Below are 72089 nucleotides of genomic sequence, written 5' to 3'. Positions count from 1 at the left end.
CAGCAACAGCTGCTCCTACCTCTTTAACCCTATATTTTTATCACTCCTGCGATGCCCTGGGGTTGTCTGGCTGGGTGGCTCTGGGGTGTCCTGCCCCCCGGACCTGAACCCTATAGTTAGTGTTAGGGACTTACCCAATGAGAGGCTACCTTGATGCGGTGGGTAAGCTCATAGCCCTGGCCAGGAATATGCTAAGTGCCTCTGGTTACTACAGGTTGAGCTAGTGTGAGATAGTGCACCTGCTACCTTTTCCCTTTGTACACTTTACTAAGTCTCAAGCAGAGTAGCACCTCACTACCTAATTAAGGTGTGCAAATTAGGGCCCTTTTCCCTCTGTAACTAATGTATTCATACATTTTTGAAGGTAGGAGACACCTTCACCCTAATTTAGCACCCTGCCCCACCCACCCCTCTGATTTTAAATAGTCCAACACTCTAGCCTTTACATTTGGAATGAGCACACTGTGGTAAGACTCCCACATTTTGTTTAATATGGCAGTCCATAATGGGGGGAATTCTCTGGGGTGCGGGGCTCCCTGTGCCTGCCGTGGCTGGGTGTCCCTGGGGCATCGCAATTTAACACTATTTCATCACTCCATGGCACTTATAGTTTGTTTTATATATATGTAACACCTTCACATAATTTTCTTTTACTCCTCACATTATTCACACATGCAGCAACAGCTGCTCCTACCTCTTTAACCCTATATTTTTATCACTCCTGCGATGCCCTGGGGTTGTCTGGCTGGGTGGCTCTGGGGTGTCCTGCCCCCCGGACCTGAACCCCTATAGTTAGTGTTAGGGACTTACCCAATGAGAGGCTACCTTGATGCGGTGGGTAAGCTCATAGCCCTGGCCAGGAATATGCTAAGTGCCTCTGGTTACTACAGGTTGAGCTAGTGTGAGATAGTGCACCTGCTACCTTTTCCCTCTGTACACTTTACTAAGTCTCAAGCAGAGTAGCACCTCACTACCTAATTAAGGTGTGCAAATTAGGGCCCTTTTCCCTCTAACTGATGTATTCATACATTTTTGAAGGTAGGAGACACCTTCACCCTAATTTAGCACCCTACCCCACCCACCCCTCTGATTTTAAATAGTCCAACACTCTAGCCTTTACATTTGGAATGAGCACACTGTGGTAAGACTCCTACATTTTGTTTAATATGGCAGTCCATAATGGGGGGAATTCTCTGGGGTGCGGGGCTCCCTGTGCCTGCCGTGGCTAGGTGTCCCTGGGGCATCGCAATTTAACACTATTTCATCACTCCATGGCACTTATAGTTTGTTTTATATATATGTAACACCTTCACATAATTTTCTTTTACTCCTCACATTATTCACACAAGCAGCAACAGCTGCTCCTACCTCTTTAACCCTATATTTTTATCACTCCTGCGATGCCCTGGGGTTGTCTGGCTGGGTGGCTCTGGGGTGTCCTGCCCCCCGGACCTGAACCCTATAGTTAGTGTTAGGGACTTACCCAATGAGAGGCTACCTTGATGCGGTGGGTAAGCTCATAGCCCTGGCCAGGAATATGCTAAGTGCCTCTGGTTACTACAGGTTGAGCTAGTGTGAGATAGTGCACCTGCTACCTTTTCCCTCTGTACACTTTACTAAGTCTCAAGCAGAGTAGCACCTCACTACCTAATTAAGGTGTGCAAATTAGGGCCCTTTTCCCTCTGTAACTGATGTATTCATACATTTTTGAAGGTAGGAGACACCTTCACCCTAATTTAGCACCCTACCCCACCCACCTTTCTGATTTTAAATAGTCCAACACTCTAGCCTTTACATTTGGAATGAGCACACTGTGGTAAGACTCCTACATTTTGTTTAATATGGCAGTCCATAATGGGGGGAATTCTCTGGGGTGCGGGGCTCCCTGTGCCTGCCGTGGCTAGGTGTCCCTGGGGCATCGCAATTTAACACTATTTCATCACTCCATGGCACTTATAGTTTGTTTTATATATATGTAACACCTTCACATAATTTTCTTTTACTCCTCACATTATTCACACAAGCAGCAACAGCTGCTCCTACCTCTTTAACCCTATATTTTTATCACTCCTGCGATGCCCTGGGGTTGTCTGGCTGGGTGGCTCTGGGGTGTCCTGCCCCCCGGACCTGAACCCTATAGTTAGTGTTAGGGACTTACCCAATGAGAGGCTACCTTGATGCGGTGGGTAAGCTCATAGCCCTGGCCAGGAATATGCTAAGTGCCTCTGGTTACTACAGGTTGAGCTAGTGTGAGATAGTGCACCTGCTACCTTTTCCCTCTGTACACTTTACTAAGTCTCAAGCAGAGTAGCACCTCACTACCTAATTAAGGTGTGCAAATTAGGGCCCTTTTCCCTCTGTAACTGATGTATTCATACATTTTTGAAGGTAGGAGACACCTTCACCCTAATTTAGCACCCTACCCCACCCACCTTTCTGATTTTAAATAGTCCAACACTCTAGCCTTTACATTTGGAATGAGCACACTGTGGTAAGACTCCTACATTTTGTTTAATATGGCAGTCCATAATGGGGGGAATTCTCTGGGGTGCGGGGCTCCCTGTGCCTGCCGTGGCTAGGTGTCCCTGGGGCATCGCAATTTAACACTATTTCATCACTCCATGGCACTTATAGTTTGTTTTATATATATGTAACACCTTCACATAATTTTCTTTTACTCCTCACATTATTCACACAAGCAGCAACAGCTGCTCCTACCTCTTTAACCCTATATTTTTATCACTCCTGCGATGCCCTGGGGTTGTCTGGCTGGGTGGCTCTGGGGTGTCCTGCCCCCCGGACCTGAACCCTATAGTTAGTGTTAGGGACTTACCCAATGAGAGGCTACCTTGATGCGGTGGGTAAGCTCATAGCCCTGGCCAGGAATATGCTAAGTGCCTCTGGTTACTACAGGTTGAGCTAGTGTGAGATAGTGCACCTGCTACCTTTTCCCTCTGTACACTTTACTAAGTCTCAAGCAGAGTAGCACCTCACTACCTAATTAAGGTGTGCAAATTAGGGCCCTTTTCCCTCTGTAACTGATGTATTCATACATTTTTGAAGGTAGGAGACACCTTCACCCTAATTTAGCACCCTACCCCACCCACCTTTCTGATTTTAAATAGTCCAACACTCTAGCCTTTACATTTGGAATGAGCACACTGTGGTAAGACTCCTACATTTTGTTTAATATGGCAGTCCATAATGGGGGGAATTCTCTGGGGTGCGGGGCTCCCTGTGCCTGCCGTGGCTAGGTGTCCCTGGGGCATCGCAATTTAACACTATTTCATCACTCCATGGCACTTATAGTTTGTTTTATATATATGTAACACCTTCACATAATTTTCTTTTACTCCTCACATTATTCACACAAGCAGCAACAGCTGCTCCTACCTCTTTAACCCTATATTTTTATCACTCCTGCGATGCCCTGGGGTTGTCTGGCTGGGTGGCTCTGGGGTGTCCTGCCCCCCGGACCTGAACCCTATAGTTAGTGTTAGGGACTTACCCAATGAGAGGCTACCTTGATGCGGTGGGTAAGCTCATAGCCCTGGCCAGGAATATGCTAAGTGCCTCTGGTTACTACAGGTTGAGCTAGTGTGAGATAGTGCACCTGCTACCTTTTCCCTTTGTACACTTTACTAAGTCTCAAGCAGAGTAGCACCTCACTACCTAATTAAGGTGTGCAAATTAGGGCCCTTTTCCCTCTGTAACTAATGTATTCATACATTTTTGAAGGTAGGAGACACCTTCACCCTAATTTAGCACCCTGCCCCACCCACCCCTCTGATTTTAAATAGTCCAACACTCTAGCCTTTACATATGGAATGAGCACACTGTGGTAAGACTCCCACATTTTGTTTAATATGGCAGTCCATAATGGGGGGAATTCTCTGGGGTGCGGGGCTCCCTGTGCCTGCCGTGGCTGGGTGTCCCTGGGGCATCGCAATTTAACACTATTTCATCACTCCATGGCACTTATAGTTTGTTTTATATATATGTAACACCTTCACATAATTTTCTTTTACTCCTCACATTATTCACACATGCAGCAACAGCTGCTCCTACCTCTTTAACCCTATATTTTTATCACTCCTGCGATGCCCTGGGGTTGTCTGGCTGGGTGGCTCTGGGGTGTCCTGCCCCCCGGACCTGAACCCCTATAGTTAGTGTTAGGGACTTACCCAATGAGAGGCTACCTTGATGCGGTGGGTAAGCTCATAGCCCTGGCCAGGAATATGCTAAGTGCCTCTGGTTACTACAGGTTGAGCTAGTGTGAGATAGTGCACCTGCTACCTTTTCCCTCTGTACACTTTACTAAGTCTCAAGCAGAGTAGCACCTCACTACCTAATTAAGGTGTGCAAATTAGGGCCCTTTTCCCTCTGTAACTGATGTATTCATACATTTTTGAAGGTAGGAGACACCTTCACCCTAATTTAGCACCCTACCCCACCCACCCCTCTGATTTTAAATAGTCCAACACTCTAGCCTTTACATTTGGAATGAGCACACTGTGGTAAGACTCCTACATTTTGTTTAATATGGCAGTCCATAATGGGGGGAATTCTCTGGGGTGCGGGGCTCCCTGTGCCTGCCGTGGCTAGGTGTCCCTGGGGCATCGCAATTTAACACTATTTCATCACTCCATGGCACTTATAGTTTGTTTTATATATATGTAACACCTTCACATAATTTTCTTTTACTCCTCACATTATTCACACATGCAGCAACAGCTGCTCCTACCTCTTTAACCCTATATTTTTATCACTCCTGCGATGCCCTGGGGTTGTCTGGCTGGGTGGCTCTGGGGTGTCCTGCCCCCCGGACCTGAACCCTATAGTTAGTGTTAGGGACTTACCCAATGAGAGGCTACCTTGATGCGGTGGGTAATCTTATAGCCCTGGCCAGGAATATGCTAAGTGCCTCTGGTTACTACAGGTTGAGCTAGTGTGAGATAGTGCACCTGCTACCTTTTCCCTCTGTACACTTAACTAAGTCTCAAGCAGAGTAGCACCTCACTACCTAATTAAGGTGTGCAAATTAGGGCCCTTTTCCCTCTGTAACTGATGTATTCATACATTTTTGAAGGTAGGAGACACCTTCACCCTAATTTAGCACCCTACCCCACCCACCTTTCTGATTTTAAATAGTCCAACACTCTAGCCTTTACATTTGGAATGAGCACACTGTGGTAAGACTCCCACATTTTGTTTAATATGGCAGTCCATAATGGGGGGAATTCTCTGGGGTGCGGGGGTCCCTGTGCCTGCCGTGGCTAGGTGTCCCTGGGGCATCGCAATTTAACACTATTTCATCACTCCATGGCACTTATAGTTTGTTTTATATATATGTAACACCTTCACATAATTTTCTTTTACTCCTCACATTATTCACACAAGCAGCAACAGCTGCTCCTACCTCTTTAACCCTATATTTTTATCACTCCTGCGATGCCCTGGGGTTGTCTGGCTGGGTGGCTCTGGGGTGTCCTGCCCCCCGGACCTGAACCCTATAGTTAGTGTTAGGGACTTACCCAATGAGAGGCTACCTTGATGCGGTGGGTAAGCTCATAGCCCTGGCCAGGAATATGCTAAGTGCCTCTGGTTACTACAGGTTGAGCTAGTGTGAGATAGTGCACCTGCTACCTTTTCCCTTTGTACACTTTACTAAGTCTCAAGCAGAGTAGCACCTCACTACCTAATTAAGGTGTGCAAATTAGGGCCCTTTTCCCTCTGTAACTGATGTATTCATACATTTTTGAAGGTAGGAGACACCTTCACCCTAAGTTAGCACCCTGCCCCACCCACCCCTCTGATTTTAAATAGTCCAACACTCTAGCCTTTACATTTGGAATGAGCACACTGTGGTAAGACTCCTACATTTTGTTTAATATGGCAGTCCATAATGGGGGGAATTCTCTGGGGTGCGGGGCTCCCTGTGCCTGCCGTGGCTAGGTGTCCCTGGGGCATCGCAATTTAACACTATTTCATCACTCCATGGCACTTATAGTTTGTTTTATATATATGTAACACCTTCACATAATTTTCTTTTACTCCTCACATTATTCACACATGCAGCAACAGCTGCTCCTACCTCTTTAACCCTATATTTTTATCACTCCTGCGATGCCCTGGGGTTGTCTGGCTGGGTGGCTCTGGGGTGTCCTGCCCCCCGGACCTGAACCCTATAGTTAGTGTTAGGGACTTACCCAATGAGAGGCTACCTTGATGCGGTGGGTAAGCTCATAGCCCTGGCCAGGAATATGCTAAGTGCCTCTGGTTACTACAGGTTGAGCTAGTGTGAGATAGTGCACCTGCTACCTTTTCCCTCTGTACACTTTACTAAGTCTCAAGCAGAGTAGCACCTCACTACCTAATTAAGGTGTGCAAATTAGGGCCCTTTTCCCTCTGTAACTGATGTATTCATACATTTTTGAAGGTAGGAGACACCTTCACCCTAATTTAGCACCCTACCCCACCCACCTTTCTGATTTTAAATAGTCCAACACTCTAGCCTTTACATTTGGAATGAGCACACTGTGGTAAGACTCCTACATTTTGTTTAATATGGCAGTCCATAATGGGGGGAATTCTCTGGGGTGTGGGGCTCCCTGTGCCTGCCGTGGCTAGGTGTCCCTGGGGCATCGCAATTTAACACTATTTCATCACTCCATGGCACTTATAGTTTGTTTTATATATATGTAACACCTTCACATAATTTTCTTTTACTCCTCACATTATTCACACAAGCAGCAACAGCTGCTCCTACCTCTTTAACCCTATATTTTTATCACTCCTGCGATGCCCTGGGGTTGTCTGGCTGGGTGGCTCTGGGGTGTCCTGCCCCCCGGACCTGAACCCTATAGTTAGTGTTAGGGACTTACCCAATGAGAGGCTACCTTGATGCGGTGGGTAAGCTCATAGCCCTGGCCAGGAATATGCTAAGTGCCTCTGGTTACTACAGGTTGAGCTAGTGTGAGATAGTGCACCTGCTACCTTTTCCCTTTGTACACTTTACTAAGTCTCAAGCAGAGTAGCACCTCACTACCTAATTAAGGTGTGCAAATTAGGGCCCTTTTCCCTCTGTAACTAATGTATTCATGCATTTTTGAAGGTAGGAGACACCTTCACCCTAATTTAGCACCCTGCCCCACCCACCCCTCTGATTTTAAATAGTCCAACACTCTAGCCTTTACATTTGGAATGAGCACACTGTGGTAAGACTCCCACATTTTGTTTAATATGGCAGTCCATAATGGGGGGAATTCTCTGGGGTGCGGGGCTCCCTGTGCCTGCCGTGGCTGGGTGTCCCTGGGGCATCGCAATTTAACACTATTTCATCACTCCATGGCACTTATAGTTTGTTTTATATATATGTAACACCTTCACATAATTTTCTTTTACTCCTCACATTATTCACACATGCAGCAACAGCTGCTCCTACCTCTTTAACCCTATATTTTTATCACTCCTGCGATGCCCTGGGGTTGTCTGGCTGGGTGGCTCTGGGGTGTCCTGCCCCCCGGACCTGAACCCCTATAGTTAGTGTTAGGGACTTACCCAATGAGAGGCTACCTTGATGCGGTGGGTAAGCTCATAGCCCTGGCCAGGAATATGCTAAGTGCCTCTGGTTACTACAGGTTGAGCTAGTGTGAGATAGTGCACCTGCTACCTTTTCCCTCTGTACACTTTACTAAGTCTCAAGCAGAGTAGCACCTCACTACCTAATTAAGGTGTGCAAATTAGGGCCCTTTTCCCTCTGTAACTGATGTATTCATACATTTTTGAAGGTAGGAGACACCTTCACCCTAATTTAGCACCCTACCCCACCCACCCCTCTGATTTTAAATAGTCCAACACTCTAGCCTTTACATTTGGAATGAGCACACTGTGGTAAGACTCCTACATTTTGTTTAATATGGCAGTCCATAATGGGGGGAATTCTCTGGGGTGCGGGGCTCCCTGTGCCTGCCGTGGCTAGGTGTCCCTGGGGCATCGCAATTTAACACTATTTCATCACTCCATGGCACTTATAGTTTGTTTTATATATATGTAACACCTTCACATAATTTTCTTTTACTCCTCACATTATTCACACAAGCAGCAACAGCTGCTCCTACCTCTTTAACCCTATATTTTTATCACTCCTGCGATGCCCTGGGGTTGTCTGGCTGGGTGGCTCTGGGGTGTCCTGCCCCCCGGACCTGAACGCTATAGTTAGTGTTAGGGACTTACCCAATGAGAGGCTACCTTGATGCGGTGGGTAAGCTCATAGCCCTGGCCAGGAATATGCTAAGTGCCTCTGGTTACTACAGGTTGAGCTAGTGTGAGATAGTGCACCTGCTACCTTTTCCCTTTGTACACTTTACTAAGTCTCAAGCAGAGTAGCACCTCACTACCTAATTAAGGTGTGCAAATTAGGGCCCTTTTCCCTCTGTAACTAATGTATTCATACATTTTTGAAGGTAGGAGACACCTTCACCCTAAGTTAGCACCCTGCCCCACCCACCCCTCTGATTTTAAATAGTCCAACACTCTAGCCTTTACATTTGGAATGAGCACACTGTGGTAAGACTCCCACATTTTGTTTAATATGGCAGTCCATAATGGGGGGAATTCTCTGGGGTGCGGGGCTCCCTGTGCCTGCCGTGGCTGGGTGTCCCTGGGGCATCGCAATTTAACACTATTTCATCACTCCATGGCACTTATAGTTTGTTTTATATATATGTAACACCTTCACATAATTTTCTTTTACTCCTCACATTATTCACACATGCAGCAACAGCTGCTCCTACCTCTTTAACCCTATATTTTTATCACTCCTGCGATGCCCTGGGGTTGTCTGGCTGGGTGGCTCTGGGGTGTCCTGCCCCCCGGACCTGAACGCTATAGTTAGTGTTAGGGACTTACCCAATGAGAGGCTACCTTGATGCGGTGGGTAAGCTCATAGCCCTGGCCAGGAATATGCTAAGTGCCTCTGGTTACTACAGGTTGAGCTAGTGTGAGATAGTGCACCTGCTACCTTTTCCCTTTGTACACTTTACTAAGTCTCAAGCAGAGTAGCACCTCACTACCTAATTAAGGTGTGCAAATTAGGGCCCTTTTCCCTCTGTAACTAATGTATTCATACATTTTTGAAGGTAGGAGACACCTTCACCCTAAGTTAGCACCCTGCCCCACCCACCCCTCTGATTTTAAATAGTCCAACACTCTAGCCTTTACATTTGGAATGAGCACACTGTGGTAAGACTCCTACATTTTGTTTAATATGGCAGTCCATAATGGGGGGAATTCTCTGGGGTGCGGGGCTCCCTGTGCCTGCCGTGGCTAGGTGTCCCTGGGGCATCGCAATTTAACACTATTTCATCACTCCATGGCACTTATAGTTTGTTTTATATATATGTAACACCTTCACATCATTTTCTTTTACTCCTCACATTATTCACACATGCAGCAACAGCTGCTCCTACCTCTTTAACCTTATATTTTTATCACTCCTGCGATGCCCTGGGGTTGTCTGGCTGGGTGGCTCTGGGGTGTCCTGCCCCCCGGACCTGAACCCTATAGTTAGTGTTAGGGACTTACCCAATGAGAGGCTACCTTGATGCGGTGGGTAAGCTCATAGCCCTGGCCAGGAATATGCTAAGTGCCTCTGGTTACTACTAGAGATGAGCGCCTGAAATTTTTCGGGTTTTGTGTTTTGGTTTTGGGTTCGGTTCCGCGGCCGTGTTTTGGGTTCGACCGCGTTTTGGCAAAACCTCACCGAATTTTTTTTGTCGGATTCGGGTGTGTTTTGGATTCGGGTGTTTTTTTCAAAAAACCCTAAAAAACAGCTTAAATCATAGAATTTGGGGGTAATTTTGATCCCAAAGTATTATTAACCTCAAAAAACATAATTTACACTCATTTTCAGCCTATTCTGAACACATCACACCTCACAATATTATTTTTAGTCCTAAAATTTGCACCGAGGTCGCTGTGTGAGTAAGATAAGCGACCCTAGTGGCCGACACAAACACCGGGCCCATCTAGGAGTGGCACTGCAGTGTCACGCAGGATGTCCCTTCCAAAAAACCCTCCCCAAACAGCACATGACGCAAAGAAAAAAAGAGGCGCAATGAGGTAGCTGACTGTGTGAGAAAGATAAGCGACCCTAGTGGCCGACACAAACACCGGGCCCATCTAGGAGTGGCACTGCAGTGTCACGCAGGATGTCCCTTCCAAAAAACCCTCCCCAATCAGCACATGATGCAAAGAAAAAGAAAAGAAAAAAGAGGTGCAAGATGGAATTATCCTTGGGCCCTCCCACCCACCCTTATGTTGTATAAACAAAACAGGACATGCACACTTTAACCAACCCATCATTTCAGTGACAGGGTCTGCCACACGACTGTGACTGATATGACGGGTTGGTTTGGACCCCCCCCAAAAAAGAAGCAATTAATCTCTCCTTGCACAAACTGGCTCTACAGAGGCAAGATGTCCACCTCATCTTCACCCTCCGATATATCACCGTGTACATCCCCCTCCTCACAGATTATCAATTCGTCCCCACTGGAATCCACCATCTCAGCTCCCTGTGTACTTTGTGGAGGCAATTGCTGCTGGTCAATGTCTCCGCGGAGGAATTGATTATAATTCATTTTAATGAACATCATCTTCTCCACATTTTCTGGATGTAACCTCGTACGCCGATTGCTGACAAGGTGAGCGGCGGCACTAAACACTCTTTCGGAGTACACACTTGTGGGAGGGCAACTTAGGTAGAATAAAGCCAGTTTGTGCAAGGGCCTCCAAATTGCCTCTTTTTCCTGCCAGTATAAGTACGGACTGTGTGACGTGCCTACTTGGATGCGGTCACTCATATAATCCTCCACCATTCTATCAATGTTGAGAGAATCATATGCAGTGACAGTAGACGACATGTCCGTAATCGTTGTCAGGTCCTTCAGTCCGGACCAGATGTCAGCATCAGCAGTCGCTCCAGACTGCCCTGCATCACCGCCAGCGGGTGGGCTCGGAATTCTGAGCCTTTTCCTCGCACCCCCAGTTGCGGGAGAATGTGAAGGAGGAGATGTTGACAGGTCGCGTTCCGCTTGACTTGACAATTTTGTCACCAGCAGGTCTTTCAACCCCAGCAGACCTGTGTCTGCCGGAAAGAGAGATCCAAGGTAGGCTTTAAATCTAGGATCGAGCACGGTGGCCAAAATGTAGTGCTCTGATTTCAACAGATTGACCACCCGTGAATCCTTGTTAAGCGAATTAAGGGCTGCATCCACAAGTCCCACATGCCTAGCGGAATCGCTCCGTGTTTGCTCCTTCTTCAATGCCTCCAGCTTCTTCTGCAAAAGCCTGATGAGGGGAATGACCTGACTCAGGCTGGCAGTGTCTGAACTGACTTCACGTGTGGCAAGTTCAAAGGGCATCAGAACCTTGCACAACGTTGAAATCATTCTCCACTGCACTTGAGACAGGTGCATTCCATCTCCTATATCGTGCTCAATTGTATAGGCTTGAATGGCCTTTTGCTGCTCCTCCAACCTCTGAAGCATATAGAGGGTTGAATTCCACCTCGTTACCACTTCTTGCTTCAGATGATGGCAGGGCAGGTTCAGTAGTTTTTGGTGGTGCTCCAGTCTTCTGTACGTGGTGCCTGTACGCCGAAAGTGTCCCGCAATTTTTCTGGCCACCGACAGCATCTCTTGCACGCCCCTGTCGTTTTTTAAAAAATTCTGCACCACCAAATTCAAGGTATGTGCAAAACATGGGACGTGCTGGAATTTGCCCATATTTAATGCACACACAATATTGCTGGCGTTGTCCGATGCCACAAATCCACAGGAGAGTCCAATTGGGGTAAGCCATTCCGCGATGATCTTCCTCAGTTGCCGTAAGAGGTTTTCAGCTGTGTGCGTATTCTCGAAAGCGGTGATACAAAGCGTAGCCTGCCTAGGAAAGAGTTGGCGTTTGCGAGATGCTGCTACTGGTGCCGCCGCTGCTGTTCTTGCGGCGGGAGTCCATACATCTACCCAGTGGGCTGTCACAGTCATATAGTCCTGACCCTGCCCTGCTCCACTTGTCCACATGTCCGTGGTTAAGTGGACATTGGGTACAACTGCATTTTTTAGGACACTGGTGAGTCTTTTTCTGACGTCCGTGTACATTCTCGGTATCGCCTGCCTAGAGAAGTGGAACCTAGATGGTATTTGGTAACGGGGGCACACTGCCTCAATAAATTGTCTAGTTCCCTGTGAACTAACGGCGGATACCGGACGCACGTCTAACACCAACATAGTTGTCAAGGACTCAGTTATCCGCTTTGCAGTAGGATGACTGCTGTGATATTTCATCTTCCTCGCAAAGGACTGTTGAACAGTCAATTGCTTACTGGAAGTAGTACAAGTGGGCTTACGACTTCCCCTCTGGGATGACCATCGACTCCCAGCGGCAACAACAGCAGCGCCAGCAGCAGTAGGCGTTACACGCAAGGATGCATCGGAGGAATCACAGGCAGGAGAGGACTCGTCAGACTTGCCAGTGACATGGCCTGCAGGACTATTGGCATTCCTGGGGAAGGAGGAAATTGACACTGAGGGAGTTGGTGGGGTGGTTTGCGTGAGCTTGGTTACAAGAGGAAGGGATTTACTGGTCAGTGGACTGCTTCCGCTGTCACCCAAAGTTTTTGAACTTGTCACTGACTTATTATGAATGCGCTGCAGGTGACGTATAAGGGAGGATGTTCCGAGGTGGTTAACGTCCTTACCCCTACTTATTACAGCTTGACAAAGGGAACACACGGCTTGACACCTGTTGTCCGCATTTCTGGTGAAATACCTCCACACCGAAGAGCTGATTTTTTTGGTATTTTCACCTGGCATGTCAACGGCCATATTCCTCCCACGGACAACAGGTGTCTCCCCGGGTGCCTGACTTAAACAAACCACCTCACCATCAGAATCCTCCTGGTCAATTTCCTCCCCAGCGCCAGCAACACCCATATCCTCCTCATCCTGGTGTACTTCAACACTGACATCTTCAATCTGACTATCAGGAACTGGACTGCGGGTGCTCCTTCCAGCACTTGCAGGGGGCATGCAAATAGTGGAAGGCGCATGCTCTTCACGTCCAGTGTTGGGAAGGTCAGGCATCGCAAACGACACAATTGGACTCTCCTTGTGGATTTGGGATTTCAAAGAACGCACAGTTCTTTGCGGTGCTTTTGCCAGCTTGAGTCTTTTCAGTTTTCTAGCGAGAGGCTGAGTGCTTCCATCCTCATGTGAAGCTGAACCACTAGCCATGAACATAGGCCAGGGCCTCAGCCGTTCCTTGCCACTCCGTGTGGTAAATGGCATATTGGCAAGTTTACGCTTCTCCTCCGACAATTTTATTTTAGGTTTTGGAGTCCTTTTTTTTCTGATATTTGGTGTTTTGGATTTGACATGCTCTGTACTATGACATTGGGCATCGGCCTTGGCAGACGACGTTGCTGGCATTTCATCGTCTCGGCCATGACTAGTGGCAGCAGCTTCAGCACGAGGTGGAAGTGGATCTTGATCTTTCCCTAATTTTGGAACCTCAACTTTTTTGTTCTCCATATTTTATAGGCAGAACTAAAAGGCACCTCAGGTAAACAATGGAGATGGATGGATTGGATACTAGTATACAATTATGGACGGACTGCCACGGTTAGGTGGTATAAAAAAACCACGGTTAGGTGGTATATATTATAATAATAATACAATTATGGATGGACGGACTGCCTGCCGACTGCCGACACAGAGGTAGCCACAGCCGTGAACTACCGCACTGTACACTGGTTGATAAAGAGATAGTAGTATACTCGTAACAACTAGTATGACACTATGACGACGGTATAAAGAATGAAAAAAAAACCACGGTTAGGTGGTATATATTATAATAATAATACAATTATGGATGGACGGACTGCCTGCCGAGTGCCGACACAGAGGTAGCCACAGCCGTGAACTACCGCACTGTACACTGGTTGATAAAGAGATAGTAGTATACTCGTAACAACTAGTATGACACTATGACGGTATAAAGAATGAAAAAAAAACCACGGTTAGGTGGTATATATTATAATAATAATACAATTATGGATGGACGGACTGCCTGCCGACTGCCGACACAGAGGTAGCCACAGCCGTGAACTACCGCACTGTACACTGGTTGATAAAGAGATAGTAGTATACTCGTAACAACTAGTATGACACTATGACGACGGTATAAAGAAAGAAAAAAAAATACCACAGTTAGGTGGTATATATTATAATAATAATACAATTATGGATGGACGGACTGCCTGCCGACTGCCGACACAGAGGTAGCCACAGCCGTGAACTACCGCACTGTACACTGGTTGATAAAGAGATAGTAGTATACTCGTAACAACTAGTATGACACTATGACGGTATAAAGAATGAAAAAAAAACCACGGTTAGGTGGTATATATTATAATAATAATACAATTATGGATGGACGGACTGCCTGCCGACTGCCGACACAGAGGTAGCCACAGCCGTGAACTACCGCACTGTACACTGGTTGATAAAGAGATAGTAGTATACTCGTAACAACTAGTATGACACTATGACGACGGTATAAAGAAAGAAAAAAAAATACCACAGTTAGGTGGTATATAATATAATAATAATACAATTATGGATGGACGGACTGCCTGCCGACTGCCGACACAGAGGTAGCCACAGCCGTGAACTACCGCACTGTACACTGGTTGATAAAGAGATAGTAGTATACTCGTAACAACTAGTATGACACTATGACGACGGTATAAAGAATGAAAAAAAAACCACGGTTAGGTGGTATATATTATAATAATAATACAATTATGGATGGACGGACTGCCTGCCGACTGCCGACACAGAGGTAGCCACAGCCGTGAACTACCGCACTGTACACTGGTTGATAAAGAGATAGTAGTATACTCGTAACAACTAGTATGACACTATGACGGTATAAAGAATGAAAAAAAAACCACGGTTAGGTGGTATATATTATAATAATAATACAATTATGGATGGACGGACTGCCTGCCGACTGCCGACACAGAGGTAGCCACAGCCGTGAACTACCGCACTGTACACTGGTTGATAAAGAGATAGTAGTATACTCGTAACAACTAGTATGACACTATGACGACGGTATAAAGAAAGAAAAAAAAATACCACGGTTAGGTGGTATATATTGTAATACAATTATGGATGGACGGACTGCCTGCCGAGTTCCGACTGCCGACACAGAGGTAGCCACAGCCGTGAACTACCGCACTGTACTGTGTCTGCTGCTAATATAGACTGGTTGATAAAGAGATAGTATACAATACATACAACAATATACTACTATACTGGTGGTCAGGCACTGGTCACCACTAGTCACACTGGCAGTGGCACTCCTGCAGCAAAAGTGTGCACTGTTTAATTTTAAATTAATATAATATTATGTACTCCTGGGGGCTCCTGCTATAACAACCTGCAGTGCTCCCCAGTCTCCCCCACAATTATTATAAGCTTTGCCTTTTATACATTGATGTGCAGCACACTGGGCTGAGCTGAGTGCACACAGACTGAGTCACACTGTGTGACTGGCTGCTGCTGTGTATCGTTTTTTTTCAGGCAGAGAACGGATATAGCAGAGAACGGATATATTATATTAAAATAAATAAAAGTTAACTAACAACAACTGCACTGGTCACTGTGGTAAACTCTGTCTGACTCTGCACAATCTCTCTCTCTCTTCTAATCTAATTTCTAATGGAGAGGACGCCAGCCACGTCCTCTCCCTATCAATCTCAATGCACGTGTGAAAATGGCGGCGACGCGCGGCTCCTTATATAGAATCCGAGTCTCGCGAGAATCCGACAGCGTCATGATGACGTTCGGGCGCGCTCGGGTTAACCGAGCAAGGCGGGAGGATCCGAGTCTGCTCGGACCCGTAAAAAAAACATGAAGTTCGTGCGGGTTCGGTTTCAGAGAAACCGAACCCGCTCATCTCTAGTTACTACAGGTTGAGCTAGTGTGAGATAGTGCACCTGCTACCTTTTCCCTCTGTACACTTTACTAAGTCTCAAGCAGAGTAGCACCTCACTACCTAATTAAGGTGTGCAAATTAGGGCCCTTTTCCCTCTGTAACTGATGTATTCATACATTTTTGAAGGTAGGAGACACCTTCACCCTAATTTAGCACCCTACCCCACCCACCTTTCTGATTTTAAATAGTCCAACACTCTAGCCTTTACATTTGGAATGAGCACACTGTGGTAAGACTCCTACATTTTGTTTAATATGGCAGTCCATAATGGGGGGAATTCTCTGGGGTGCGGGGCTCCCTGTGCCTGCCGTGGCTAGGTGTCCCTGGGGCATCGCAATTTAACACTATTTCATCACTCCATGGCACTTATAGTTTGTTTTATATATATGTAACACCTTCACATAATTTTCTTTTACTCCTCACATTATTCACACAAGCAGCAACAGCTGCTCCTACCTCTTTAACCCTATATTTTTATCACTCCTGCGATGCCCTGGGGTTGTCTGGCTGGGTGGCTCTGGGGTGTCCTGCCCCCCGGACCTGAACCCTATAGTTAGTGTTAGGGACTTACCCAATGAGAGGCTACCTTGATGCGGTGGGTAAGCTCATAGCCCTGGCCAGGAATATGCTAAGTGCCTCTGGTTACTACAGGTTGAGCTAGTGTGAGATAGTGCACCTGCTACCTTTTCCCTCTGTACACTTTACTAAGTCTCAAGCAGAGTAGCACCTCACTACCTAATTAAGGTGTGCAAATTAGGGCCCTTTTCCCTCTGTAACTGATGTATTCATACATTTTTGAAGGTAGGAGACACCTTCACCCTAATTTAGCACCCTACCCCACCCACCTTTCTGATTTTAAATAGTCCAACACTCTAGCCTTTACATTTGGAATGAGCACACTGTGGTAAGACTCCTACATTTTGTTTAATATGGCAGTCCATAATGGGGGGAATTCTCTGGGGTGCGGGGCTCCCTGTGCCTGCCGTGGCTAGGTGTCCCTGGGGCATCGCAATTTAACACTATTTCATCACTCCATGGCACTTATAGTTTGTTTTATATATATGTAACACCTTCACATAATTTTCTTTTACTCCTCACATTATTCACACAAGCAGCAACAGCTGCTCCTACCTCTTTAACCCTATATTTTTATCACTCCTGCGATGCCCTGGGGTTGTCTGGCTGGGTGGCTCTGGGGTGTCCTGCCCCCCGGACCTGAACCCTATAGTTAGTGTTAGGGACTTACCCAATGAGAGGCTACCTTGATGCGGTGGGTAAGCTCATAGCCCTGGCCAGGAATATGCTAAGTGCCTCTGGTTACTACAGGTTGAGCTAGTGTGAGATAGTGCACCTGCTACCTTTTCCCTTTGTACACTTTACTAAGTCTCAAGCAGAGTAGCACCTCACTACCTAATTAAGGTGTGCAAATTAGGGCCCTTTTCCCTCTGTAACTAATGTATTCATACATTTTTGAAGGTAGGAGACACCTTCACCCTAATTTAGCACCCTGCCCCACCCACCCCTCTGATTTTAAATAGTCCAACACTCTAGCCTTTACATTTGGAATGAGCACACTGTGGTAAGACTCCCACATTTTGTTTAATATGGCAGTCCATAATGGGGGGAATTCTCTGGGGTGCGGGGCTCCCTGTGCCTGCCGTGGCTGGGTGTCCCTGGGGCATCGCAATTTAACACTATTTCATCACTCCATGGCACTTATAGTTTGTTTTATATATATGTAACACCTTCACATAATTTTCTTTTACTCCTCACATTATTCACACATGCAGCAACAGCTGCTCCTACCTCTTTAACCCTATATTTTTATCACTCCTGCGATGCCCTGGGGTTGTCTGGCTGGGTGGCTCTGGGGTGTCCTGCCCCCCGGACCTGAACCCCTATAGTTAGTGTTAGGGACTTACCCAATGAGAGGCTACCTTGATGCGGTGGGTAAGCTCATAGCCCTGGCCAGGAATATGCTAAGTGCCTCTGGTTACTACAGGTTGAGCTAGTGTGAGATAGTAAAGTGTACAGAGGGAAAAGGTAGCAGGTGCACTAAGTCTCAAGCAGAGTAGCACCTCACTACCTAATTAAGGTGTGCAAATTAGGGCCCTTTTCCCTCTGTAACTGATGTATTCATACATTTTTGAAGGTAGGAGACACCTTCACCCTAATTTAGCACCCTACCCCACCCACCCCTCTGATTTTAAATAGTCCAACACTCTAGCCTTTACATTTGGAATGAGCACACTGTGGTAAGACTCCTACATTTTGTTTAATATGGCAGTCCATAATGGGGGGAATTCTCTGGGGTGCGGGGCTCCCTGTGCCTGCCGTGGCTAGTTGTCCCTGGGGCATCGCAATTTAACACTATTTCATCACTCCATGGCACTTATAGTTTGTTTTATATATATGTAACACCTTCACATAATTTTCTTTTACTCCTCACATTATTCACACAAGCAGCAACAGCTGCTCCTACCTCTTTAACCCTATATTTTTATCACTCCTGCGATGCCCTGGGGTTGTCTGGCTGGGTGGCTCTGGGGTGTCCTGCCCCCCGGACCTGAACCCTATAGTTAGTGTTAGGGACTTACCCAATGAGAGGCTACCTTGATGCGGTGGGTAAGCTCATAGCCCTGGCCAGGAATATGCTAAGTGCCTCTGGTTACTACAGGTTGAGCTAGTGTGAGATAGTGCACCTGCTACCTTTTCCCTTTGTACACTTTACTAAGTCTCAAGCAGAGTAGCACCTCACTACCTAATTAAGGTGTGCAAATTAGGGCCCTTTTCCCTCTGTAACTGATGTATTCATACATTTTTGAAGGTAGGAGACACCTTCACCCTAAGTTAGCACCCTGCCCCACCCACCCCTCTGATTTTAAATAGTCCAACACTCTAGCCTTTACATTTGGAATGAGCACACTGTGGTAAGACTCCTACATTTTGTTTAATATGGCAGTCCATAATGGGGGGAATTCTCTGGGGTGCGGGGCTCCCTGTGCCTGCCGTGGCTAGGTGTCCCTGGGGCATCGCAATTTAACACTATTTCATCACTCCATGGCACTTATAGTTTGTTTTATATATATGTAACACCTTCACATCATTTTCTTTTACTCCTCACATTATTCACACATGCAGCAACAGCTGCTCCTACCTCTTTAACCTTATATTTTTATCACTCCTGCGATGCCCTGGGGTTGTCTGGCTGGGTGGCTCTGGGGTGTCCTGCCCCCCGGACCTGAACCCTATAGTTAGTGTTAGGGACTTACCCAATGAGAGGCTACCTTGATGCGGTGGGTAAGCTCATAGCCCTGGCCAGGAATATGCTAAGTGCCTCTGGTTACTACAGGTTGAGCTAGTGTGAGATAGTGCACCTGCTACCTTTTCCCTCTGTACACTTTACTAAGTCTCAAGCAGAGTAGCACCTCACTACCTAATTAAGGTGTGCAAATTAGGGCCCTTTTCCCTCTGTAACTGATGTATTCATACATTTTTGAAGGTAGGAGACACCTTCACCCTAATTTAGCACCCTACCCCACCCACCTTTCTGATTTTAAATAGTCCAACACTCTAGCCTTTACATTTGGAATGAGCACACTGTGGTAAGACTCCTACATTTTGTTTAATATGGCAGTCCATAATGGGGGGAATTCTCTGGGGTGCGGGGCTCCCTGTGCCTGCCGTGGCTAGGTGTCCCTGGGGCATCGCAATTTAACACTATTTCATCACTCCATGGCACTTATAGTTTGTTTTATATATATGTAACACCTTCACATAATTTTCTTTTACTCCTCACATTATTCACACAAGCAGCAACAGCTGCTCCTACCTCTTTAACCCTATATTTTTATCACTCCTGCGATGCCCTGGGGTTGTCTGGCTGGGTGGCTCTGGGGTGTCCTGCCCCCCGGACCTGAACCCTATAGTTAGTGTTAGGGACTTACCCAATGAGAGGCTACCTTGATGCGGTGGGTAAGCTCATAGCCCTGGCCAGGAATATGCTAAGTGCCTCTGGTTACTACAGGTTGAGCTAGTGTGAGATAGTGCACCTGCTACCTTTTCCCTTTGTACACTTTACTAAGTCTCAAGCAGAGTAGCACCTCACTACCTAATTAAGGTGTGCAAATTAGGGCCCTTTTCCCTCTGTAACTAATGTATTCATACATTTTTGAAGGTAGGAGACACCTTCACCCTAATTTAGCACCCTGCCCCACCCACCCCTCTGATTTTAAATAGTCCAACACTCTAGCCTTTACATTTGGAATGAGCACACTGTGGTAAGACTCCCACATTTTGTTTAATATGGCAGTCCATAATGGGGGGAATTCTCTGGGGTGCGGGACTCCCTGTGCCTGCCGTGGCTGGGTGTCCCTGGGGCATCGCAATTTAACACTATTTCATCACTCCATGGCACTTATAGTTTGTTTTATATATATGTAACACCTTCACATCATTTTCTTTTACTCCTCACATTATTCACACATGCAGCAACAGCTGCTCCTACCTCTTTAACCCTATATTTTTATCACTCCTGCGATGCCCTGGGGTTGTCTGGCTGGGTGGCTCTGGGGTGTCCTGCCCCCCGGACCTGAACCCCTATAGTTAGTGTTAGGGACTTACCCAATGAGAGGCTACCTTGATGCGGTGGGTAAGCTCATAGCCCTGGCCAGGAATATGCTAAGTGCCTCTGGTTACTACAGGTTGAGCTAGTGTGAGATAGTGCACCTGCTACCTTTTCCCTCTGTACACTTTACTAAGTCTCAAGCAGAGTAGCACCTCACTACCTAATTAAGGTGTGCAAATTAGGGCCCTTTTCCCTCTGTAACTGATGTATTCATACATTTTTGAAGGTAGGAGACACCTTCACCCTAATTTAGCACCCTACCCCACCCACCCCTCTGATTTTAAATAGTCCAACACTCTAGCCTTTACATTTGGAATGAGCACACTGTGGTAAGACTCCTACATTTTGTTTAATATGGCAGTCCATAATGGGGGGAATTCTCTGGGGTGCGGGGCTCCCTGTGCCTGCCGTGGCTAGGTGTCCCTGGGGCATCGCAATTTAACACTATTTCATCACTCCATGGCACTTATAGTTTGTTTTATATATATGTAACACCTTCACATAATTTTCTTTTACTCCTCACATTATTCACACAAGCAGCAACAGCTGCTCCTACCTCTTTAACCCTATATTTTTATCACTCCTGCGATGCCCTGGGGTTGTCTGGCTGGGTGGCTCTGGGGTGTCCTGCCCCCCGGACCTGAACCCTATAGTTAGTGTTAGGGACTTACCCAATGAGAGGCTACCTTGATGCGGTGGGTAAGCTCATAGCCCTGGCCAGGAATATGCTAAGTGCCTCTGGTTACTACAGGTTGAGCTAGTGTGAGATAGTGCACCTGCTACCTTTTCCCTTTGTACACTTTACTAAGTCTCAAGCAGAGTAGCACCTCACTACCTAATTAAGGTGTGCAAATTAGGGCCCTTTTCCCTCTGTAACTAATGTATTCATACATTTTTGAAGGTAGGAGACACCTTCACCCTAAGTTAGCACCATGCCCCACCCACCCCTCTGATTTTAAATAGTCCAACACTCTAGCCTTTACATTTGGAATGAGCACACTGTGGTAAGACTCCTACATTTTGTTTAATATGGCAGTCCATAATGGGGGGAATTCTCTGGGGTGCGGGGCTCCCTGTGCCTGCCGTGGCTAGGTGTCCCTGGGGCATCGCAATTTAACACTATTTCATCACTCCATGGCACTTATAGTTTGTTTTATATATATGTAACACCTTCACATCATTTTCTTTTACTCCTCACATTATTCACACATGCAGCAACAGCTGCTCCTACCTCTTTAACCTTATATTTTTATCACTCCTGCGATGCCCTGGGGTTGTCTGGCTGGGTGGCTCTGGGGTGTCCTGCCCCCCGGACCTGAACCCTATAGTTAGTGTTAGGGACTTACCCAATGAGAGGCTACCTTGATGCGGTGGGTAAGCTCATTGCCCTGGCCAGGAATATGCTAAGTGCCTCTGGTTACTACAGGTTGAGCTAGTGTGAGATAGTGCACCTGCTACCTTTTCCCTCTGTACACTTTACTAAGTCTCAAGCAGAGTAGCACCTCACTACCTAATTAAGGTGTGCAAATTAGGGCCCTTTTCCCTCTGTAACTGATGTATTCATACATTTTTGAAGGTAGGAGACACCTTCACCCTAATTTAGCACCCTACCCCACCCACCTTTCTGATTTTAAATAGTCCAACACTCTAGCCTTTACATTTGGAATGAGCACACTGTGGTAAGACTCCTACATTTTGTTTAATATGGCAGTCCATAATGGGGGGAATTCTCTGGGGTGCGGGGCTCCCTGTGCCTGCCGTGGCTAGGTGTCCCTGGGGCATCGCAATTTAACACTATTTCATCACTCCATGGCACTTATAGTTTGTTTTATATATATGTAACACCTTCACATAATTTTCTTTTACTCCTCACATTATTCACACAAGCAGCAACAGCTGCTCCTACCTCTTTAACCCTATATTTTTATCACTCCTGCGATGCCCTGGGGTTGTCTGGCTGGGTGGCTCTGGGGTGTCCTGCCCCCCAGACCTGAACCCTATAGTTAGTGTTAGGGACTTACCCAATGAGAGGCTACCTTGATGCGGTGGGTAAGCTCATAGCCCTGGCCAGGAATATGCTAAGTGCCTCTGGTTACTACAGGTTGAGCTAGTGTGAGATAGTGCACCTGCTACCTTTTCCCTCTGTACACTTTACTAAGTCTCAAGCAGAGTAGCACCTCACTACCTAATTAAGGTGTGCAAATTAGGGCCCTTTTCCCTCTGTAACTGATGTATTCATACATTTTTGAAGGTAGGAGACACCTTCACCCTAATTTAGCACCCTACCCCACCCACCTTTCTGATTTTAAATAGTCCAACACTCTAGCCTTTACATTTGGAATGAGCACACTGTGGTAAGACTCCTACATTTTGTTTAATATGGCAGTCCATAATGGGGGGAATTCTCTGGGGTGCGGGGCTCCCTGTGCCTGCCGTGGCTAGGTGTCCCTGGGGCATCGCAATTTAACACTATTTCATCACTCCATGGCACTTATAGTTTGTTTTATATATATGTAACACCTTCACATAATTTTCTTTTACTCCTCACATTATTCACACAAGCAGCAACAGCTGCTCCTACCTCTTTAACCCTATATTTTTATCACTCCTGCGATGCCCTGGGGTTGTCTGGCTGGGTGGCTCTGGGGTGTCCTGCCCCCCGGACCTGAACCCTATAGTTAGTGTTAGGGACTTACCCAATGAGAGGCTACCTTGATGCGGTGGGTAAGCTCATAGCCCTGGCCAGGAATATGCTAAGTGCCTCTGGTTACTACAGGTTGAGCTAGTGTGAGATAGTGCACCTGCTACCTTTTCCCTTTGTACACTTTACTAAGTCTCAAGCAGAGTAGCACCTCACTACCTAATTAAGGTGTGCAAATTAGGGCCCTTTTCCCTCTGTAACTGATGTATTCATACATTTTTGAAGGTAGGAGACACCTTCACCCTAAGTTAGCACCCTGCCCCACCCACCCCTCTGATTTTAAATAGTCCAACACTCTAGCCTTTACATTTGGAATGAGCACACTGTGGTAAGACTCCTACATTTTGTTTAATATGGCAGTCCATAATGGGGGGAATTCTCTGGGGTGCGGGGCTCCCTGTGCCTGCCGTGGCTAGGTGTCCCTGGGGCATCGCAATTTAACACTATTTCATCACTCCATGGCACTTATAGTTTGTTTTATATATATGTAACACCTTCACATCATTTTCTTTTACTCCTCACATTATTCACACATGCAGCAACAGCTGCTCCTACCTCTTTAACCTTATATTTTTATCACTCCTGCGATGCCCTGGGGTTGTCTGGCTGGGTGGCTCTGGGGTGTCCTGCCCCCCGGACCTGAACCCTATAGTTAGTGTTAGGGACTTACCCAATGAGAGGCTACCTTGATGCGGTGGGTAAGCTCATAGCCCTGGCCAGGAATATGCTAAGTGCCTCTGGTTACTACAGGTTGAGCTAGTGTGAGATAGTGCACCTGCTACCTTTTCCCTCTGTACACTTTACTAAGTCTCAAGCAGAGTAGCACCTCACTACCTAATTAAGGTGTGCAAATTAGGGCCCTTTTCCCTCTGTAACTGATGTATTCATACATTTTTGAAGGTAGGAGACACCTTCACCCTAATTTAGCACCCTACCCCACCCACCTTTCTGATTTTAAATAGTCCAACACTCTAGCCTTTACATTTGGAATGAGCACACTGTGGTAAGACTCCTACATTTTGTTTAATATGGCAGTCCATAATGGGGGGAATTCTCTGGGGTGCGGGGCTCCCTGTGCCTGCCGTGGCTAGGTGTCCCTGGGGCATCGCAATTTAACACTATTTCATCACTCCATGGCACTTATAGTTTGTTTTATATATATGTAACACCTTCACATAATTTTCTTTTACTCCTCACATTATTCACACAAGCAGCAACAGCTGCTCCTACCTCTTTAACCCTATATTTTTATCACTCCTGCGATGCCCTGGGGTTGTCTGGCTGGGTGGCTCTGGGGTGTCCTGCCCCCCGGACCTGAACCCTATAGTTAGTGTTAGGGACTTACCCAATGAGAGGCTACCTTGATGCGGTGGGTAAGCTCATAGCCCTGGCCAGGAATATGCTAAGTGCCTCTGGTTACTACAGGTTGAGCTAGTGTGAGATAGTGCACCTGCTACCTTTTCCCTTTGTACACTTTACTAAGTCTCAAGCAGAGTAGCACCTCACTACCTAATTAAGGTGTGCAAATTAGGGCCCTTTTCCCTCTGTAACTAATGTATTCATACATTTTTGAAGGTAGGAGACACCTTCACCCTAATTTAGCACCCTGCCCCACCCACCCCTCTGATTTTAAATAGTCCAACACTCTAGCCTTTACATTTGGAATGAGCACACTGTGGTAAGACTCCCACATTTTGTTTAATATGGCAGTCCATAATGGGGGGAATTCTCTGGGGTGCGGGGCTCCCTGTGCCTGCCGTGGCTGGGTGTCCCTGGGGCATCGCAATTTAACACTATTTCATCACTCCATGGCACTTATAGTTTGTTTTATATATATGTAACACCTTCACATCATTTTCTTTTACTCCTCACATTATTCACACATGCAGCAACAGCTGCTCCTACCTCTTTAACCCTATATTTTTATCACTCCTGCGATGCCCTGGGGTTGTCTGGCTGGGTGGCTCTGGGGTGTCCTGCCCCCCGGACCTGAACCCCTATAGTTAGTGTTAGGGACTTACCCAATGAGAGGCTACCTTGATGCGGTGGGTAAGCTCATAGCCCTGGCCAGGAATATGCTAAGTGCCTCTGGTTACTACAGGTTGAGCTAGTGTGAGATAGTGCACCTGCTACCTTTTCCCTCTGTACACTTTACTAAGTCTCAAGCAGAGTAGCACCTCACTACCTAATTAAGGTGTGCAAATTAGGGCCCTTTTCCCTCTGTAACTGATGTATTCATACATTTTTGAAGGTAGGAGACACCTTCACCCTAATTTAGCACCCTACCCCACCCACCCCTCTGATTTTAAATAGTCCAACACTCTAGCCTTTACATTTGGAATGAGCACACTGTGGTAAGACTCCTACATTTTGTTTAATATGGCAGTCCATAATGGGGGGAATTCTCTGGGGTGCGGGGCTCCCTGTGCCTGCCGTGGCTAGGTGTCCCTGGGGCATCGCAATTTAACACTATTTCATCACTCCATGGCACTTATAGTTTGTTTTATATATATGTAACACCTTCACATAATTTTCTTTTACTCCTCACATTATTCACACAAGCAGCAACAGCTGCTCCTACCTCTTTAACCCTATATTTTTATCACTCCTGCGATGCCCTGGGGTTGTCTGGCTGGGTGGCTCTGGGGTGTCCTGCCCCCCGGACCTGAACCCTATAGTTAGTGTTAGGGACTTACCCAATGAGAGGCTACCTTGATGCGGTGGGTAAGCTCATAGCCCTGGCCAGGAATATGCTAAGTGCCTCTGGTTACTACAGGTTGAGCTAGTGTGAGATAGTGCACCTGCTACCTTTTCCCTTTGTACACTTTACTAAGTCTCAAGCAGAGTAGCACCTCACTACCTAATTAAGGTGTGCAAATTAGGGCCCTTTTCCCTCTGTAACTAATGTATTCATACATTTTTGAAGGTAGGAGACACCTTCACCCTAAGTTAGCACCCTGCCCCACCCACCCCTCTGATTTTAAATAGTCCAACACTCTAGCCTTTACATTTGGAATGAGCACACTGTGGTAAGACTCCTACATTTTGTTTAATATGGCAGTCCATAATGGGGGGAATTCTCTGGGGTGCGGGGCTCCCTGTGCCTGCCGTGGCTAGGTGTCCCTGGGGCATCGCAATTTAACACTATTTCATCACTCCATGGCACTTATAGTTTGTTTTATATATATGTAACACCTTCACATCATTTTCTTTTACTCCTCACATTATTCACACATGCAGCAACAGCTGCTCCTACCTCTTTAACCTTATATTTTTATCACTCCTGCGATGCCCTGGGGTTGTCCGGCTGGGTGGCTCTGGGGTGTCCCGCCCCCCGGACCTGAACCCTATAGTTAGTGTTAGGGACTTACCCAATGAGAGGCTACCTTGATGCGGTGGGTAAGCTCATAGCCCTGGCCAGGAATATGCTAAGTGCCTCTGGTTACTACAGGTTGAGCTAGTGTGAGATAGTGCACCTGCTACCTTTTCCCTCTGTACACTTTACTAAGTCTCAAGCAGAGTAGCACCTCACTACCTAATTAAGGTGTGCAAATTAGGGCCCTTTTCCCTCTGTAACTGATGTATTCATACATTTTTGAAGGTAGGAGACACCTTCACCCTAATTTAGCACCCTACCCCACCCACCTTTCTGATTTTAAATAGTCCAACACTCTAGCCTTTACATTTGGAATGAGCACACTGTGGTAAGACTCCTACATTTTGTTTAATATGGCAGTCCATAATGGGGGGAATTCTCTGGGGTGCGGGGCTCCCTGTGCCTGCCGTGGCTAGGTGTCCCTGGGGCATCGCAATTTAACACTATTTCATCACTCCATGGCACTTATAGTTTGTTTTATATATATGTAACACCTTCACATAATTTTCTTTTACTCCTCACATTATTCACACAAGCAGCAACAGCTGCTCCTACCTCTTTAACCCTATATTTTTATCACTCCTGCGATGCCCTGGGGTTGTCTGGCTGGGTGGCTCTGGGGTGTCCTGCCCCCCGGACCTGAACCCTATAGTTAGTGTTAGGGACTTACCCAATGAGAGGCTACCTTGATGCGGTGGGTAAGCTCATAGCCCTGGCCAGGAATATGCTAAGTGCCTCTGGTTACTACAGGTTGAGCTAGTGTGAGATAGTGCACCTGCTACCTTTTCCCTCTGTACACTTTACTAAGTCTCAAGCAGAGTAGCACCTCACTACCTAATTAAGGTGTGCAAATTAGGGCCCTTTTCCCTCTGTAACTGATGTATTCATACATTTTTGAAGGTAGGAGACACCTTCACCCTAATTTAGCACCCTACCCCACCCACCTTTCTGATTTTAAATAGTCCAACACTCTAGCCTTTCCATTTGGAATGAGCACACTGTGGTAAGACTCCTACATTTTGTTTAATATGGCAGTCCATAATGGGGGGAATTCTCTGGGGTGCGGGGCTCCCTGTGCCTGCCGTGGCTAGGTGTCCCTGGGGCATCGCAATTTAACACTATTTCATCACTCCATGGCACTTATAGTTTGTTTTATATATATGTAACACCTTCACATAATTTTCTTTTACTCCTCACATTATTCACACAAGCAGCAACAGCTGCTCCTACCTCTTTAACCCTATATTTTTATCACTCCTGCGATGCCCTGGGGTTGTCTGGCTGGGTGGCTCTGGGGTGTCCTGCCCCCCGGACCTGAACCCTATAGTTAGTGTTAGGGACTTACCCAATGAGAGGCTACCTTGATGCGGTGGGTAAGCTCATAGCCCTGGCCAGGAATATGCTAAGTGCCTCTGGTTACTACAGGTTGAGCTAGTGTGAGATAGTGCACCTGCTACCTTTTCCCTTTGTACACTTTACTAAGTCTCAAGCAGAGTAGCACCTCACTACCTAATTAAGGTGTGCAAATTAGGGCCCTTTTCCCTCTGTAACTAATGTATTCATACATTTTTGAAGGTAGGAGACACCTTCACCCTAATTTAGCACCCTGCCCCACCCACCCCTCTGATTTTAAATAGTCCAACACTCTAGCCTTTACATTTGGAATGAGCACACTGTGGTAAGACTCCCACATTTTGTTTAATATGGCAGTCCATAATGGGGGGAATTCTCTGGGGTGCGGGGCTCCCTGTGCCTGCCGTGGCTGGGTGTCCCTGGGGCATCGCAATTTAACACTATTTCATCACTCCATGGCACTTATAGTTTGTTTTATATATATGTAACACCTTCACATCATTTTCTTTTACTCCTCACATTATTCACACATGCAGCAACAGCTGCTCCTACCTCTTTAACCCTATATTTTTATCACTCCTGCGATGCCCTGGGGTTGTCTGGCTGGGTGGCTCTGGGGTGTCCTGCCCCCCGGACCTGAACCCCTATAGTTAGTGTTAGGGACTTACCCAATGAGAGGCTACCTTGATGCGGTGGGTAAGCTCATAGCCCTGGCCAGGAATATGCTAAGTGCCTCTGGTTACTACAGGTTGAGCTAGTGTGAGATAGTGCACCTGCTACCTTTTCCCTCTGTACACTTTACTAAGTCTCAAGCAGAGTAGCACCTCACTACCTAATTAAGGTGTGCAAATTAGGGCCCTTTTCCCTCTGTAACTGATGTATTCATACATTTTTGAAGGTAGGAGACACCTTCACCCTAATTTAGCACCCTACCCCACCCACCCCTCTGATTTTAAATAGTCCAACACTCTAGCCTTTACATTTGGAATGAGCACACTGTGGTAAGACTCCTACATTTTGTTTAATATGGCAGTCCATAATGGGGGGAATTCTCTGGGGTGCGGGGCTCCCTGTGCCTGCCGTGGCTAGGTGTCCCTGGGGCATCGCAATTTAACACTATTTCATCACTCCATGGCACTTATAGTTTGTTTTATATATATGTAACACCTTCACATAATTTTCTTTTACTCCTCACATTATTCACACAAGCAGCAACAGCTGCTCCTACCTCTTTAACCCTATATTTTTATCACTCCTGCGATGCCCTGGGGTTGTCTGGCTGGGTGGCTCTGGGGTGTCCTGCCCCCCGGACCTGAACCCTATAGTTAGTGTTAGGGACTTACCCAATGAGAGGCTACCTTGATGCGGTGGGTAAGCTCATAGCCCTGGCCAGGAATATGCTAAGTGCCTCTGGTTACTACAGGTTGAGCTAGTGTGAGATAGTGCACCTGCTACCTTTTCCCTTTGTACACTTTACTAAGTCTCAAGCAGAGTAGCACCTCACTACCTAATTAAGGTGTGCAAATTAGGGCCCTTTTCCCTCTGTAACTAATGTATTCATACATTTTTGAAGGTAGGAGACACCTTCACCCTAAGTTAGCACCCTGCCCCACCCACCCCTCTGATTTTAAATAGTCCAACACTCTAGCCTTTACATTTGGAATGAGCACACTGTGGTAAGACTCCTACATTTTGTTTAATATGGCAGTCCATAATGGGGGAAATTCTCTGGGGTGCGGGGCTCCCTGTGCCTGCCGTGGCTAGGTGTCCCTGGGGCATCGCAATTTAACACTATTTCATCACTCCATGGCACTTATAGTTTGTTTTATATATATGTAACACCTTCACATCATTTTCTTTTACTCCTCACATTATTCACACATGCAGCAACAGCTGCTCCTACCTCTTTAACCCTATATTTTTATCACTCCTGCGATGCCCTGGGGTTGTCTGGCTGGGTGGCTCTGGGGTGTCCTGCCCCCCGGACCTGAACCCTATAGTTAGTGTTAGGGACTTACCCAATGAGAGGCTACCTTGATGCGGTGGGTAAGCTCATAGCCCTGGCCAGGAATATGCTAAGTGCCTCTGGTTACTACAGGTTGAGCTAGTGTGAGATAGTGCACCTGCTACCTTTTCCCTCTGTACACTTTACTAAGTCTCAAGCAGAGTAGCACCTCACTACCTAATTAAGGTGTGCAAATTAGGGCCCTTTTCCCTCTGTAACTGATGTATTCATACATTTTTGAAGGTAGGAGACACCTTCACCCTAATTTAGCACCCTACCCCACCCACCTTTCTGATTTTAAATAGTCCAACACTCTAGCCTTTACATTTGGAATGAGCACACTGTGGTAAGACTCCTACATTTTGTTTAATATGGCAGTCCATAATGGGGGGAATTCTCTGGGGTGCGGGGCTCCCTGTGCCTGCCGTGGCTAGGTGTCCCTGGGGCATCGCAATTTAACACTATTTCATCACTCCATGGCACTTATAGTTTGTTTTATATATATGTAACACCTTCACATAATTTTCTTTTACTCCTCACATTATTCACACAAGCAGCAACAGCTGCTCCTACCTCTTTAACCCTATATTTTTATCACTCCTGCGATGCCCTGGGGTTGTCTGGCTGGGTGGCTCTGGGGTGTCCTGCCCCCCGGACCTGAACCCTATAGTTAGTGTTAGGGACTTACCCAATGAGAGGCTACCTTGATGCGGTGGGTAAGCTCATAGCCCTGGCCAGGAATATGCTAAGTGCCTCTGGTTACTACAGGTTGAGCTAGTGTGAGATAGTGCACCTGCTACCTTTTCCCTCTGTACACTTTACTAAGTCTCAAGCAGAGTAACACCTCACTACCTAATTAAGGTGTGCAAATTAGGGCCCTTTTCCCTCTGTAACTGATGTATTCATACATTTTTGAAGGTAGGAGACACCTTCACCCTAATTTAGCACCCTACCCCACCCACCTTTCTGATTTTAAATAGTCCAACACTCTAGCCTTTACATTTGGAATGAGCACACTGTGGTAAGACTCCTACATTTTGTTTAATATGGCAGTCCATAATGGGGGGAATTCTCTGGGGTGCGGGGCTCCCTGTGCCTGCCGTGGCTAGGTGTCCCTGGGGCATCGCAATTTAACACTATTTCATCACTCCATGGCACTTATAGTTTGTTTTATATATATGTAACACCTTCACATAATTTTCTTTTACTCCTCACATTATTCACACAAGCAGCAACAGCTGCTCCTACCTCTTTAACCCTATATTTTTATCACTCCTGCGATGCCCTGGGGTTGTCTGGCTGGGTGGCTCTGGGGTGTCCTGCCCCCCGGACCTGAACCCTATAGTTAGTGTTAGGGACTTACCCAATGAGAGGCTACCTTGATGCGGTGGGTAAGCTCATAGCCCTGGCCAGGAATATGCTAAGTGCCTCTGGTTACTACAGGTTGAGCTAGTGTGAGATAGTGCACCTGCTACCTTTTCCCTTTGTACACTTTACTAAGTCTCAAGCAGAGTAGCACCTCACTACCTAATTAAGGTGTGCAAATTAGGGCCCTTTTCTCTCTGTAACTAATGTATTCATACATTTTTGAAGGTAGGAGACACCTTCACCCTAATTTAGCACCCTGCCCCACCCACCCCTCTGATTTTAAATAGTCCAACACTCTAGCCTTTACATTTGGAATGAGCACACTGTGGTAAGACTCCCACATTTTGTTTAATATGGCAGTCCATAATGGGGGGAATTCTCTGGGGTGCGGGGCTCCCTGTGCCTGCCGTGGCTGGGTGTCCCTGGGGCATCGCAATTTAACACTATTTCATCACTCCATGGCACTTATAGTTTGTTTTATATATATGTAACACCTTCACATAATTTTCTTTTACTCCTCACATTATTCACACATGCAGCAACAGCTGCTCCTACCTCTTTAACCCTATATTTTTATCACTCCTGCGATGCCTTGGGGTTGTCTGGCTGGGTGGCTCTGGGGTGTCCTGCCCCCCGGACCTGAACCCCTATAGTTAGTGTTAGGGACTTACCCAATGAGAGGCTACCTTGATGCGGTGGGTAAGCTCATAGCCCTGGCCAGGAATATGCTAAGTGCCTCTGGTTACTACAGGTTGAGCTAGTGTGAGATAGTGCACCTGCTACCTTTTCCCTCTGTACACTTTACTAAGTCTCAAGCAGAGTAGCACCTCACTACCTAATTAAGGTGTGCACATTAGGGCCCTTTTCCCTCTGTAACTGATGTATTCATACATTTTTGAAGGTAGGAGACACCTTCACCCTAATTTAGCACCCTACCCCACCCACCCCTCTGATTTTAAATAGTCCAACACTCTAGCCTTTACATTTGGAATGAGCACACTGTGGTAAGACTCCTACATTTTGTTTAATATGGCAGTCCATAATGGGGGGAATTCTCTGGGGTGCGGGGCTCCCTGTGCCTGCCGTGGCTAGGTGTCCCTGGGGCATCGCAATTTAACACTATTTCATCACTCCATGGCACTTATAGTTTGTTTTATATATATGTAACTCCTTCACATAATTTTCATTTACTCCTCACATTATTCACACAAGCAGCAACAGCTGCTCCTACCTCTTTAACCCTATATTTTTATCACTCCTGCGATGCCCTGGGGTTGTCTGGCTGAGTGGCTCTGGGGTGTCCTGCCCCCCGGACCTGAACCCTATAGTTAGTGTTAGGGACTTACCCAATGAGAGGCTACCTTGATGCCGTGGGTAAGCTCATAGCCCTGGCCAGGAATATGCTAAGTGCCTCTGGTTACTACAGGTTGAGCTAGTGTGAGATAGTGCACCTGCTACCTTTTCCCTTTGTACACTTTACTAAGTCTCAAGCAGAGTAGCACCTCACTACCTAATTAAGGTGTGCAAATTAGGGCCCTTTTCCCTCTGTAACTGATGTATTCATACATTTTTGAAGGTAGGAGACACCTTCACCCTAATTTAGCACCCTACCCCACCCACCTTTCTGATTTTAAATAGTCCAACACTCTAGCCTTTACATTTGGAATGAGCACACTGTGGTAAGACTCCTACATTTTGTTTAATATGGCAGTCCATAATGGGGGGAATTCTCTGGGGTGCGGGGCTCCCTGTGCCTGCCGTGGCTAGGTGTCCCTGGGGAATCGCAATTTAACACTATTTCATCACTCCATGGCACTTATAGTTTGTTTTATATATATGTAACACCTTCACATAATTTTCTTTTACTCCTCACATTATTCACACAAGCAGCAACAGCTGCTCCTACCTCTTTAACCCTATATTTTTATCACTCCTGCGATGCCCTGGGGTTGTCTGGCTGGGTGGCTCTGGGGTGTCCTGCCCCCCGGACCTGAACCCTATAGTTAGTGTTAGGGACTTACCCAATGAGAGGCTACCTTGATGCGGTGGGTAAGCTCATAGCCCTGGCCAGGAATATGCTAAGTGCCTCTGGTTACTACAGGTTGAGCTAGTGTGAGATAGTGCACCTGCTACCTTTTCCCTTTGTACACTTTACTAAGTCTCAAGCAGAGTAGCACCTCACTACCTAATTCAGGTGTGCAAATTAGGGCCCTTTTCCCTCTGTAACTAATGTATTCATACATTTTTGAAGGTAGGAGACACCTTCACCCTAATTTAGCACCCTGCCCCACCCACCCCTCTGATTTTAAATAGTCCAACACTCTAGCCTTTACATTTGGAATGAGCACACTGTGGTAAGACTCCCACATTTTGTTTAATATGGCAGTCCATAATGGGGGGAATTCTCTGGGGTGCGGGGCTCCCTGTGCCTGCCGTGGCTGGGTGTCCCTGGGGCATCGCAATTTAACACTATTTCATCACTCCATGGCACTTATAGTTTGTTTTATATATATGTAACACCTTCACATAATTTTCTTTTACTCCTCACATTATTCACACATGCAGCAACAGCTGCTCCTACCTCTTTAACCCTATATTTTTATCACTCCTGCGATGCCCTGGGGTTGTCTGGCTGGGTGGCTCTGGGGTGTCCTGCCCCCCGGACCTGAACCCCTATAGTTAGTGTTAGGGACTTACCCAATGAGAGGCTACCTTGATGCGGTGGGTAAGCTCATAGCCCTGGCCAGGAATATGCTAAGTGCCTCTGGTTACTACAGGTTGAGCTAGTGTGAGATAGTGCACCTGCTACCTTTTCCCTCTGTACACTTTACTAAGTCTCAAGCAGAGTAGCACCTCACTACCTAATTAAGGTGTGCAAATTAGGGCCCTTTTCCCTCTGTAACTGATGTATTCATACATTTTTGAAGGTAGGAGACACCTTCACCCTAATTTAGCACCCTACCCCACCCACCCCTCTGATTTTAAATAGTCCAACACTCCAGGGACGTGCAGTCAGGGGAGGCAGGGGAGGCAGTGCCTCACCTGTCATTAATGATTAATATAATACAAAGAACATATTTTTAACACATATTCTGTGTTATGAATATCTGTTTTGTATTATAGTAATCAATTTTGCTTTGTAAATGCAGCCACATTTATTTGTGAGGCAGCGAGAGCGCTGCCTCACACTTACAATATTGAAGGAGCTGAAGCCGTGGGAGGGCAGGGGGCGGGGCCAAGCTCCGGGCTGTAAAAGCCCATTGAAAAAAAGCATTAGAAGCGGCACTAGTATAAGTGCCTCAGCCAGGGCCGGCCACTGGAGGGCGCTGCAGGAAGTCCAGGAAGCTGTGCATCTGGCTCCCGGCAGTAATAATGACGCGAGGAGCCGACTCAGAAGGAAGAAGACAGCCATCCTCAGTAAGTACACCGTAGTACTGCTGCCAGTAGCTGGACCCCCCCGCATGGCCCAAATACTTAATATTAGAGATGGAGACAGGCAGCTGTGCACAGTCTCCATCTCACAAAAAGCCGCGATCGCGTTCGCGGAGCGGCAGCAGCAGCAGCAACAGAGCTCTGTAGCTCCCTGCATACAGGATGTCTGGAGGGAGCTGTTGGCTGTGCACGCAGCTCCCTCTGTCCTCAGGCTCACAGTTTCAAAGTCAAGTATCCATGGCATGGAGGCATTAATGTTAACTAGGAGGGATTGGTGTGGGGTAGTATTAATGTTCTCTAGGAGGCTGAGGGGCTATTGGTCTGTGGGGGTGTACTAAAGTGTCGCTAGGAGAGGGTGTTGGGGTGTAGTGAAATGTCTCTAGGATGGGGTGTTGTGCTGTGGGGTTGTATTTATGTTTGCTAGGAGGGAATAGTGTGTGGGGCAGTATTAATGTTCTCTAGGAGAGTTACTGTGGAATGTAGGTATATTAATGCCATCTGGGGTGGCAATATATTGTTGTCTGGGGTAGGGGGTGTCTACTAATGTTATCTTTGAATTGGTGGAGTGTATTAATGGTGTGTGTGTGTGTGTGTGTGTGTGTGTGTGTGTGTGTGTGTATGTATATATATATATATATATATATATATTATAGGGGGTCATTCTGAGTTGATTGTAGCTGTGCTAAATTTAGCACAGCTGCGATCAGTTACTCAGACATGCGGGGGGACGCCCAGCACAGGGATAGTCCGCACCGCATGTCTGGCTCGCCTTTCCTCCCGCAGAAGTACAAAAGCATCGCACAGCGGCGATGCTTTTGTGCTTCAAGAGTAACTCCCAGCCAGCGCAGCTCCTGAGGCTGGCCGGGAGTTACTCCCTCGCAGCCCGAGTCGCAGCAGCTGCGTGTGACATCACTCAGCCACTGCGCCCCCCCCCCCGCACGGTCCGGCCACGCCTGCGTGTATATATATATATATATATATAGTGTTCACGCTAGGCTGTTTTCCCGATTTTTTAAAGTCAAAATACGCCCTGCCCCTTTTGCGGCGCCCTGCTAGAACAGCCGCCTGCTTCCTGCCCTCCCAGCATGTAAGGATGCCGTGCGCATGCGCACAGCATCCATTCACGCTATGGGAGAGAGCTGGGGGAAGCTGGGCGCGCTGGCACTTATAGTTTGTTTTATATATATGTAACACCTTCACATAATTTTCTTTTACTCCTCACATTATTCACACAAGCAGCAACAGCTGCTCCTACCTCTTTAACCCTATATTTTTATCACTCCTGCGATGCCCTGGGGTTGTCTGGCTGGGTGGCTCTGGGGTGTCCTGCCCCCCGGACCTGAACCCCTATAGTTAGTGTTAGGGACTTACCCAATGAGAGGCTACATTGACCCGTGTCGACCCAGCAATATGACGGGTCGATACCGGGTTATTTGTGCGATGTGAAAGGGGAATAAGGGGCTATTTTTCTTTGCCCCCATATTTTATCTGTCGCTTTTCCCTCTTGCTATTTATTTAATTATAAGTAAAGCCAACCAATTTTTACCCAACAAGATATGCCTCCGTGTCACTATTTATAATTTTAAGCAGTGTCGGAGTGGGGCATGAAGGGCCCACCGGGGGAATGCAGTGGTAGGGGCCCATGTTTAGAGACTTAGCTAACCATTGGCGAGTGCATAATATATAGTAAATACTGCATGCCTCCCAACTTTGGAAATACCCGCGCGCGCTCCCAAAAGGGGCATGGCTTAATGAAAAGGGGTGTGGTTTAATGAAAAGGGGGCATGGCTTCGTGGAGGACCCGCGATCGCGAGCCACGCCCCATTTTCGTCACTGAGGGGGCATGCCCAGCGCCAGGCCCGGCGCTAACCGCTCAGCAAGGTCTGCAAAGCAGGGAGGCGCTGGGCTGCCACCTTGCTGAGCTGTTGTGCACTGTTTCACTGCCGCAGCGCTCCTGTCACATGCAGTATGATAGGCAGCGCAGCGGCATCAGCAGATTACAGACACCTTTCCTCCAGTCTGATGATTGCATGTTGGGCGCTCCCCCTTCTCTCTCGTACCTGCTCCTCCCCACTGCCCCGTCAATCTGGATAACAGACAGCAGCTCCGCCTGTCTGTCCCCGCCTCTGACTGTGCTCAAAGCAGAAGCCGGGCAGCCACCTTCCAGTTACGACGTTCTGCTGAGCTTTCTTCCTGATTAGATCAGGAAGTCACATGAGTCACACTTGTCTGTGCGCTGCACACACAGGAGGAGCCAGGAGGCGTGGAGCAGCCACAGGCAGCACATGATTAACAGAAAAGCAGAGACTCAGGCAAGTACTGGATAAAAGGGAAGGGGAGGGGGAATATCAACAGTGTGTGTTATTGGGGACAGGGGCATATTAATGTGTGCTATGGGGGGACAGGGACATATTAATGTGTTCTATGGGGGGACAGGGGCATATTAATGTGTGCTATGGGGGGACAGGGACATATTAATGTGTGCTATGGGGGGACAGGGACATATTATTGTGTTCTATGGGGGGACAGGGGCATATTAATGTGTGCTATGTGGGGACAGGGGCATATTAATGTGTGCTATTGGGGGACAGGGGCATATTAATGTGTTCTATGGGGGGACAGGGGCATATTAATGTGTTCTATGGGGGGACAGGGGCATATTAATGTGTTCTATGTGTTCTTTCCGCGAAAATCGGGACAGTTGGGAGGTATGATACTGCTAGTGCATGCACGATAATGTACCAGATTAATAACAGCAATGCACTGTAGGAATTACACTATAGTCCTGTGCAGTATAATGTAACATATGTATAATATATAATTCAAGTGCACAATCTGGAACATGATCCCTAAGGAAGGGGTGGGGCCGACTGGTGGTTTCCCCTGTTCCCCTGTGGGCCAGTCCGACCCTGATTTTAAGGTTATTGTTATGCTTTTAAATTGCACTCTGGGGTATTCTGATATCATATGAGCAAGTATTACTTAACAGGTATGAAACATAGGAACCACAGTGAATCAAACGCCGGAGGCTGATGACGTTACTCAAAGTCCAGAAACGGAACAGTGTTCCGCAATATTTCCAAAGGCCAAATGCATTTCACACATCAGTACTTTCTCAATGATTTGTAAATATTCTATTTAATTATCTTATATATTTGTATTTATGAACTTTCATATGTTTACCTCTCAGCATAAAAAAATAAATATTATTTTTATTAGTGTATCGCATCAAAAGGCTAGGCATTACAACACAGATAATAAATTCCAATTTTTGAAAGTGCTTCTAGTTGATTATAAATATAAGTGCTTACAGAAAACAGGAGGGTATCTCATGAACATGTTCTTGAAGTGGAACAACTCAATCAGTGGGGCTGAGGTTTTTTTTTCATGTTCTACATTTTTGAAAATACAAAGCATTCTCTATTAAATAAAATTACATGATGAGCGGGACAAAAGGATTGCGTATAATGTAAACTTAGCTGTCGTTTATAAAAACATAACTTACAATTTGAGCCTCGGAAAAGTATGGTACTATTCCACTACTATTTTTTCATGTTTTAAAATACGAGTGCGAATATTGTACAAAGAAAACACATTGTGACAATGCTGCAGAAGCATTAACCAGATTGTTTAGTGATAACAATCTTATCTTGTAAACTCACAGCGTTCGCAAATGCAATACATTTAAAAGATACAAAAATTGAAGCAAGAAAAAATAAAAATTATATGGAATAATTATTGGTATGGTGGTGCCATCTAGTGGAGGATTTACACAGTTCATTTTGGGTGAATTGTTTTATATTAAAACCTAACTAAACATTATTACATGAAGTCTGGAAATCATTGAGACCATGAGGCATGGTTATTAATTATCAGGTTTAAGACCCAATAATTATAATTTCTTATTGCATTTTTTGCAACAATAACAAATTACAGATCACATGTATTCTGGAGATTGGCCCGGGCCCTCTTTAAAGCATTGCCCTGGCCAAAACTGGGGTTCCTACACACCCATTCATGGTAACAATTTGGGGGAAAAATCACAACTTACTGCTCCTGTGGTCCTTCGCCATGTCTCCACATGCTTCCATACAGTGAATGTCTGTCAGCACTCTGATTGGTGGATAACTCCAGCCATCAACCAATCAGCATACTGACAGCTATTCACTGTCCGGCTGCAGGCTGGGAGGCAGGTAGATAATGCTGCCTCACCGCTCTGATTATGTGACCACCACCTGTCCCTGCTGAAAGGCTGCTAGAATTGTGGTTCCCTTGGCAGCTGCAGAATGTGCATATACATTATGATGGCCCTGCTTACATAGTCAATGGCTGTCAGCACTCTGATTGGTGGATTGCGCCATCCATCTGTTAATCTGCACGCTGGCAGACATTTACTGCCTAGCTGCAGGCTGTGAGTCTAGTACATTATGTTGCCTGGTGCTCAGTGTGTAATTCACAATGAGAGCGGCCAGACATGCTCAGATGCCCCTAGAATCATGGTGCCCTGGGCAGCTGCCCAGTGTGCCACTATGTTAAGATGATCCTGGCTTGGCCCCATTAGCCTATATAGAGAACCTCATGTCCCCTCAATGATGCATGTGCAGGCTGATGGCCACGCATACACAGTACACTCACAGATGCCAAAGCAGGAGACAGAAAGTTATCACCCTGCGTTCAGATCTTAGCAGACATGGGCTTTTAACGGGGCCTGCCTCCTGGCAAGAGCTTATTGGTATATTCATTCTCTTGGTGCAAATTTACATGAATATATGCAGATTATTATAAATATGCCCCCTAGTATTATCTAATGCCTGGATTGAATAACCTGGTTGTATTTATGTGCGGCGTAATATTATATGATTTTACTGTAAAAGATAGGCTCCCAGTTTGCATTCACAGCTGGAATGTAGTCAATTTGTTGACATCCAGAATGTTGACACCATAATGTTGATATGGTCAGAATGTCAACATGGTGAATGTCAACAGCCAACTGTTGACACTTGATAGGGTTAGATTAGGAGGTAGGGTAGGATTAGGGATAAGGGAGGTCATTCCGACCTGATCGTACGCTGCCATTTTTTGCAGCGCAGCGATCAGATCAGTGGCGTAAGTTAATCACTGTTGCCCGGAGGCAAGATAAATATTGGTGCCCCCCTATTTCCTATATTAAAATAAATATATGTATGTATGTATGTATGTATGTATGTATGCGTATATATGTGTTGTGTGTGTGTGTGTGTGTGTGTGTGTGTGTGTGTGTGTGTTTATGGAATGTTCTGAAAAAAATGTATATACTGTATTTATACATTTAATTGTCTTTTATTTTAAATCACACATTTCTCAGCAGTCATACCCAGGATTAGAACCCATGACCTGTTACACTAACAGCAGACACTTTACTGATGGAGTTATTTGCTCCTGTAGAGGAAGCATGAGAATTCTAACTATATGAAGTTACGTGTAATTGTCAGAGAAGTATCTTCATATAGTTAAAATTCTCATATTTCCTATACAGGAGCAAATAACTCCATCAGTAAGGTGTCTGCTTCCAGTGTAATAGGTTGTGGTTTCTAATCCTGGGTGTGATACTTGTAAAATGTGTATATTCAGTATAATAAAGAGGGTGTGATTTGTAAGGTGCAGGGATCAGTGAGGAAGTCGGCCAATGAAAAGACTGTGACAGCTATCAATTAACTTAATTCAATGGTGTCACAGAATGGGAGGAGAGGTGCCCCCCTTCAGAGCAGGAGCCCAGCGGCAGATGACTCCGTTGCCTCCCAGAGTTCTGCCTCTGGATCAGGTCACTACTGCGCATGCGTATGCACAGGTGCGTCGTACGAGTACAAAGCGGATAATTGTTGGGCAATGGATTTAACGAAGAATCCATTTGCACAGTCGATAGCAAGAAGATTGACAGGAAGAGGGCGTTTATGGGTGTCAACTGACCGTTTTTAGGGAGTGATTGGAAAAACACAGGCGTGTCCAAGCGTTTGCAGGGTGGGTGTCTGATGTCAACTCCGGGACCGGACAGCGGCTGAGTAAATTCAAACCTACTCAGAAACTGCACAAACTGTTTTTGTACTGCCCGGCTGCACAAGCATTCACACACTTGCAAAGCTAAAATACACTCCCCAGTGGGCGGCGACTATGCGTTCGCACAGCAGCAAAAAGTAGCTAGCGAGCGATCAACACGGAATGACCCCCAAGGTTTGGCTGTTGTTAGGGTTAGGCTTAGAGTAAAAGTGAATGGGAAATCCATACCCTCCAACTGTACCTTTTTACCAGGTACAGAACCTTTTTTTATGGTCTGTACTGATTTTTGGCTCTTCAAACTTCCATTGAAAGTATAGGTAAAGGGGTGTGGCCACGCTGACTTTACCCGTGGCCACGCCCCTTTCCTAATTTGTACCGAATTTTCTGTGTAAAATGTTGGAGGGTATGGAAATCCTATTATCGACATGACAAATGTTAACATTCTAGCAATGTGAATGACATGTCTTTGTCGACATTGTGCATGTCATTATGTGCTGATATTCTGAATGTCATCATTAAATCATTGCACTGTTATTACTTTGAATGTTGGGTGGTGGTACCTGTTGCACACCTCTCGTTACAGCCCTGCATAACATTATTAAATTCTAGGGCAGAATGTAATAGGGTGCAAGTTTGCAAATGTGCACCTGTAATAGGCTACAAGAACATGCAAACTCTACTAATCCGGTATTCCACTTTTCACAGGGGGCAAACTTTGCATCAAGATGTTTTCCCACCCCAAACATACAGCTTGCACATTTTTATAGGGTGCGAGCTGTAAACTCTCACAGAACTAGTAAAATAAATTTGTGAACAAATAGACCTGCTTCAAATAGACACGTTTGACACGTTTGACAAAAGGCTGCAAAAAGCATAACCAGCCCCAGAATCTTTGAGCCGGCTCTTGTTCTAAAAATATGGGGAACAAAATAAGTAGGGGGTCACTATTTTTAAAACAAGTACTATGCTCCACTCGCAATGGGATAATGCACACTTGACGGGATCCCCCAGCCAAAGCATTCAACCCCCCCTAATTAGTCAGCTTAGGTCCGGGACTCCCAGGGAATTTGGAACCCCCAATAAAGGGGTTCCCCCTCTCCAGGGTACCTCAGACCTGGGCTGAAGCTTGGGGCTATTCCCGGGACCCCTGGGCAGTGGGTTTCGAGCTGATAGCGTTTGTGGTGAAGTTAGATTTAAAGTAATATCTTTTACAGGAGGATTAAGGGTCACAGCAATCCTCCCTCGCATGCCAAAACTCCTCGGAGAATCACAAGTACCAGCATTCTATTTTGGTGTCCACTCCTCGGATGGAGTTACCAAGCAGCATCCACACTGTTTCCTTGTGTTGGGATTGAGAGCTAACCAGTGTGATAGAATGGGGTCATGACACATAACTACAGGGTGGGTAGACTGGCAAATGTCCTAAGGCCCACAAGACGAAGGGGGCATATTGAGCTACGGCATATGGATAAGCCAGAAGCCACAGCCTTGATTTCCAGATTCCCAAATCATCATCTACCATGGCCACGTTAATACTGCTGCTTGCTGGGCCCACCTGACAACCGCCCAACTCCACCACCACCACCACTGTCTGCCGCTTACCTAAGGAGACACCTCTGTCATTAGGGTTTGCCTGTGAAAGTTGATGTCTCTACGAGTACTCCCGTGGATGCCTTTTGGTGTGTCTGTCCCCTAGGAGTGCCTCTAATCAGCATTCTGTACAGTTCCCTCCTTTCCTGGCTATTCCCTGCTTGGCTCCATTGGTACCTATATTACACAGCAGCAGCTGCATACTGTATGCAGGTTTTACTGAAATCAAATAGGAGGCTCACCTTGAGAGTTTGCCAGGGGCCTCCAAGCCTCACCCCTCTTGTGAATGCACAGTGCTCACTCTACAATACCTCCGCAACAGTGACATCCAAGATAGAGATGCCTCTGGCAACTATGTAGGTATGGACTTTGGGCCTGATTCTTATTTTGGAAATTGAGGGTCAGATGTATTAAGCCTGGAGAAGTGACAAAGTGTAAGGTGATAACGCACCAGCCAATCAGCTCCTAATGTCAAGTTAAAGGGTGGTTTTGAAAAATTACAGTTAGGAGCTGACTGGTGCATTATCACCTTACACTTTATCACTTTTCCAGGCTTAATACATCTGTCCCAAAGTAAGAAAAGTAGAGTTATGGTAGACTTACCTTTGTTTACTCTCTTTCTTCGAGGGGTCCACAGGAAATACATTGGTGCAGAGCCGGACTGGCCATCTGACACTTCCGGCAAATGCCAGAAGGGCCGATGACCAGATGGGCCGGTCTGACTGTCAGTGTCCGCTGTTTGCCTGCCCGAGTAGCCCTGCCTCCCTCTCGACACTCCCAGTGACCAGCTCCTACCTCCGGCCGCTGTGCTCTGCAGAAAACTGCGGCGGCTCTCCTCTTCCCTCCCACCTTCCCAGAAGCCAGTGCAAGCGTGACGTCATCGCGCACAGATGCACACCATTCTGGGAACGGCCGTGGTGCAAAGAAGCAGCCCCAGCATGGTGTTGGGCAACGGCACATGGTGTACTACATGCGGCCACCTGCCCTCCAACAAGCACCCAGTCTGCCTGCCTGAGCCCCTGTCCCTGGATCCCGGCCCTGTTAGAATATGGTGCTCTCTGTGCCTGTCTACTTCTACACAGAAGTCTATGGGCGCATACCCTAGTGTTAATTCCCTAGTGCCAAGAGTCACTCGGAGGTGGAGCTATGTGATGTAAACCCTGCTCCTCCATTTTAGAGTGAGTGCAAGTGTGCAGAGCTGAGACCGGAAGCGGATCTCAGCTATAGAGACTTACAGCGTTCCATTGCATGTACCGTGGCTCCGGAGCTGATGCTGAGCCGGGCACTGCATCTAATCTACAGCTGTGCAGTCCTCCATCCCTCACCGCCAGAGACAAGTCCTGGTAAGTACCGCTACCACTGCTGTTACCTTGTATGATACAGTATAAGGGGCCCAATTACCTGTATCAATACGGCATCTGAGTCACCTGTGTTTACTGAATAAAACTGCATTACTGTTTAAGTTCATTAAGTGAGTGGGCTGATGTCACTGCACCAGGTGATCCAATACACTCTGTCAACAGGTTGTGGGCCCAGTCCCGCGCCCCAGACCCGCATGTGCCTTAAGATTAACCCCCTGAGTGCTTTTAAATAATCACACAAAGTTTAAAGTGACATTTTATACAAGTACAGAAAGGATGTATAGCACAGGACACAGCATGAACTTTGCTAAGCTGAAAAGTTCAGAGAACTATGCTACATGGAAGTTTGCCATGGAGATGCAGCTTTAGCGGGCAAAGTTGTGGAAGGTTACTATAGACCCAGGAGCAGGTCCAAACCCAGATGACGTAGGCAGAGCCATTGGGACGATAGGTTTAGCAGTGGAGCAGCATGTCTATTCTATAGTCAGTGGGAAAGTGTCAGCTAAAGACATGTGGGCAGTCATGCAAAATGCATATGAAGACAAAGGTCTAATGAAAAGGATAAGTTTAAGACGCATGCTATATGGAACGAAACTGAGTGCCTGCAAGGACAAGAACTATTACATTGATAAGTTATTGTCGATAGATCAGCAGTTGGCATCTGTGGGGGTATAGGTGGACAAAGAGGAAGTGGTAATGGCTATGTTACATAATCTGACACCAGAATTTGATTTTTCGGTGGATGCATTAGAGTCAAATTAAACTAAGCTGACAACAGAGATTATAAGGGCCAAGCTGCAGCAGTTCCTAGAATGTATTCCAGTCGAGACCATAGCTGAGGGTTCTGCCTTGATCACAAAGGGCACAAAGTCCAAAAAGCACAAATTCAAATGTTTTGTATGTCACAAGATAGGACATAAAGCTTCAGATTGCAGAATGAGACATTCCACTGGTGCGCAGAAGCAGCGCGACAAGCCAAACGAGTCAGCATTGAATGTAGTAGACAGTCACAGGAAGGATTGCTGGTAGATGGACTCGGGGGGGCCACTAGACATTTCAGTTGCAGTAAGCAGTGGTTCAGTTCTTTAACACTGTGTGTTCCCACTACAGTTACAGGGATTGGAAATAAAGTCCTTACTGCTTTAAAAGCTGGGACAATCACAGTACGTTTAAGAATTGGAGGAGAAACAGTTGTTAGAGATATCAAAGATGTGTTGTACATGCCTGATTTAAGAAGTTATCTCATTGCTAACAGCGATCTAGAGAAAAAAGGCTACAAAGTCCAATTTCAGAAAGGCAAGTGTATGGTGCAGAATAAAAGAGGGACTGTTATTGCTTCAGCAACCCGGTGCAACCAACTATATGTCCTGGGCACTGAGGAGTGTACTGCAATGATGGCTACTGATGAAAAACAGTCAATGGAGCTGTGGCACAAACGCTTGGGTCATCTGGGATACGACAATGTCCAGAAACTAGAAGCTAGATGGAATGGTAACAGGGATCACCATGAGCAACGCTGAAAGACCTATGTGGGAGAGTTGCATAAAAGGCAAGCAAACTCGCAACCCATTTCCAAAGTCAGTTAATAGAGCAGAGACACAGTTAGTTCTAGTGCACACAGACATGTGTGGTCCAATGGAGGAAGAATCAATCAGTGGCTACAGGTATTTCATGACTCTTATTGATGACACCACAAGAATGACACACGTGTACTTCCTTAAAGAGAAGACTGAAGTGGTCAACAAAATTGTGGAATACAAAAACCTGGTGGAGAATCAGACAGGTCTGAAACTAAGGATCCTGAGATCAGACAACAGTGGAGAGTATGGTAACAAAGTCTTAGCTGCATTCCTTAGGAAATATGGCATAAAGCATTAGGTAACAATTGCCTACACACCGGAACAGAATGGTGTAAGTGAGCTGGCAGACTGCACAATTGTTGAGAGAGCACAAACTATGTTAGGTGATGCGGGCCTGGAAAAGACGTTTTGGGCAGGAGCAGTACCGCAGTATAGCTAAAGAATCGTGCACCTACAGTGGCCGTCAAAGGTAAAACGCCGCTGGAGGCGTGGTCCAGGAAAAAGCCAAGTGTCAGTCATCTTCGTGTCTTTGTGAGCAAAGCTTTTGCACATATACCAAAGGAGAAAAGGAGAAAGCTACATCCAAAAATCCATAGAATATATACTGCTTGAATACTGTGACGAAAGCAAAGGATACAGACATTGGGATGTTACAAGTAAATGTCTTCTTAAATCCAGAGATGGTATTCTACAAGACAGCACCATTAACTGGAGCAGTGGAGCAACAAGAAAATGTATTATTAAATGTACAGGCAGCATAAAGCATGTCTGAATCTGAGAGTGTCAAAGCAGACAACAAGTCGTAGAACAGAAGTTCCACGAGGAGCAACAAAGGAATTCCAGCCAAGAAATACAGTGAGGAGTATGCAAACATAACTTACTGTGAACCTCAAAACATACAGGAAGCAAAGTCAAGCAGTGATTGGACAGAGTGGAAGTCAGCAATTGATACAGAGCTGTCAGCACTAAATGATAACAGTACATGGACTATGGTTTATAGACCAAGTGAACATAAGACGATTAAAAACAAGTGGGTTTTCTGCAAGAAGTTGAATGCAGATGGGACAATAGCTCGATACAAAGCCCAACTTGTTGCCAAGTGATATATACAGAAATATGGAATAGATTATGGAGAGATCTACTCACCAGTTGCAAGGTATAACACCTTAAGGTTAGTGATTGCGATTGCTACATTACATGATCTATTGTTATATAAGCTAGACTTTGATTCTGCATTCCCGAACGGAGAGTTAGTTAAGGAAATTTACATGGAGCCGCTTCAACACTATGATATGGATATATTCCAAACTGGGAAAGTTTGTCTCTTAAAGAAGTCACTATACGGCCTCAAGCAAAGTGGTCATTTCTGGTATGTAAAGTTGGATGCAGCTTTACTAGAAATTAATTTTGTTAGGTCAGAGACTGATCACTGCCTGTACCACAAAAGTATCAAAGAAAAGTTGTTCATCATAGCTGTCTATGTGGATGACTTACTTTTGGCAGGTCAAGAAGATCACATCCAGGGCCGGCGCTACCACTAGGCAGCTTTAGGCAGCTGCCTAGGGGCGGCGACCACTGGAGGGCGGAACGAAAGTGAAAGAGAACACACACACACACACACACACTCCTCCTATTCTTTAAGAGGAGCAGCTCGTTGGCGCCTGGCCCACCACGTCTGACTGTCTGCCAGTGCCGTGCCTTCAAACGTGAGTTGACTGTGTCTGTGTGTGCCTGCCAGTGCCCTACTTAAGTTCTTCTTCAACCCGGCCTGCCGTCAGTGCCGTGCAGCCGCCCCCCCCCCCTGGGCCCCCACCTCTGCGATCATAGCCCACAGCTGAGCCGCCCACAGAGGAATCATAACGTGGGACTCAGGAGCGCAGGCGGCAGCAGCAGCAGGCTGCGCATTATAACTCATTCCTGAGGAATGAGTTATAATGCACAGCCTGCTGCTGCTGCCGCCTGCGCTCCTGAGTCCCACGTTATGTGAGCAGACGATCCGCCGCTCCCCCACGCGATGGTCTTCCGCGGACTACAGGGCACATCATCATGAAGGGGTCTGCTGGCCTGGTCGCTGGTCCGCTCTGCTGCCACATCGGGCGCCGCCTCTCCCTAGAATCGAGCAAATTTTTATCTGCGCCTCTCCCCCTCCTCCCCCCCCCCCCCGCAATCCTGCGACCCCACGACTGGCTCCCGGCCGCATCTCATCAGAACCTTCTGCTGCCTCCACAGCTATTGGGCTCCTGCTTCAACTCCCCCCCCTCCTGCATCTAGTAATCCTGTACCTAGGTTAATTTCTTCAACCCCCCCCCCTCTGCTCCCCCCCCTCTGCTGCTGCCTCTCATTACCAGCTCCCCCACAGCTATTAGGCTCCCGCTGCTCCCCCCCTCCCCCCTCCTGCATTTTGTACCTAGGGTCGTCTCTCTCCCCCCCCCTCCCGCTGCTGCCTCTTCTTCTTACCAGCCCCCCCCCCCCACAGCTATTAGGCTCCCACTTCTCCCCCCCTGCATCTTGTACCTAGGTTCATCTCTCCTCTCCCCCCCTCCCCCACAATTGGGCTCCCACATGTTGCATTGTAGCATTCAGTGTGCTACAATGTGAATTTCGGCTCATTCAGTGTGCTACAATGTGAATGTCGGCTCATTCAGTGTGCTACAATGTGAATGTCGGTTCGTTCAGTGTGCTACAATGTGAGTTTCGGCTCATTCAGTGTGCTACAATGTGAGTTTCGGCTCATTCAGTGTGCTACAATGTGAGTTTCGGCTCATTTAGTGTGCTACAATGTGAATGTCAGCTCATTCAGTGTGCTACAATGTGAATGTCGGCTCATTTAGTGTGCTACAATGTGAATGTCGGCTCATTCAGTGTGCTACAATGTGAGTTTCGGCTCATTCAGTGTGCTACAATGTGAATGTCGGCTCATTCAGTGTGCTTCAATGTGAATGTCGGCTCACTCAGTGTGCTACAATGTGAATTTCGGCTCATTCAGTGTGCTACAATGTGAATGTCGGCTCATTCAGTGTGTTACAATGTGAATGTCTGCTCATTCAGTGTGCTACAATGTGAATTTCGGCTCATTCAGTGTGTTACAATGTGAATGTCGGCTCATTCAGTGTGCTACAATGTGAATTTCGGCTCATTCAGTGTGTTACAATGTGAATTTTGCCTCCTTCAGTGTGCTACAATGTGAATTTCGTCTCATTCAGTGTGTTACAATGTGAATTTTGCCTCCTTCAGTGTGCTACAATGTGAATTTCGGCTCACTCAGTGTGCTACAATGTGAATTTCAGCTCGTACCGTGTGCTATAAGGTGAAAGGGGCACCAGTACTAGATAGTATAAGGCAGGCATGTCCAAACTGCAGCCCTCCAGCTGTTGTGAAACTACATATCCCAGCATGCCCTGACACAGTTTTGCTGTCGGAGAATGCTAAAGCTGTGTCCGGGCGTGCTGGGATGTGTAGTTTCTCAACAGCTGGAGGGCCGCAGTTTGGACATGCTTGGTATAAGGGGTTCTACTACACTGGACGCGCCCCGTTTTAGGTGACCACGCCCCCTTTTCCTGGAGCGCGTGCGCCTTTGGCGCGCACATAATTGCATCCTTGACTTTTGCATACCCCCACTTCAAAATTTCCACTTCGACCACTGTATATACACACACACACACACACACACACAAACTCGCCGCAAGTGGGAATAGTCCCTGCTAGTCGGCATGCCGACTGACAGGATTTAGAGGAGGGCGGGGTGTAGCCGTCGGTAATGTGACCGGCAGTCTCGTGACCACCGGTCACATAACTACATCCCTATAAATAAATATATATATATATATATATATATATATATAGTTTCCAAATGATGCGGCACTCGTGATACAGGCAACAATACAAAATCAGCAAATCAACGTTTCAGTTTATTCAACTGTTTTCAAGATATAATAAAATCCAATACATCACTCACCTATATACCCGTCACCATCACCATGTGTCACAAACAGCTGGAGCTGTTTCTCAAACTGCCCGCTGAAGAGGACGTCATGACGCATCCAGCGCCTCCTGACGACGTCATCCGTCGCACACCACGTGACCAACACCGCATCTGTTGCCAAGCAACCAATATTAAAAATACGGATCACCATGCCACTTCCTGTATCATGTAAACATACTTAAACAGCGCTGATCATTATATATATATATATAGACTAAATAAGACTTAATACAAGATTTCCAAATGTTATCCCACAGAAATGCATAGCGAAATTCAATAAACAATGATCCATATCTATAAATCTAATCCGGCACTGGCTAATGATATATAATAATTAATAGGGAGTGAAATATCTGTATATTTTAATATTTTGAACCCCTATATGTATGCACACATTAATGACCTCTGAGCTAATTTAGCAAGTTAAAGAAAACAGGTAAACGAGACGGATTCATTTAGCCCTTTTGGGGCCAATACATCAAGTTTAGAGATCCAATAGGCTTCCCTTTGTAATAGCTTTTTGTTTCGATCTCCACCACGGCTGTTCGGAGGAATAAAATCAATCATTCTGTATCTTAAGGTAGTTAGCGGATGATTTTTCTCAGCAAAATGTCTTGCTACAGGTTGTTCGCTAGTACCTTTAATCAATGCAGTTCTAATAGCATGGCGATGATTCGCCATCCTTTCTTTAAATTTAGTTTGTGTTTTTCCAACATAAGATAATGCACAAGGGCATGTCAATTGATAAATTACAAAGCAGCTATTGCAAGTCAAATGATGTTTTATTTTAATGGGCTTGCCTGTCTGTGGATGATTAAAGGTATCACCAGAAATCATAAACCCACATGTTACACATCCACACCGAAAGCATCCAGGTTTTCTAACAGACAGAAATTGACTCTTCTCACTGGGTGTAACAAAATTGGTTTTCACTAAGATGTCCCGTAGGTTCCTCCCCCTTGAATAACATGGCATCAACTGGGAGTTGGTTAAACCAATCTCAGGATCCGTTTTAATTAAAGGCCAGAGTTTTTTGGAACTCTTCTGTATATTGGATGACATGGTAGTAAATTGGGATACCCAAGGGATCCGATGTTTATTATCTTTATCTTTTATTTTGCGTTTAAGTAAATCAGCTCTATTAATATATATATACATACATACACATGCATCATATATGGGTATATATATATATATATATATACACACACATTTCTCCATATAAAATTCTTTATATACCCCCCAGTTCCTGCACACATATCTGTCTATCTATGTATGTAGTGTATGCGTGTATGTATGTACAGCACATATCCTGCTGAGTTGTTCCCCCTTTCCTCCCCCATACACCACTACTACCTGCCTGGGGTCACCGCAATATGTCACACATGGTATGTTTTTTTTCACCATATGTTTTTGGAGGGGCAGTTTGTGGGTTCGGGGGGGGGGGGGGGGGGGGGGAGGTGGGGGCGGCGGGGAGTTGCAGTAGGAAGACATTTTGCCTAGGGTGCTGAAAAACCTTGCACCGGCCCTGATCACATCACTGACATCAAGTACCAACTTCAACAAAGATTCAAGTTGAAAGATCTAGGCCCTGCAAATTATCTATTAGGTATGAAAATTGTACAAAACCTGCAACAGGGAACTGTCACAAATGCCCAGCAAACATACATTGAGGCAATAATTTCCAAATACAGAATGACAGATGCAAAACCAGTAAGTACTCCCATTGACAAAAGCACAAAGATGGTCAAGACCATGTCACCAAGTAGCAAAGGGGAGATAGAGGAAATGCAAGAAATCCCTTATCAAAATGCTATTGGTAGTTTGATGTATGCAAGTATTGTGACACGAACTGACATCACACATGCAGTGAGACGGTCAAGCCAGTTCGCAAATAATTCTGGGAGACAACACTGGATTGCAGTAAAGAGAATTCTAAGGTACCTCAAAGGTACAAGTTCACTAAAGCTGAGATTTACAAGATCAACAGATACCAACTTAAAAGTATTCTGTGACGCCGACTGGGGATCAGATGAGGATGATAGACATTCTTATACTGGATACCTGCTTGCACTGGCAGGTGCAGCCGTAAGCTGGGCAAGTAGGAAAAACCCCACAGTTGCTCTTTTTACAACAGAGGCAGAGTACATGGCGCTCACAGAAACTACAAAAGAAGCGTTTTGGATAAGAGAGACTTTATGTAATTTAAGTCTTCTTTACCACAGTGAAATCATCAACATAAAATGTGATAACAAGGGAGCAAACTGATCTGTCTTGTAGCACAAAGCATCATGGACGGTCTAAGCACATTGCTATAAAACAGCACTTCATCTGTGAGTTGGTGGAAAACAAGTCCGGCAATGTGGTATTTGTTGCAAGTGAAGAAAATATTGCCGACATGTTGACAAAAGGACTGTCATCACACTTGTTACATGCATTCCTGATGGAATGTGGACTAGAATAGGATTAATGTTGATTTATTCTTACTGTTTTGTTTCACATTATGTTTTCGGTTACAGGAATTACTTTATTGATTGGTTTGATAAAATGTCATGTTCTTTAAATTTGTGACTGGGGACAGTCTTAAGCGAGGGGTAGTCTCCTTCTACACAGCAGTCTATGGGCCCATCCCCTAGTGCCAAGAGTTACTCGGAGGTGGAGCTATGTGATGTAATCCCTGCTCCTCCATTTTAGAGTGAGAGAGACTGATTACTTAGAGTGAGTGCAAGCATGCAGAACTGAGACCAGGAGCGGATCTCAGCTACAGCGTTCCTTTGCATGTATCACGGCTCCAGAGCCGACGCTGAGCCAGGCACCACATCTTCTCTACAGCGGGAGTCAGACTGCATGGCTGTGCAGTCTTCCATCCCTCACCACTGGAGACAACTCCTGATAAGTACCGCTATCACTGCTGTTACCTTGTATGATATAAGGGGCCCAATTACCTATATCAATAGAGCATCTGAGTCACCTGTGTTTACTGAATAAACCTGCATTACTGCTTAAGTTTATTAAGTATGTGGGCTGATGTCACTGCACCAGGCAATCCAATACACTCTGCCAACAGGCGCCTGCAGCAGAACAGCGCACATCCAGCTGCAGCATCAGCACTGCAGGGAGAGTGCTGCCCCCTCTGGGCAGGGTGAGTGTGGGTGTATACATGCCCTGGTTGACTCTCTCCACCTTCCCACTCTCTCTCTCTATCCTCTCTATTCTCTCTCTGTCTGCCCTCAACCTCTCCCTCTCTCTGTCTGTCCTCTTTGTTCTCTCTCTGTGCCCCCTCTTTCTCTCTCTCTCTCTCTCTCTCTCTACTCTCTCTTTGTGCCCCCTTTCTCTCTCTCCTTTCTCTTCCTCTGCCCCCTCTCTCTTTTTCTCTGTCCTCACCACTTTCTCTCTCTTTCTGTCCTCATCCCCTTCTCACTCTCTCTCGTTCTCACCTCTCTCTTTTTTTGTCCTCATCCCCTCTCTCTCTCGTCCTCACCTCTCTCTTTTGTCCATACCCCCCCTCTCTCTTGTCCTCACCCCTCTCACTTGTCATAGCGCACAGAATTCTGGGAGCGGCTGTGGGGGAGTGAAGTCCTAGGAGCAGCAGCACAGTGTTGGGCGATGGCGTATGGTACTAAACGCAGCCACCCACAAGCAACCGGTCTGACTGAGCCCCTGGTAAGGAGACCCATTACCCATGCAGTCCTGGATCCCAGCCCAAGCAGCATTGCAGGGAGAATGCTTCTCCCCGGCCAGGGTGAGTGTGGGTGTATAAATGCCCTGGCTGTCTATCTTGTCCTAACCTCTGTCACTTTGTCTTTTGTCCTCCCCACTCTCACCATCTCTCTCATCCTCACTATTCTCTCTTGTCCTTACCTCTCTCTCTTGTTGTGATGTCTCTCTCTCCCTTGTCCTCACCTCACTCTCTCTCTCTTGTCTTCACCTCTCTCTCTTGTCCTCCTCTCTCTCTCACTTGTCCTCACCTCTCTCTCTTGTCCTCACCTCTCTCTCTCTCTCTCTCTCTCAGGTCCTGACTTTTCTCTTGTCCCCATCACTCTCTCTCTTATTCCACCTCTCTCTTGTCCTCAATCTCTCTCTCAGGTCCTGACCTCTCTCTTGTCCCCAACTACTCTCTCATCCCACCTCTCTCTTGTCCTCAATCTTTCTCTCTCTCATCCTTACCTCTCAGACTCTCTCTACTCACCTCTCTCACTCTCCCATGTCCTCACCTCTCTCTATCTGTATCTCCCGTCCTCTCTCTTTCTCTCTTATTCTCACCTCACAGCTACTTACATAGCGGCTCTACTTTGGTGTAATGTGTATAAGACGCTCTTCCATAGCTTAATGGGGGGAATTCAATTGTTATTGCCCCCAATCTCCCGTCTAAAGTGTCGGAAGATCGCAGTGGCAATATTCAATTGATTCCCGTTATCGCACTGATCGCACCCCTTAACATCGGGTTTAGCTGTGTAAAGCAGACTAAACTAGTGTCCGAGATCCCAAAAAGTGCCGATTGGGCACCCAAACAGGTCTTTTTTCTCACATTTCAGCTTGCACCCCCGGGGGCTGCGAGCTGAAATCTCAGTGCTGAGGAGCTACAATTGAATAGTTTAATTGGGCGCCGGCTTTCAGTACAATTGAATTCCGCCACTGTGTGTAAGCGGCTCTACTTTGGTGAAACGTGTATAAGCAGCTCTACTGTGGTGTAACGTATATAAGGGGCACTACTGTGGTGTAATGTGTATAAGGGCTTTACAGTGGCATAACATATACAATATAAGCGGCTCTACTGTGGTGTATAAGGGGCACTACTGTGTGATGTAACATGTATAAGGGGTTCTAATGTGTGGTGTAATGTTAATGACGGAAACTACTGTGTGGTGTATTGATACTAACGGACACTACTGTGCAGTTTAATATTAATTAATAATATTCTGTGGCTACTCCCCTACATTTTTGCACGTGCCTTTGGCGTGCACTGTTCCTGTTTTAAATGTGCGGGGGAGTGGTGCACCAAAGGAAGTCTAGAACTGGCCCTGTATATAATAATAATAATAATAATAATAATAATAATAATAATAATAATAATACAGTGTATATATAGTTCACCCTGCCTGTGATACAGAATATGTAATGATAATAATAATTAGACAGAAAGGGTAGTGGAAAAGTGGTAAAGGCTAAGTCAGTAGAACACTTTAAACATACTGTAATTGGGTTAGACATATGCATAGCCTTACAAATACCTAAGGATCAATTAGTTTTGTTTTTTTCATGTGTATTTTGTGTTTTATATTTTCCTGTGGAGGACCATGAGTGTGTTTTTTTTTCCTGTGAATCATATGTGGTTTTTTTTGTGATCTACAGATTACCTTGTGTTACATTATTACCTGTACTCCTGATATTTCACACACCAAGTAATTGACAGTTATGTAAATATATGAGGATTTATTCCACCAAGGGCTGCCAAAATCTATATCTGCGTATAAGAATAATTAGGCTTAGCTCTGGTTGTGAGGTTATGATGCAGCTGCGTAGTGTATGACACGTGCTCACAGGGGGGAAAGCGGATGCGATTGAGCTGGTGAAGATGCCAGGTGGAGCCACTGACAGCATCTCTGGATGATAGGCAGCCATTAAATCGATTAAAGGTTGGTATTGCTGAACACAGACTGAAATCTGAGTGGCTCTCATGAGGTTGAGGGTGTCACACTCGGCAAAGATTGGGGTTCTGACAACCAAACTTGGACTGGGAGGACAGCTGACTGTGTAGGAAGTAGATGAGGTGGTTGAATGTAGTTCTTCCTTATGAGGTGGAGGCCTAGTAGATGTAGAGTTGGCTGGTGAGCAGAAGAAAGAGTGAGGACTCTGTAGGTTAACTGTATTTTTAATGAAGAAACAACTGTACACCGATACTTGAGGAATTGAAAGACATGGGAAAAGAACTGGAGTCAATGATTAAACGATTTGAGGAATAGAGCTGAAGATCACCGGTATTTGAGGAACTGAAAAACTGTGGTTTATGATTGGTAGACAAGGTTGAAGGAGGCTGGGTTTTGAAGAACTGAAAGACTGTGGCTTGTGACTGGTAGACCAGGTTGAAGGAGACTGGTTTTGAAGAACTGAAAGACTGTGGCTTGAGCTTGGAGAGTGATGATGAAGAACTCAGATTCTGAAGAAATGAAGACTGTGGCTTGACTGGGAGAGCGAGGCGGAAGAACTCAGATTCTTAAGAAATAAAGACTGTGGTTTGAGCAAGTGAGACACCCACAGGAACCACCATTTAGCACCCCGAAGCCCCTTAACGACCGGGAGCCCGTGATCGCCTCCACGAGTGGCGACGGGTTAAGCGACAGAACTACAGCAATGATAGGTCACGGACAGATGATAGTAACCAAAACTGGGAAACCAGGAGCAGCCTGGGAGCATAGAGCTGGAGCACCTTTCACAGGAAAGTAACTAGAAGCACTGCAACTCTCTCCCTGAGCCAGCCCCCTTTTATAAGGGAAGACTGCACCGGATTTCCTGGAAGCAGAGTGTGAATTCAATTGGCAGATCTCTGGTCTCCAACATGGCCGCCCCCAGCACTGGGGACATTCTCAGCTGCAGCACTTTAGCTAACCCAGCTCCGGCCCCGACTTCCTAAAACAGAGTCACCGACAGAGGTCTCTAATGCAACGGCTACCCACCGCAGCGCCTGGCTCTCCAGACCCCGGCTCCTGACCTCCTGAAGACGCACCTGCACCCAAGGACATGCTGCAAGCAACTCCCCGCCATTGCAGCCGCGCCAACCACTGGGATGGCAACCCCAGGGAGACCGTGCCAGAGGTAAGGCTCCGGATACTGAAAGTACCTACTCTTTTTAGAGTGGACTCCGGACACCCTCGGGCTGTCTCCGGTTTTTTGGCATGAAAGTCCCGGACCAATCTTGGGGCATGAATGTCCTCTGCCGAAACCCAGGATCTTTCCTCTGGTCCATATCCCTTCCAGTCAATAAGATATTGGAGGTGACCATATCTTCTGTGTCAGTCAAGGATCTTGTGAACCTCAAATTCTTCTCCTTGAGCAGCTTGAACCTTGGGAGGCTTAGGAAGTGCAGCCTGAAAACAATTAAGTATGAGAGGCTTCAGTAAGGAGATGTGGAATGCATTAGGGATCTTCAAATAAGGAGTCAACGTGACCTTGTATGATACTGGATTCAATACTTTTTCTATAGGATATGGTCCAATGAATCTGGGGGCAAATTTCCTAGAGGGGACTTTGAGTCTTAAATTCCGAGTGGAAATCCAGACTTGATCTCCCACTTTGAGGCTAGGAACCACCTTCCGTCTCCGATCTGCAACGAGTTTGTATTTATTGGATGTTTTGAGCAAAGCCTCATTAACTTGTTTCCATGACTTAGAAAATTGTCGAAGAGCTAACTCTGCATCAGGGACTTCGAGAGCAGGGAGTGGTTGGAAAACAGGAACACATGGGTGGAAACCATAATTCACATTAAATGGTGTGGAATTGGTAGCTGAATGATAGATTGTTGTGAGAAAATTCAGCGAATGGGAGATAGTCCAGCCAATCATCCTGAGAAGAAGACATGAAGATTCACAGGAAGGTCTCTAAGTCTGGCCGTCCGATTGGGGATGGTATGCGGAAGAAAAATTAAACTTTATCCCAAGGGTCGAGTACAACGCTTTCCAAAATTTAGCCATGAACTGAGGCCCTCGATCGGAAACAATCTCTTGTGGAAGACCATGTAACCGGAAGATGTCTGATATGAACAGTTTCGACAGCTGTGCTGCAGATGGTAACACTGAGAGTGGAACAAAGTGTGCCATTTTGGAGAACCTGTCCACAATGACCCAAATGGTGTTTTGTCCTCTAAAGACTGGCAAATCAGTTACAAAGTCCATGGAGATGTGTGTCCAAGGTTTCTGTGGGACCAGTAGGGGATGAAACAGACCAGGTGGTGAGCCTTTTGGGCTCTTATGTTGAGCGCATTTTTGACAGACAGCTATGAATTCCAAAACATCTGTCTTCAGATGAGGCCACCAGTAGGAGCGTTGGATAAATTTAAGAGTCTTGAGGCTACCCGCATGTCCCATACAAGGTGAGGTATGAGCCCACTTGAGCAGTCTTTTTTGAAGTTCCGGTGCAACAAAGGTTCTTCCTGGGGGAGGAAGTGGAGCAGTTTGAGTTGCAGCGAAAGAGGAAGGATCCAGGATGAATTGTCTGTCTGGAAGATCTGTGAACTCATAAGAATTTAATGAATGAGAAAGTGCATCTGCTTTCCGACTGAGAGAACCCAGATGATAACTGAGCTTGAAAGAAAAACGGGAGAAGAAGAGTGCCCACCTGGCTTGCCATGGGTTTAAACATCAGGCAGTCTGAAGATATAAAAGATTTTTGTGGTCTCCTCAAAGGCAAGTTTTATAGCCAGTAAGTCTTGTTGCCCAGTAGCGTAGTTTTGTTCCACCAGGGGGAGAATCTTTGGGAAAAATAAGCACAGGAATGAGCTTTTTGGTCCTCGAAGAACTGGGATAAGACTGCTCTCACTCCTATTGAAGAAGCATCCACCTCCACCTGAAAGGGACGACTGAGATCGGGTTGTCGAAGGATAGGAGCAGACATGAAGGCCTCTTTAAGAAATGAAAAAGCTTTTAGTGCCTCAGGTGGCCAAGCTGCAGGGTTAACCCCTTTTCTTGTTAGTGCTGTAATAGGAGCAATGATGGAAGAGTAATCTTAAATGAACTTCGTACAGAAATTGGCGAAGCCCAAGAAACGTTGGATTCAGAGTGACAAGAAGGGTCCAATCTCTGATTGCCTGGACTTTGGCAGGGTCCATCTGTAATTCCCTCCCAGAGATGATGTAACCTAAAAAGGAGATGGATGTAACCTCAAACGTGCACTTCTCCAGTTTACCAAAGAGTTGATTCTCCCTTAGACGTCTCAAGACTTCTTTGACCTGTTCTCGATGGACATTCAGATCTTTGGAAAATATCAGGATATTGTCCAGATACACAACCAGGCACTTATAGAGGAGATCCCATAATAACTTGTTGACATAATTCTGGAAGACTGCCGAAGCACTGCACAGGCCAAAGGGCATCACCAGATATTCGTAATGCCCATCGCGGGTATTGAACGCAGTCTTCCACTCGTCTCCCGTGCGAATGCATATAAGTTTATAAGCTCCACGCAGGTCCAATTTAGTGAAAATGGTAGCTCCCTTTACTCGGTCAAACAGTTCGGGGATCAGGGGCAAGGGGAATCTGTTATTAATTGTAACTTCATTAAGTCCTCGGTAGTCGATGCAAAGCCGCAGGCCCCCGTCTTTCTTTTTAACAAAAGAAAACCCTGCCCCAGCTGGAGAATGGGGATAAAGAAATCCTTTGACCAAATTCTCCTGTATGTACTCTGAAATCGCTTGAATTTCCAGGAGGGATAATGGTAAGTTTGGCCTCTGGGAGGTGTTTTAACAGGCAGTAAATCAGGAGTGGGGAACCTTTGGCCCTCCAGCTGCTGTTGAACTACACATACCAGCATGCCTTGCTACAGATTTGCTATTTGGTCTTGCTAAAACTGTTGCAGGGCATGATGGGATGTGTAGTTCATCAACAGCTGGAAGGCCGAAGGTTCCTCATCCCTGCAGTAAATCAATAGGACAATCCCAACTGCAATGGGGAGGCAGAGTATCTGCCCAGGGCCGTCTTTTCGTATGGGCTCAGTGGGCTCTTGCCTAAGGGCTCCATGAGTATAAGGGCCTTATGCTGATAGCTGAGGGTCCCCTCTTTCCATGGGTACCAGATTTTTGAAAATCGCCTCCTGGGGAACCGGAGATATTCAACTTGAAAGCGGTGGACCCCATCCAAGCCTGTTAATTGCTATTCCCAGCCAGATATCTCAGGTTTTGTCTGACTTAGAGTTTTTCTGACGGTATACTCCAAAAGCTGTGACTCTCCCTTTTAGTGGACTTTGACAGCTTGTCTCAGATTCTGAAGAAACGAAGACTGTGGCTTGGGCTTGGAGAGCGAGGCTGAAGAACTCAGATTCTGAAAAAACATAGACTGTGGTTTGGGCTAGCGAGATGCCCGCAAGAACCACCATTTAGCACCCGAAGCCCCTTAACGACCGGGAGCCCGTGAGCGCCTCCACGAGTGGCGACAGGTTAAGTGACAGAAATACAGCAGCGATAGATCACGGACTGATGATAGCAACTAAAACCGGGGAACCAGGAGCAGCTGGGAGCACAGAGCTGGAGTACCTTTCACAGGAAAGTAATTTGAAGCACTGTTACTCTCTCCCTGAGCCAGCCCCCTTTTGTAAGGGAATACTGCACTGGATTGGCTGGAGGCAGAGTATGAATTCAATTGGCAGATCTCTGGTCTCCAACATGGCCACCCCCAGCACTGGGGACATTCTCAGCTGCAGCACTTTAGCTAACCCAGCTCCGGCCCCGACTTCCTGAAACAGAGTCACCGCCAGAGGGCTCTGATGCAGCGTCTACCCACCGCAGCGCCTGGCTCACCAGACCCCGGACCCCAACCTCCTGAAGCCGCACACGCGCCCAAGGACCTGCTGCAAGCAACTCCCCGCAATTGCAGCCGCACCAACCAGAGGGATGGCAACCCCAGGGAGACCACACCAGAGGTAAGGCTCCGGATACTGACAGAGGGTTCCCATGAGAGACAATTTTTATTTTGTCTCGGCTCTTCCTCCTTATAATCCCACCTGCATGCTCATGCAGGTCAGTTTTATTAACAAGCCCAGAGCAGGACCAGGACAGTAGAGAAGGAAGATATGATAAACAGAAGAACACACTCTCACAGATAGGAGAATGGAACCAGTGACCAATGCCACAAACCCATATAAGCCATGTGCGTCAGGGTAGGTGCCCTGTGGATTCTATAGACCCCGAAAAAAGAGTTAACAAAGGTAAGTTTACTATAACTGTCCTTTTCTTCTTCAAGAAGATCCTTGTGGTTAAGTCATGAGGCTATGTGGTCCACATTTGTCTGCTAGAAGATGGAAGACCTCTGGGTGTAGAGCCCACTCACAGACACATACGTCCTGGTGACTGAGGAAGTCTGCTTCCCAGTTGAGTGTCCCTGGAATGAAGACTGCTGAGATAGCTGGAAGATGACGATCGGCTCATTTAAGAATTTGGTACACTTCCTGCATTGCCATCTGACTGCGGGTGCTGCCCTGATGGTCGAGATATGCTATAGCTGTGACATTGTCGGACTGAACCTGGACTGTGCTGCCCTGAAAAACAGTGTGTGACAGAGCGAGTGCTCTATACACCGCTTGTAACTCCAGGACATTGATTGGTAAGCAACTTTCTGCTGGAGTAAAATGCCCTGAAAGAAATGCTGTCTAGTCACAGCCCCCCATCCCCGGAGACTGGCATCTGTAGTGAAGAGTACCCAGTCTGTATTATAACTGGAGGATCTTTTTCTTAAGGGATCCACATCTCCTAAAGGTCTTCTGGCAGTGACCAACGTACACTCAGGGTTGAGACACGTAGAACTCACCAGCGGGTCTTGCCTATAACAGTCGCTGGCGGCGAGCTTAACCCTGAGTGACCTGGATCAATGACAGCGGATAGGAGTACTGGGAATACACTGCAGAGCAGAAGAGGACAGGGCTTAGAGAAGGTAAACAATAAAAATGAGGCTGGAATTGAAAAGGGAAGTGAGTGACCATACTGCCGGGAGAAAGATACAGAAGAGATCACAGAAATAACCCCTAATTGGGGAGCTGTCTCCGGACTGGGCGGAGCAGTTATTTTTAAGGAGGGGGTATTTAACTACCTTCGGAACAGTGTTAATTTCGTCAAGGATTTTTTATTTTGTTTTAGTCTTAGTCACTTTCCTAAAATTTTAACAAATTAAATGTCACATTTAAGTCAAATTTTTTAGTTTCGTCTTAGTCAAGTTTAAGTCAGTGGATCTTGACGAACATTTTCGTCTAATTTTAGTCACTGATTTTGTCATAGCTTTGCAGTTTTATGCTACTGTAACTACTGTCACTATGTGTTTTAGTACTGTAGTTAATTAGGTATTAAACAAGTGCAACATAACAGACACAAATGCTATTTCCTTTTACAGCAGGTAATTTATTTTCTGCAAATATTAATTTAAGAATACAATTGTTCTTTAATTAAAAGAGTTAAAACCTTAACCGTCCTTAACCCTACTTAAGTAGTAGTAGTTGACATTCACTTCACATTCACACATCAAGATGTAAAAAGTAATCTACAATTACAATATATACATTCTTGTACATATACAGAGTCATACTGATAAAAGAAAACTATTATTCTCTCTAATGACCCAGCCTTGTTGTAGATTTATTTATTATTATTTATTAACAGTTTCTGATATAGCGCAGCATATTCCGTTGCACTCTACAATTAGAACAGTAATAGAACAAAACTAGGACAAAACAGACAGACATAGAGGTGGGAAAGCCCTGCTCACAAGCTTACAATCTATAGGTAAATAGGCATTCATACACAAGGATAGATGCTACCTATTGCATAACGGTCCACCAGATTGCTAGGTTCTTAATGGGTTGTATGATATGATCATTTCGCAATGTTGGCCAAGTGTCAGGAGGGTGTGAGAGTAAGGAAAGACAAGATATGTGATGTTATGTGTAGACTGTACAGAGGGGATGTAATTAGATAGGGAAGCACTGACGGTTATGTGGGTGGGTCTGGAATTTGATAGGCTTGTCTGAAGAGGTGAGTTTTCAGGGAACGTTTAAAGGTTTGGAGACTAGAGGCAAATCTTACTGTGCGTGGGAGGGCATTCCACAGAGTGGGTGAAGCCCAGATAAAGTCCTGTAATTTTGAGTGTGAACAAGTAATGCGTGTGGATGAGAGACGCAGATCTTGTGCACAGTGGAGAGGTCTGGCAGGGAGATATTTTGAGATGAGTGAAGAGATGTATGTTGGTGCAGTTTAGTTAATAGCCTTGTATGTCAGTAAAAGTATTTTATATTTAATACGGTAGAATACTGGTAACCAATGGAGGGACTGACAAAGCGGATCTGCAGACGATGAACGTCTAGCGAGGAAGATTTGCCTCGCAGCTGCATTCAAAATGGATTGTAGTGGTGAGAGCGTGTGTTTGGGAAGACCGGTCAGGAGACTATTACAGTAATCAATGTGGGAGATAATGAGAGCATGGAATAGAGTTTTTGCTGTGTCTTGTATAAGATATGGTCGTATTTTGGATATGTTTTTTAGATGTATGTAACATGATCTTGAGACAGATTGAATGTGGGGAACAAAGGACAGTTCAGAGTCAAGAATGACACCTAGGCAGCGAGCTTGTGGGGTAGGGATAATTGTCGAGTTCAACAGTGATAGAGATATCAGGTTGGTATCTACTATTGGCCGGTGGAAATATAATTAATTCTGTTTTGGAAATATTAAGTTTGAGGTGGCGAGATGTATGTGTTCGAGGTGGGTATGTATGCATAAAAACACAGTATTAATTTAAATAATACAATAAAACACTCGAAATATACAAAACCTGTCTGATACAACCAAGTAGTAAGTAGTATGCATATCATATGCTAATAATATTTAGCTATTTAAAAAAAAAAACCTGGTTGATCCTCCGACTCTTACTTAAAATAATAAGCAGTGGTAGTACTACTACAAAAAATTAAGCTGTAAAAAATGTGGATGCATATCATATGCTAATAATAATATATAGCTATTTAGCTGAACTGAGTGATTTTCAATTGACTTACAGTTGATACTACTTCTCTTTAAGATGACCCTTGCCCTGTTGCAACAAGCCCTTGCCAGGTCCACTGTTACACTAAACACCCTCTCAGCAAAAGCCTGTGACGCAGGCATTGTAAGCAAATCTAGTGCCAGTGGCTTCAAATTTACATATACCATGGATTCTGGGTCAACCAAAAGTCCATCCCATGTTCCAAATCGGAGATCTTCAGAAATGAGAGATCATCTTTGTATTTCCTTATATCCTGTTGAATACTGTGCTTGGGTAGTTTCGACACTGAAGATGCTGACCTAAACCTAAATCGCAGTCGCTTTATTTCTGAGAGCACCTCTTCAACATCATCCTTCTTTGATGCATCCCCATCATCTTTCTTTAACTGATCCACCTCCACCTGTGTTGTGGATGTGGATGCATTGAGGATGACAAATTTTTCTGCTTCTTCCAGAAGTTCAATGATTCCATCAACTGTGTTTTCAAAGAGTGCATCTATAGTAACTGTTGGGTCAAGAAAACAAGCAGCGGCTGCAAGTGGAGAGAACTTTGCCGCATTGGGAAATAAGAAGCAGCTGAAGTGTTGTTCCAGGTTCACTTTCATTTTATCTGCCAGTACACGCAGGTCTCTGTGAGCTTACAAGAAAGAACTGAGAGAGGTGAGTAATCAAGTCCAGAAAGGCTGGCACTATCAAAGACAGAGACATTGGGGGGTCATTCCGAGTTGATCGCTTGCTAGCTGTTTTTAGCAGCCATGCAAACGCTATGCCGCCTCCCACTGGGAGTGTATTTTAGCTTAGCAGAAGTGCAAACGAAAGGATCGCACAGCGGCTACAAAAATATTTTGTGCAGTTTCAGAGTAGCTTCAGACCTACTCAGCGCTTGCGATGACTTCAGACTGTTCAGTTCCTGTTTTGACGTCACAATCACGCTCTACGTTCGCCCAGCCACGCCTGCGTTTTTCCTGGCACGCCTGTGTTTTTTTGAACACTCCCTGAAAATGGTCACTTCACACCCAGAAACACCCACTTCCTGTCAATCACTCTGCGGCCAGCAGTGCGACTGAAAAGCTTCGCTAGACCTTGTGTGAAACTACATCGGCCGTTGTGAAAGTACGTCACGCGTGCGCATTGCGCCGCATGGGCAGAAGTGCTGTTTTTTTGCATCATCGCAGCGTAGTGAACATTTTCAGCTAGCGATCAACTCGGAATGACCCCCATTGTATCACTTTGAAGTGTTTTTGTGTGGTCAGCAAAGGGCAGCAAAAGATCTCGGATAGCAGTTAGCTTGATCCACTCACTTTGCAGGAGACAATCCCAAACCATCTCATTTGCAACATGGACCACAGAATCCTTCACCTGAAGAAGGCGTGAAACCATTAGAAATGTGCTGGACCATCTTGTCATACAATCTTTAATTAAAATAAGTCCATGGAGCTGGCACAGTTTCTCCATTGCACTGAAGACCTGCGAAAATGTTTGACAACTGCTTTCATCTTTTCCAAGAGACAGGCAACAGAACTTCTTTGTGGACCATGTTGACGACCAACTGCAACGTGTGAACAGAGCAGAGTGTCTGATCCATAATGCCTCCATACCTGAGAAAAAGGACAAAGTACTTTATTATTATTTCATTATTTTTATGTACTTTTATTTGACATTTGACTATTTTATTTGACATGTAATAAATCTAATAGGCTTACCTTGCCTCCTCACTTTCATGTTCTCCCTCACTCTCCTCATCCACTACAGAATCTGCAGAGCTTATTTCGTATTTTTCCAGTCTGAATGCAGTGCACATGTTGCTCCCATTTTCTGTAGGAATCTTGTTTTCTGGTATTCCCCACAATTCAGTGCACTGGTCAATACAAGCTTTGATGGAATGAGCAGTATGTGTATGGGAGATCTCTTCGAGACAGAGTAGTATGAGTTCAGGTTGGTTTTGCACAGTGCAAAAGTAACATGCACTTATAGCAAGGTACGAAGCAGTCAGCCCCTTGGTTGTCCAAATGTCTAGACCAGTCATTATTTTCCATGCACTGGCTACTCAATCTTTAAATTTCTTTTTTTCATCCTTATAAATGATAACAATGAGGTTGTTAATTTTGGTTTTCTTAGGGATGGTCAGTCTTCTGTCAACCGCCTCCATGTGAATAAATTCTTTGTCCTCCACTGTCCGGGCTGGCAGACCACTACGACCTATCCACAAGTCTAGAGCTCTCTCTTTAGTTTGTTGTTCTTTTGCTTCTGGATGGTACTTTGAAGCCAAAGCAATCATATTTGGAAGAGTTGTCTGTTGTTTTTCTATTCCCCTGCCTGTTTTCATTACAGCAATAGTCTCAAGAATCTGAGTATTAAAAAAGGATTTTATATTATTCAATATGTTTTGACTCAAAATCAAGTTATATACACAGTATATCTGTCACAGATTCCATGCTCCAGTCATCCACACACATAAACATTATAAGACTCTGACTAGCTCCTTCTTGTTGTTTCCGACTTCAAACCTTCAAGTAGAAGCATTTCTGCACATTCCAAATCTCACCTCAGGGCCAGAGCCGGATTAAGGGGGGGGACTCCGGGGGTAAGTACCCCTGGGCCCCTCAGTCTGAGAGGGCCCCCCTGCCACCAGCCACAGATCGGATCTCTGTTATAGATCCGATCCGCAGCTATAAGTTTCCCTGCAGGCACTGATTGCCGTTACTGCCGCCGGCGCCGCAGACCTTTGCTGGGTTGCTAGGTGACGGCTCAGCTAACCAATGGGCTGTACAGTTGCAGCCTGCGTCTCCTTTACTGGCTGGAGCGCAGGCTGAAGTGGAAACGGAGCAACCTGTGGACTCGTGGAGCAGGGTAGATGTGCTCCGAGGAGAGCAGAGGGTCTTTTCCTCTGCTCCTGTACTGTATCTCTCGCAGCCTGTCTTTATCAGCAGCAAGACAAGTAAGACAGGCTGCATTTAATTTTTTCTTTGCTGTTAAGAATTACATTTGAGTTAAGGCTCTGGGTCATATATATGCATGTATTATTATTATTATTATTTTTATGGTTTTAATTTTAGACCTGAGAGGGCCCCCCTGTCTTAAGTACCCCGAGCCCTCCGAAGTCTTAATCCGCCTCTGCTCAGGGCACCTTATCAAATTCCAGAACAACCACTGACATAAGCTTCATTATAAGTTATGTAATTACACATACCCAGCCAATCAGAACCTACACAGTGTACACAGTCCATCCAGTCTACCTGACCCAACTCCACACACACACAGTCCAACTCTACTCATATTTTATCTTTATTCACTTCCACATCCAATACAGGTCATATTTACCTTAGAAAACACTGAAGGATGGCATGTCTTCAAGTGTCTCCTCAAATTTGTAGACATTTTAATTCCACACAGCACTCCATCAGTGGAAACAATACACTATGGGGTATATTTACAAAGATTCGTGTTTTTGCCGTTTTAAAGGGTGTTTGAACTCGAATGGTATCGGGTGCATTTTACTGCAACTTTTTGAATCCTGATACGATCATTCACTAAGCTGCTGACTTTTCCCAATTCGTTTTTTCCGATGTCGATGTGATTCGTAATCTTTGGCAGTGTTTTACGGGAGTGATGAGTAAAACACTGCCTGACAAAACACAAGGAATCCCGGCCGGATCTGTGAGATCCGTGCAGGGCTTCATTGTGTACCTTAAAATGGTGTTTAAAGACGTAAAAAATCAGAAAAAAATTGCGTGGGCTCCCCCCTCCTAAGCATAACCAGCCTCGGGCTCTTTGAGCCGGTCCTGGTTGACAAAATATGGGGAAAAAAATGACAGGGGTTCCCCCATATTTCATCAACCAGCACCGGGCTCTGCGCCTGGTCCTGGTTCCAAAAATCCGGGGGACAAAAAGCGTAGGGGTCCCCCGTATTTTTGAAACCAGCACCGGGCTCCACTAGCCAGGTACATAATGCCACAGCCGGGGGACACTTTTATACTGGTCCCTGCGGCCCTGGCATTACATACCCAACTAGTCACCCCTGGCCGGGGTACCCTGGAGGAGTGGGAACCCCTTAAATCAAGGGGTCCCCCCCTCCAGCCACCCAAGGGCCAGGGGTGAAGCCCGAGGCTGTCCCCCCCATCCAAGGGCGGCGGATGGGGGGCTGATAGCCATGTGTAAAAAAAGTGAATATTGTTTTTAGTAGCAGTACTACAAGTCCCAGCAAGCCTCCCCCGCAAACTGGTACTTGGAGAACCACAAGTACAAGCATGCAGTTGAAAACCTGGCCCGCTGGTACCTGTAGTACTACTACTAAAAAAATACCCCCCAAAAAACAGGACACACACACCGTGAAAGTATAAGTTTATTACATACATGCACACCTCCATACATACATACTTACCTATGTTCACACAAGGCTCGCTCCTCTTCTCCATGTAGAATCCTTGGGGGACCTGTGAAAAAAATTATACTCACATAATCCAGTGTAGATTGTGTCCAAAGTATAATCCACGTACTTGGCAAAACAAAAAAACGGAAAGCCGACCATGCACTGAAAGGGGTCCCATGTTTACACATGGGACCCCTTTCCCCGACTGCCAGGACCCCCCCTGACTCCTGTCAAAGAGGGTCCCTTCAGCCAATCAGGCAGCGCCACGTCGTGGCACTCTCCTGATTGGCTGTGTGCTACTGTAGTGTCTGTGAGGCAGCACACGGCACAGATACAATGTAGCGCCTATGCGCTCCATTGTAGCCAATGGTGGGAACTTTGCGGTCAGCGGTTGACCGAAAGTAACCTCACCGCTGACCGCAAAGTTCCCACCATTGGCTACAATGGAGCGCATAGGCGCTACAATGTATCTGTGCCGTGTGCTGCCTCACAGACACTACAGGAGCACACAGCCAATCAGGAGAGTGCCACGACGTGGCGCTCCCTGATTGGCTGAAGGGACCCTCTTTGACAGGAGTCAGGGGGGGGGGTCCTGGCAGTCGGGGAAAGGGGTCCCATGTGTAAACATGGGACCCCTTTCAGTGCGTGGTCGGCTTTCCGTTTTTTTGTTTTGCCAAGTACGTGGATTATACTTTGGACACAATCTACACTGGATTATGTGAGTATAATTTTTTTCACAGGTCCCCCAAGGATTCTACATGGAGAAGAGGACCGAGCCTCGTGTGAACATAGGTAAGTATGTATGTATGGAGGTGTGCATATATGTAATAAACTTATACTTTCACGGTGTGTGTGATCTGTTTTTTTGGGGGCATTTTTTTAGTAGTAGTACTACAGGTACCAGCGGGCCAGGTTTTCAACCGCATGCTGGTACTTGTGGTTCTCCAAGTACCAGCTTGCGGGGGAGGCTTGCTAGGACTTGTAGTACTGCTACTAAAAACAATATTCACTTTTTTACACATGGCTATCAGCCCCCCATCCGCCGCCCTTGGATGGGGGGGCAGCCTCGGGCTTCACCCCTGGCCCTTGGGTGGCTGGAGGGGTGGACCCCTTGATTTAAGGGGTTCCCACTCCTCCAGGGTATCCCGGCCAGGGGTGACTAGTTGGGTATGTAATGCCAGGGCCGCAGGGACCAGTATAAAAGTGTCCCCCGGCTGTGGCATTATGCACCTGGCTAGTGGAGCCCGGTGCTGGTTTCAAAAATACGGGGGACCCCTACGCTTTTTGTCCCCCGTATTTTTGGAACCAGGACCAGGCGCAGAGCCCGGTGCTGTTTGATGTAATATGGGGGAACCCCTGTCATTTTCCCCCCCATATTTTGTCAACCAGGATCGGCTCAAAGAGCCAGAGGCTGGTTGTGCTTAGGAGGGTGGACCCCACGCATTTTTTTTTTAAGTTTTAACACTAAACAGACCCTTTCCCATAGATAACCATGCACAGATCTCACAGATCCGTGCATGGTTATCCAAACTCGACTGGAAAAAGCAGGTCTATTTTTTTGCTGCTTTTTTTAACGATTCGAAAAAATACAGACCCGCACTTGAGCACTCAGAGACTAACACCCAAATACAAATGAATAGTGAATGCCCGTATTGTATGAAATAACAGCCGTGTTTGACCAATGGTCTATTCATTTGTATTTCTGAACTTTGCTAATCAAACCTTTACGAATACTCCAAACACTGCCGAGATTGGTGCTTAGTGAATTCCCGGATTGGGACTTAGAAAAAAACCCACAAATCGGACAAACTCAAAATCTTAGTAAATATTGGCCTGTGTCTTTCTTTCAGATTTACAATAAATGAAGTGTGTCCGTAAATCATCTCTCCGTTTCCTTCCCACTGCCAAAGCTGCAGTCGCAGGCAAAGTTTCTGAACTTTCATCATCATTCAACATTATTTTGTACTGTATGTTAAACTTCCTATTACGGTGACCCCCTTCTTGTTCACTTGGCCAAGAAGTCTAACAAAAAAAATTAAAAATAAAAATTGCTAAGACATATTTGTGTAAATATAAAAGGTCACAGTTGAGTACACACTTACCCAGGCCACCTCCACTGCCGCACCACACTGTGTATATATATATTTATCTAATGTCCTAGAGGATGCTGGGGTCCACATTAGTACCATGGGGTATAGACGGGTCCACCAGGAGCCATTGGCACTTTAAGGGTTTAAGAGTGTGGGCTGGCTCCTCCCTCTATGCCCCTCCTACCAAACTCAGTTTAGAAATTGTGCCCGGAGGAGCCGGTCACAGCTAGGGGAGCTCTCCTGAGCTTTCCTGGAAAAGTTTAGAGTTTTTTTATTTTACAGGGAAGCTGCTGGCAACAGCCTCCCTGCAGCGTGGGACTAAGGGGTGGAGCAGTGTCCGCCCTGCGGGGTCTGAGCCACTGACTCCGCTGACTGGACACTGAGCTCCAGAGGGGCAGATTGGTCTCCGCCATAGGGGAACCACTCACCCCATCAGCATGCCGCCGACCCCTTACAGAGCTGAAGCAGTGGTGAGTTAGCCACCGACCCCCCTAACAAGCGGGGTGCCGGTGTGAAGATGGTGGGGGTGGGAGCGCGGTATTAACTACGCTCCCAGATGGTACCAGCGGCACACTGTGCAGCGCTGTGAGGGGTGCCCTGGGCCAGCGCTTACCCCTCACACTTGGTCAGCAAGCCTGTCGGGCCCCAGGGATCCCAGCCAGCACGAATCCTCAGACCAGATTTGAACTCAGATGAGCGGGAAGACAGCGCCGGGAAGGGGGCGGAGCTTATCCCCAGAGCGGACATGCAGCATTCCAGCGCCATTTTCCTGCATGCTGCCTAGCAGAAGGAAAATTCTGATCCCCCCACAGCAGCTCCAGTTACTGTAATGGTACCAGGGGGTTGTAGAAGGGGGGGAGGCTAAGTACTGGACTGTGTGTCCTATTAAGGTGCACAAGTCAGCACTAAAAAGGTGTTTTTATCCTTGGTTTGGGTGCTGGTGTGGGTTGGCTCCAATCTCTGTCTCTCTCTTGCCATTCTTGGGGGGCAAACTCCGTCTTACCCCATCCTGTGTGTGTGTGTGTGTGTGTGTGTGTGTGTGTGTGTGTGTGTGTGTGGTGTGTTTGGTGGTCATTGGCAGCAATGTCCAGAGATACAGTGTCATATGCTGCTGAGGATTTATCCTCACAGGATGATCCCATTCCATGCAATCAGGGTAGCACTGGTTTAGCACAGATTCCAGCAAGGGAACCAGAGTGGTTTTCCTCTCTCAAGACTTGGATTTCTCAGATTTCTGACAGGGTTACCAGTAATGAGTCAGCAACCCAGGTCTTACAGTCCTCTATGGCTGTGTGGCCCTTGTCAGGTACCTCAGGTCACCCTGCTATATACCCCCACAAACGTGCGCTTGTGCAGGTAACACAAGACACGGATACCGATTCTGACACTACAGATGGTGAAGGGGGATGTGTTGCCGAGGTCCGCATCTCTTGCAAGGGGGGTACAATTGTTGATAGAGGCTATCAGGGATGTGTTAAATGTTAATGATACCACACCTGAGCAGGTTGAGGAGGCTTTCTTCACTGAAAACAAGAAAGCCTCACTAACCTTCCCTGCGTCAAAAGAGCTGAATGCTATATTTGAAAAGGCCTGGGTGAATCCTGAAAAGAAGTTTCAGATCCCTAAGAGGATTATGGTAGTGTTTCCTTTCCCTGAGGAGGATAGGAAAAAGTGGGAAAACCCGTCGAATGTTGACGCTTCTGTATCTAGACTCTCAAAAGGGTGGTTTTGCCGGTACCGGTTTCTCCGCCTTAATGGAGCCGGCGGATAGAAAAATTGATAATACTCTGAAATCAGTGTACACTGCTTCAGGGGCCATATTACGTCCCACTATTGCTAGTGCTTGGATTGCTAAGGCTATAGTTAAATGGTCGGCTGCCTTGATGGGGGATTTGGATACAATGGATAGGGATGAAGTTGCATTGTATTTATGTAACATTCATGATTCTGCAGGTTTCATGGTAGAATCTATGAAGGACCTGGGTTCCATAGCGACGGGAATTTCTTCCATGTCTGTTTCAGCTCGTCGGCGACTGTGGCTCCGCCAGTGGTCGGCCGACGCGGAATCCAGAAAGACTGTGCAGTCGCTGACCTATACAGGTCAAGCTCTCTTGGGTGAAGCCCTAGATGCATGGATATCTACCGCTACAGCGGGTAAGTCTCCGTATCTTCCCTCTGCAGCTCCTGCTCCAAAGAGGTCCTTCGCCTCAGCTTCACAGCAGTCCTTTCGGCCCAACAAGACCAGAAAGGCCAAATCTTCCTGTTCCTTCTTCAGGGCAGGTAAGGTTAAGTCCAAGAAGCCTGCCGCTGCAGGTTCCCAGGACCAAAAGTCTGCTTCGGATACCCCTAAGTCCTCTGCATGACGGCGGAAGGGACGGCCCGGAGGTGGGGCCTGTGGGGGCAAGACTCAGACAGTTCAGTCATG

This window comes from Pseudophryne corroboree, chromosome 10 (genome assembly GCF_028390025.1).
Source record: "Pseudophryne corroboree isolate aPseCor3 chromosome 10, aPseCor3.hap2, whole genome shotgun sequence".
Classification (NCBI taxonomy): Eukaryota; Metazoa; Chordata; class Amphibia; order Anura; family Myobatrachidae; genus Pseudophryne; species Pseudophryne corroboree.
Note: the sequence above shows the minus strand (reverse complement) of the source record.